Source organism: Carlito syrichta, unplaced genomic scaffold (genome assembly GCF_000164805.1).
Source record: "Carlito syrichta isolate Samal-C Ts95f unplaced genomic scaffold, Tarsius_syrichta-2.0.1 Scaffold103933, whole genome shotgun sequence".
Lineage (NCBI taxonomy): Eukaryota > Metazoa > Chordata > Mammalia > Primates > Tarsiidae > Carlito > Carlito syrichta.
Genome location: NW_007048029.1, coordinates 2,568 through 64,066, shown reverse-complemented (window position 1 = coordinate 64,066; position 61,499 = coordinate 2,568). Strand labels below are relative to the sequence as shown.

At 45.2% G+C, this 61,499-nt stretch overlaps 1 protein-coding gene across 2 annotated transcripts; it reads left to right on the top strand.

The window, feature by feature from the left end:
• The first annotated feature begins 1,151 nt into the window (after window positions 1-1,151).
• On the top strand, window positions 1,152-45,451 carry TTC12 (tetratricopeptide repeat domain 12). Of its 2 annotated transcripts, none has more exons than XM_008065700.2 (21): window positions 1,152-1,529; window positions 8,431-8,594; window positions 9,149-9,170; window positions 9,788-9,865; window positions 10,687-10,808; window positions 15,044-15,103; window positions 19,478-19,549; window positions 23,251-23,311; window positions 23,759-23,947; window positions 25,768-25,837; window positions 26,626-26,714; window positions 28,992-29,160; window positions 35,101-35,193; window positions 36,254-36,314; window positions 37,070-37,207; window positions 37,692-37,790; window positions 38,224-38,292; window positions 40,380-40,481; window positions 41,789-41,888; window positions 42,846-43,071; window positions 45,343-45,451. In XM_008065700.2, exons 1-21 carry the CDS (start codon window positions 1,472-1,474, stop codon window positions 45,416-45,418), a joined length of 2,118 nt encoding a protein of 705 aa, XP_008063891.1. In that variant the 5' UTR covers window positions 1,152-1,471; the 3' UTR covers window positions 45,419-45,451. The 2 variants fall into 2 exon arrangements, with proteins under 2 accessions (XP_008063891.1, XP_021571794.1); XM_021716119.1 differs by having other exon boundaries at window positions 19,460-19,549.
• The last annotated feature ends 16,048 nt before the right edge of the window (window positions 45,452-61,499 follow it).

Sequence of the window (61,499 nt, the reverse complement as noted above, 5' to 3'; positions counted from 1 at the left end):
AGCAGGGGCCGAGGACGCCGGGGAGCGGTTGCCAGGCAACGGTGCGGGCGCCCCGCCCCTCCCCGTCGGGCGGGCCGCGCGCGGGTCTGGGGTCTGCAGGGCCCGGGGCTCGGGGCAGGTCCCCGCGGCCATGGGCCCTGCGGAGTGAAAGTGCGAGCGCCGCACGTTTTTGTCACCTTGCCCGGTCCCACTCGTCTTGTCGTGGGTGGCACTGGCCAGGCACCCTGGGGACAGAGGGCTTGGCGCCTGTCATGGAGATGCTGAGCTGCCTTCTGGCCCTCCTACCGTCGGGCGAGTTCGTTCACTTCGCTGGGCCTCCGTGCGGTGGGATTTGAAAACGTCGGGCCTGGAAAGAGCCCCTGCGGCCTTTCAGTTAAGCCCACCCTCTGCTTATGGGAAAAGGTGCTTCACCCCGACCACTCGCTGAGTGCCATCGCCAGGAGGGTCCCTCGTGGTGCCGTTTCCATCGTGTGAGTGAGGACTCTGAGGCTCAGCGAGGTTGTAACTTGAGCCAGGGTCGCACAGCTTGTAACTAGTGGAGACTAAGGACACTGAGACTCAGAGATTAAATAACGCACAGCTTGTTCGTGGTGGGTTTCGAATTCCCAGTTATCCGTGTGTGGCACTACTACACAACTACTAAACCTAGCTATAAATCAGAATCGCAGAGTGTTTAAAGTGTTCATTCCTGGGCACCATCCTGGGTTTACTGACCAAGAATCTCTGGGTAATAAGCTTCTGGATGATGGTTATGGTCTATCGATAAACCTCTGGGTACCTTTGGGTAAACCATGCTGTCTTTTCACTAAGAAACAACTGTGGAGTTGGTAAGTCCTAAGTACCCGGAGAGGAGAAGAGAGAGGTGCTGGTGCACGGAAACATCACGTTCCAATCCCTTCAGCCAATGTGTAGCTTCTCTTCACTCTTCAGAAGCAAGCCAGAGGCTTCTACTTTAAAGTGTGAACCTCTAGATGCAAATTGCCTCTTGTCACTTGTCACAAGTGCTTGTCACAAGTGCCTCTTGTCACTTGTCACAAGCTGCCACGTCTGAGCTTCAGGACCGACCAGCCTGTGATGATCAAAGTCAGGTGTCATCATGTTCTTCTGTCCCTGGCGACCTGTCAGCTGCTCTCTCCCAGTCTCCTTCGTGCCAGGCCCCTAAATCACAGGGGTTGATGTTGGCTTTGGATAAACTATTTGCAGAGCTTTTTCCCAGGGGAGGGAGGGCTGGCCGCTTTCTGGAAGCATCGCCACACACACACACAAATGAGTGTCCGTTGGTCTTAAACAGCAGTTGGAGTGAAATGGATCACCCTGCTGTTATTCATGACATTTATAAACACAAATCTGTCTTTAAAATAGTCACTTGACTCTTAGTTCTGAAGGCTAATAAGCCTGACAGTTCTGTTTAGTGTTTTATTATTATTAACTTCATCATTTATGCTACCTCCCTCAGGGATTCTGATCCACAATGGCTGACAATCAAGAGAAAGATTTGCAGAAATTTCTTAAAAATGTGGATGAAATCAGTAAGTACCAGTAAATCATAAATTAAATTCTGCTTTTAGAGAGGCGGAGTGGCTAAAGAGAAATAATTACCCTAAGTTCCTGGGATGCCTGACAGGTTTATGACTCTTAAGGGAAAAAAAAGTAATTGAAATTAAACAGAAAGGATACTGAGAAGCAAGTTATAGCTCAGGGGCAGTATTTTCTGGCTGTTAATTGGTATCAGAGAAATTGTTAACGTTCTGATTGGAATTCAGGCTGACAGCTCTCCTCCATATTTTGTCCCCTTCTAAGTAAAATCAGGCCAGAAGGAGCTGATATTCCCCGTTGACAATGAAACTAGCTGTTCCCTTCAAGGAAGCCACCCAAGAGCCCCATTGATCAGTTTTAGGGTAGAGCCATTTCTGCTTTTGAGCTGCAGAGGCAAAATCAAATGGCTTTCCCTGAGGACCCATCAAATCATATGGATAGCTTATGATTGTCAGTCCCTTCTCTCTCTTCCTCTAGGGGAGAAGATCCCTTCCCCAGCTCAGACAGGTGAGATCTCAAATGACATGTACTCTGATCCTACAGATAACATCCAGGAAATTCCAAACCTGTCAGTCCCTGTTCAAACTTCAGGAAGCATGTTTGAGTAGAGAAACAAACCAACCAACAAGCAAACAAACCTATGTTGCAAATATAAATATGTTGAAATTACTGCTTCTAGTAGATTGTGTAGGTCTAAAGAATAAAATGGTTTTAAAAGTAGTGTGGGTAGCTTCAGAAATGATGCATTCATAATGCATACTTTGTGTTCCTCACGGGCCTCTCCCCTGCTTACCTCTGAATGTTGTTCTTGGAGTTCTGGCCTTGGACCGCTGCTCACTTTCTCTTCGGGCTATCTAAGCACATGGTTTTACCTGCTATCTGTTTGTTCCTGAACCCCACATCTAAACTGACACCCAGTCTTCTTTCTGAGCCTCAGCCTCTGTGGCCAACTGTCATACCCACTGTATTCCACAAATGCCTCAAACTCAGTGTGTCCAAAATCGAGTCATCATTCTTTTCCTCTCTTCCCTCTTCCTACCAAATAAAACCTGCTTCTTCTACCTTCCCCTTCATCCTGAAATTTACCACCAACCAGAAATGTACAAGTTATCTGGATTCCTCCATCTCATAACCCTCCATCCAGTCAGTCATCTAGCGTGGCTCCTTCCTCTAGCTCTGTCCTCCCCAACCCTGCCTTTGGAACCCTTCTGGTTCCTCTCACCCAGACTATTTCAACAGTCCCCTAATTGTTGTTCCTGTCTCCAGGCTTATGCTTCCCACAGAGTAATGTATCTAAAATGCAAATCTGACCCAGACACTTCTCTGCTTGGATTCCTTTTGCAGTCACAATAAATCCCAAGCTCTCATCAGGGTATAAATCCTCCCGTGGCCTTGTCTTCACCTCTTCCTACCTCACAAGGAGCCTCAGCACCTGGCTGAGAGTTGCCCACGCATACTCCAGAGTTTCATACTCATCACGTGGTCTGTCGCATGCCCCCACCTCTCCACCTTTTTCTATCTGGCCAACTTTTATCCCTACTCAGAGTTCATCCAATTATCACATATACCAGCACTATCCAATAGAACTTTCTGTGACAGTGAAAATGTTCTGTAATCTGCATTGTCCATATATAATGGCCACTAGACGTGGTTATTGAACATTTGAAACATGGCCTATAACTCTGCCCTGTGGTCTAGTGGTTAAGGTTCTGTGAGACATGACTGCAGCCCAGGCTCGAAATGTGGCTTGTGTGATTGAGGAACTGAATTACTAATGTTGTTTACATTAATTTAAATCTCTGTAGGCACATGTATATAGATTCTGTACATTCATTTCTTGGGCTCTTGTTATATGTTTAGTATTGCTAGGCTCTAGGTGATACAGTAAAAGAATTACCCTTTTGAATTTCATCTTTTCTACAGTCCAATGGGGAAAAGATATATTGAGTAGTGTCTTGCTTCCAAAGAGTACAGAATGGAAGGGGAGGTGGGAAAGGAACTTCACAGCTGAAAAGGCTGCCTGGCCCCACCTCAGACAGATGGTCAAGGTTAACATCATGCTGATTCCATGTCCCCTTGGGATGATGTGCTGTGGTCGTCTTCTCAAAGTCCTGTAACCCCCATCTAGCCATGAGAAAAATACCAGATAAATCCCAATTGAAGGACAGTCTACAGAATACCTGACAGTACTGCTCAATGTCTCAAACTTAGTGTGTCCAGATCTGTCTTAGTGTGTCTTAGAACTGTCAAGATCATCAAAACGAGGGAAGTCTAAGAAATTATCACAACCCAGAGAGACCTAAGGAGACATGACTAAATGGTGCCCTGGATGGGATCCTGGAACAGAAAAAGGACATTAGGAGAAGCTCATGAAATTAGAATAAAGTATGGAGTTTAGTTCATAAAACATTAAATTAAAAGACATAAAGGGCCAGGCTCAGTGGTTCAACCTATAATCCCAGCACTTAGGGAGGCCAGGGCGAGTGGATTGTCTGAGCCTGTGGGTTCGAGACCAGCCTGGGCAACTTGGTGAGACTTCGTCTCTACAATAAATGAAAAATTAGCTGGGTGTAGTAGCACGCACCTGTAGTTCTAGCTACTTGGAAGGCTGAGGTGGAAGGATCACCAGAGCCCAGCAGGGCGTGGCTGCGGTGGCCGGGAGCATGCTACTGCACTGCAGTCTGGGTGACAGAGTAAGACTCCAACTCAAAACAAACAAACAAAAAAAGACATAAAGGGCCAGACTCGGTGGTTCAGCCTGTAGTCCCAGCACTTTGGGAGGCCAAGGCAAGTGGATTGTCTGAGCCTGTGGGTTCAAGACCAGCCCGGGCAACTTGGCAAGACCTTGTCTCTACAACAGATAAAAATTAGCCGGGCATGGTAGTGGTGCCTATAGTTCCGGCTACTTGCAAGTCTGAGGCGGAAGGATCACCAGAGCCCGGCAGATTGACGCTAGGGTAGCTGTGAATGTGTTACTACACTCCAGCCTGGGTGACAGAGTGAGACTCCAACACACACACAAAAAGACATAAAGGAAGAGCTAAATAAATGGAAACATTGTATCATTAATGAGAAGATTCATTTGGTAAATATGTCAATTCTCAAATTATTCTATACCGTCAATACAGAGTAGACCAAAGTCCCCAAAGTAGTTTGCACTAGAATTCAACAAGCTGATTCCAGAGTTTATACAGAACAAAGGACCAAGAATAGCAAAATAATTCTGCAGAGAAAAAAAAAAGGCAGGACAACTTTCCCCTATCTGACGGTCAAGACTTAGTATGAAGATGGAGTCATTAATGCATGGAGGTTTTGGTGCTGGAGAAGACGAGCAATCCAGTGAACAGGAACAAAGGACCTAGTTTCACACATATCAGAGGGATGACAAGACACACCAATGGGGAAGCCAGGGGGCCTCGGCAGATGCTGTTACTGCCCTAGGCAGAAGCCAACTCCAGGTGGATGAAACACCTTAATGAGAATAGCAAAATTAAAAACTTCTAGAAGATATCATAAGAGGATATATTTATAACTTTACAAAAAAAGGTATGTATTATAAAAGGAAGAGCACTATATTTAACACATCAAAATTAAAAAGGAAGTCAGGTGCACCGGCTCATGCCTATAATCCCAGCACTTTGGGAGGCCAAGACAGGAGGATTGCTTGCACCCAGGAGTTCATGCACCAGTCTAGGCAACACAGAGAAACCTTGTCTCTGAAAACAATCAAAAAATTATCCAGGTGTGAGGGCGCATACCTGTGGTCTCATATACTCAGGATGCTGAGGTGGAAGGATCGCCTGAACCCAGGAGGTTGAGGCTGCAATGAGCTGTGATCGTGCCACTGCACTCCAGTCTGGATGACAGAGTGAGATCCTGACTCAAAAAAGAAAATAAACCAAAAAACTCTCAAACTAAAGTTTCCGTAAAAGCAGATGGGAAGACAAATCACAGGCAAAGAGAAAATGTTTTCAAATATGTGTAACCAGCCCAGAATAAAAGCTGGGTATGGTATCTTGTTCCTGTAGTCCTAGCTGCTTGGGAGGCTGAGGCAAGAGAGTTGCTTGAGCCCACAAGTTTGAATCCAGCCTGGGTAACATAGTAAAATCCTATCTCTTAAGAAGAAGAATTTTTTAAAAGAACGCATCATGTAAATTAACAAAGAGACAAATGACCCAGTAGAAAATTGTCCAAGTATAGGAACAGGCTCTTCACAGAAGAAGAAATACAGACGGTCTGCAAACCTGTAAGAAGATGCTCAATCTCGATCATATTCAGCAACATTTAGGTTAAAACATTAATGAGATATCAGTTCAACTCATGATATTGGCAGCCATTAAAAAGTTTGATAAAGCAAGTGTTGACAAGAATGTGGAAGAATGGGAACTCTTTCTTGTGTTCTCCTTGTAGGAGTAAAATTTGGCCCAGCCATATCCTGAAGATGCAGCATACATGCACAGGGATATGTGTACTTACAGGTATTCAATTCAGCATTTATTTACTAGAGCAAAAAGTAAAAATGAAAAACAAATTGGCTATCCACCAATGAGAAAGGGGATTAACTCTGGTATGTACAATAATTTAAATGGATCAACTGGAACCAGATGTGTCAAGAACAAATCTCTAAATAGACACATCTAACCTATAGCCTGCAGGCCACAGGTGGCCCAGAACAGCTAGTAACGCAGCCCCACAAAATCTTTTAACATCATGTTAAAATAAGCATTTCTGATGAGTACCTTGAGAAGTCGTATTATGCATATACACTAACTATATTATATAATTTAGGTGTGACCCAAGACCATGCCTTTTTTCTTGAAGCCAAAAGGTTGGACATGTCCCCTGCTCTAAAGCATATTCAGAGTAAATAGTAGGTTGCAAAAGAAAGCATATTTTATACAACCATTTATTTTAAATACACACACAGATACTCTAGTAGATTGCAAAAATGGTCACAAATTCCTTTCTTCCTGGCAAGAATAGAGTCTGCTTCTTCACCCTTTGAATCTGGATTGCCCATGTGCCTTCCTTTAGCCAAAGAGATGTTTGCAAACATGGCGCAATCAGAGACTGAAAATAGTGTGTGAACTAGGACTCGCTTTCCTGCCACTCTTGGGAACCCCTGCCAGGAGAGGGTACACATTTTCCCTGGTTGCTCCCATTGCCTAAGCCAACAGCCAGTCAACTTTTCAAAGCACTGAGATGACTGACAGCTGACCGTAGATACGTTTATGTGTGAGCCCAGCTGAAACCAGAAGAATGGCCAGCTAAGTCTAACTCATATTGCTGATCCAGAGAATTGTAAACTAAGCTAAATAAATGGTGGTGGTTTTAAGTCACTAAGTTTTAAGATTCTCACTCATAAGCAGACCCTGAACAATTACCATGCTGCTATAAGAAAGGAATTGGCAATAGCAGGATACTGCCGGGGGGAGGGGGTGGTGGGATACAACATCAATAAGGGTATCTGATCTCTAACCAGGCAAAGTAGAGACCAAAAGGAGGCCCAAACTTTACCTGTATGATGACCACTTGTATATCTAATCCTGAATTGTAACCCACATCTTCAAAATAAAATATTAAAAAAGTTTTAAGGTGGCATGTTAATGCAACAAAATCTAATTGATAAAAATACTAAACATTAAAATATACTGTGGAAATGATACATATTAACTTATAGATGATGTGGAAACAAAAATGCTCTTTATGTCATTTTTTGTATATTTGAAATATTGTACAACTAAAATTTTCGAGAACAAATTTCCTTGAATTGTCAGTGGGAAATCAAGATATTGGAACAGGAAAATGTCTTTAAGAAGTTCAGTTGTAAAGGGGAGAATACAGGGCATTAGATATAAAGTATATACATTTAGAAAAAACCTGGTCAAATGGAAGAAGTTGAAAATATTGTCGAAATGGGATAATTAATTGGTGATGTGGGGGACCCTTTGAATCTGGATTGCCCATGTGCCTTCCTTTAGCCAAGGATTATGCAAAATAGGATGGTGGGATCCTGAGCACAGCATAAGGGATTAACCTCATGCAGGAGGAAGGACACTTTTTCCTTGTGAAAGGAAGGATGGAAGGATGTATGTGTAGACAGTTTTGTAGTTTTGATGGCAGGAAGTTAATGGCATCTCTCTTCTCTGAATTGAAAAGTAAGGTCTGTTTGGGATGGTCAGGTTTCCATTGCAGAGAACTTTGAAAAGCCAGTGGGAACACAATAGGATGACTTGCCTGGGACAGGAAAGTTGCTGGGCATTACTGAAGGTACAGTTGAGTTGGGCCCAGCTTCCCCAGGCATCTGTCTGTCTCCCTCAGTACTTAGCATCCCTAATAAAGGCTGAGAGAAGTGAATAACTGGATCCATCTAGAGCTGGAGTTTTGTCTCTTTGATGGGCTGTGGGGGAAGAGAGTTGAGCTTGTGGGTAGGATGGATGCCAAGTGTTTGACCGTGGAATCTAAGCTAGGTGGGTAGGGATAGGGTTAAGCACTCTTGTCTTATGATCTTGAAGCTGCCTGTACATACTTGTCTGTCTCCCACACAAGTTCATAAGCTCTTTAAAAAAAGATCCTTTTTATTCATCATTATCGATAGCATTCTGCATAATATCTAACTCATAATAAGCTCTCCATAAACTGTTGTTGAATTGAACAATCACTTAAAGCTCTGTTTCTTGAAGTCTGTGGTTAGATTCTCATACAGCTTTTCCTAGGCAAAACAAATCCTATTCTTATTTTTTTTCACATTGGCTCTAATTGATCTATTTTCTTTCTATTGCTCAAATTCTTTTCTTTAAGCTCTTCCCCATGAATTTTCAACACCATCCTTTCTCGTGAGTGGAGTCTTTTGAAGACCTTTTTTGATCGATTCACATCTGATTTCTCCTCCAGCCAATTTAATTCAAGAGATGAATTCTGATGACCCAGTTGTGCAGCAGAAAGCTGTCCTGAAGACAGAAAAGAAACTGCTGCTTATGGAGGAAGATCAAGAGGACGATGAATGCAGGACCACCTTGAACAAGACGATGATCAGTCCTCCACAAGCTACTGTGAAGGTCTCCTCTTCTGTTAAGAAGTGCTATAAGCAGATGTAGCAAGAAGGCCTGCACTGAGGCAATAGTGTAATATCAAGCTATCTGGTGAGGCTGAAATAGTCTTTTGTGTCTTAGATTTATTTTCCACAAGGAAGTATAAACTCTGATTTTTTTCCCCTTGGCCTTCCTGGGTCTTCGTCAAACAACCTTTTGGGTCTGTTTCAATGAAAACATGGCCTCTTTACCCCCTAAGCTTGTATGTGATATTTAAGCTGTGCTGTTGAGGTAATATAGTCTACTAACTCATATTTCCAGCTCATACAGCCACAGCTGAGGTCCCTTGATTGGGACAGCCTTGTTTCTGCAAACTCACCCCCATAGCAGTCGTGCCCATAATCAGATCTCCTGATTTAAAGCAAGCCCTCTGAATTTGCAGCCCTTCGGTATTGGTAGTTAAAGGAAATGACGTGATTCACATTTGTAATTGATTTGCCTTCTGGGTTTATATACATATAAATCAGAGAGTGGTTTCTGAAATGTGTTTCTTTATTTTTATGATAACCTGTATCCTGCAGAGTGCAGAAGAAATAAACTCAGGTAAGCACAGTGTCTGTCGCCCCAATTTTTATTCTTTCTTTAAGGATCAGCTTTTATTGATTGTGGCTTTCAGGCCCTTAAATTATAGCCTCTGGGCTTACAAACAGCCCATGAACAAAAACCTACTGATCACCCAGTCCTTTTACGAGTGGTCAGAGGTGACAGCACTAGGAGATTTTTCTCTGCTTTTCCCTGGTCAATCTTTTGTAAACTGAATTCGGTTATTCTAAATCATCCAATTTACTCTCCACTGTTCAAGGGTCCCAGATAGTTTCTCTGTCGCTTAGCTCAGAAGCTCATTATGCTAAATGGAACAAAAAAGTCTCTCTTCAAAGAAAAACTCTTTTAAAAGACATAATTCAAATTTGAAGCACAGTCATAGCCATCATGGATAATAATACATCACACAGATTACCATTTAATGTCAAATTAAGAAAATGTCATTTCAGTTGCCTGCGAGTTGTGTGTACGTGTGTGTGTGTGTGTGTGTGTGTGTGTGTGTACTGTGTGAGTATGTGTGAGAGTGTGGTTCTAAAGCCACTCTGCTGAATTTGAGCAAAGAACTCATTATAGTATTTGAATTTTTCTTCTTAATGTTTGAAATTACTCTGTGTCAGAGGCCTTCTTGGCATCTGTGGAGAAGGATGCGAAGGAACGAGCCAAGAGAAGAAGGGAAAACAGAGTCTTAGCAGATGGTAATTGCCAGCCCTTACTGTTGGATGACTGGGGGCTGGGGTGATTTGTGCTAGAAAGAGCCCACCGAGCACCTGTATGGCGACGAAGACCTCAGGATTCCCAGTTGGTGGGTCTGTGATGGGCCTGAGGCAGTGGGACCCAGGGAGGAAATCAACGGGGGTCTGTTCTTTGTTCCTGCTGCAACAGGCAGGGGGGAGGGCAGAGGCCTGTCTGCTTCCTTAGCCAAGCCTCTTTCTAAAGCTCACAGATGGGATTTAGCAGATCAGATTCAATGACACTAAATGATGCTTAGAAAGTGCTAAGAGATGGGAGTGAGGCACCGCTGGTGAGCCTGGGCCATAGACAAAGAAGTAAAAGAGAAAAATGAAGCAAAGCTGTGAGAAAGGAGAGGGGAAATAAAGGAAGAAACGAGGCTGTGCATGTCGCAGGGAGATGCATAGGACAGAAGGTGACTCAGCATTTATTGTATATCATCCAGTGGTATGTGTGCTATAGATCCGAGTGATTCCATATTTGTCAGAAAATCAATCAGTTGACCCTCTTTATGAGACATTGAATGTGCAGACTTAGTCTCTTGGCCTGGTTCTGAGCCTTGATGCAGAAACTTTTCTGAGAAGCTACTTAAAAGACTTGAGGGTAGGTTTGGAGAAAAAACACTTGAAGAAGCTGTTCTTGAAATAGGTGCAGAGAGGAACAAGTGACAAGCCCCTTTGGGGTTAATGGAAGCTAAGACCTTCCAGAGTAGGACTGGAAAGTCAAGGAACTAAAGTGTTAATCTGCCGATGTGTGGAGAGGTCACGAGTGTGACTTTTTTCCATAGCCCTGAGAGAAAAGGGGAACCAAGCATTCATGGAAGGCGATTATGAAACAGCCGTCCTGCATTACAGCGAGGGCCTGGCGAAGCTGAAGGACATGAAAGTGCTGTATACCAACCGAGCCCAGGTCAGTGCCAAGGGTGTGTCCGGGGGCTTTCTCGAGGGACAGTTGCCACTAAACCTGTGCAGACAAAGACGAGACTAGATGGTCCCACTCTGGGGCTGGGAAATGTTTAACAACTGGCTCATGTTCTGGGTGTGGGGGAGCTGATCTGTATGTAGCCTTTACCAGTATCCAAGGTAGGAATACTCTCACTGTGATCTGATTTCAAGAGGACATGGGAAGGACTCGTGGACAGCTGTCTCCATAGTGTGAGTCAACTCTAGCACGTCACTGAGGGTCACAGGGTGCTTGCCCATGTGGATAAAGGAGGAAACCAGCAGATGAAATGAGCTATATGACCTTGGAATTCTGCCTCCAATGGATTTGTTCATCCTTTTTTGATGCTTGTCTAGACCCCTAGGGATTGCCCTCCTGTTTGTTTCTCACTCATTCTATCAATCTGTCTTTAAGATTCTGTGACTGGAGAAAACTGACTGATGGTCCTAGAGCCAGTATCTTGGAAATGTTGAGTTTCTGAAAGCCATTTGTGCCTCAGTTCCTTTCACAAGTGAGCTCGGTTTTCTAGAACACCGGGTAAAAACCATCACCCAGATGTTCATTATTTACTACTAAAAGAAGGGACAGGCTGATAGTCCTCAGCTGAAACAAACTGTCACCTGTGACCTTATCTTTGAAAAGTAGTTGAGTTTTTGTGTGGTAGAGTTCCCTGTTGGTCAGCCCTGAAAAACTGGCAGATTCATGGACATGATTGCCCTGCGGTGAGGACGTGTCAGCAGGACCTGTGTAAGGTGGACTTGATACCTTGTCATTTTCAGGAGGGAGAGGCTGCAACAGGGCCCTCATCAGCTCCAATTTCTCCAGCTCAAGATTAAGACTGCCTGTGAGTTGTTGAGGAAGAGTATTAAAAGCAGGAAGCAGGACATTTGGAGGCCAGAAAGTCAGGGAGTGACAGTGATTTAATGATAAATCAATCCAAGGACAGTATAACTTCCTTAGTTTAGCAATTTGTATAAGTCAGACTAGAGTTGAGGTGTCATTTAACTACCTCCATTGGTGGCGAAAACTTGTTATAAGGAAGTGAATTGGGGAAAAAAACAAAAGGCCAGAGGTTAATTTAGCATTTTATTACCCTAACAGGATTACAGACTCTTTGAGGGCAAAAACTGCCATATACTTTTCCCCCAATGCTTTATTTATAACAGATGTTCGATAAATTCTTGTTCAGTTGGATAACATTGGAGGCACAATAAGTCCAGTTAAGAGAATTAAGTTTCTGTGGACAATTCAGAACAATCATTGAAATGCAAGCAATTAATACAATAAATTATAGTCTCTTTGTATTTATCACCAAATTTTTTCTCTAAAAGCATCTACTTACTAATGCTTGTTCGGTCGTGTTATACTGAAGTTATCTGAAAGCAATAAAATTGAATTGCTTTGTAAAAGTTATATAATTCAGATATATCTAATTCAGGCTGTCTATACTCTGATTCATCTAAATTAGTTACGTTTTCTCTGCACTCAATTTTAAGCAGCACTTTGATTAGTTCTGAAGAATCACATTAAGAATGAACATAGATAAATATAAGTAAATGCAATGTAAGCTTGGGGGAGTGATTTCTCCCAGCTTTCCCAAGGAATAAGTTTATGCATAGAACAGAAAATGCAAAATGTGCTGCCTGCTGTTACGAATCCTTTGAACCACTGAATATTTTTAAGATGGCTCTCCTATATACATGCAATGTTAGAAAACAATAAGAACCCTACAAACTGAGTGTTGCTTGCTAGAGAGAAAAGTACCCTTTCATTTTTGTTTTTCTTCTGGAGCTAATGTTATGATCAATAGATTACCAGCATAATTTAGATAAATCTGGAATTTAATTGCTCATTGGAAAAGCAAAAGAGATTGAGGAAGTTATAGGGTGTTGAATCCAAGCCTTAAAAAATAAAGCAAAGAAAAAGCAAAAGGCTTTATAAATTGTTGCAACCCATATGGACTTTTTCAAAGTCTTGATGTATCCTGAATTACAGTGTCATGAAATTGTGGCTACAGTTGTCTGGAATGATACCAACTTCTTTCTCACATGCTCTGACTTTCAAATGAAACCCAAGACCCTGGAGGAAAGGATGATGCTTTATAGAACAGGACAGCTCAAAGAGTCGTCTTCTCCAATTAGTACAGAACCTGAGTTAATGAAAACACCGCATCGCAGCTTCCTTTCTTTCACAGCCAAGAGCTGCACTGCAGAAATTCATTAGCTGGCTATTACCGTTCTCTCACCACTGTGGTTGGATACTTAGATTCCCCATGAGTTACAGTGCTGACCCTATAATTGGCTTGTCCATGTAAATATCTCACAGGTTCATTGCTAAGAGTATTCCAGTGCCTTGGTGCAGTTTTGATCATGGGCAAACCTACATGTAGTACTGGCTTTATTACTGGTGACTGATGGACCCTGGAAAAGTCACTTCCCTGGTGCTTGGCTTTCCTTTCTTACAATGGGATGACCGTTACTGCCTCTTAGGGAGCTTTCTAAAAGAAGAGTGCTTCAGATCTGCTTAGTGCAACTTGATAAGAATTTATTGACCACTTACTGTGACCAGTAATTAATACAGAGGTCACAGTAGCCATTGTGCATGTTTTTAAACAACCTTTTATTTGTTTATATGCTTGTAGGTTTGGGCAACTTTAAATGAACTAATTTTCAAGTCAGTTTAGTTTGAGTGGATCACAGAATTTGGAGTCAATTCTTGATTTTCAGGGTTTCTGCCAATTCTAGGAAATTCTATGGTGCCCCAGACTTTTGATACCGAGAGTTCATGGTGACGGTCTGGCTCTTCAGTGTCAGTCTGTTTCCTGTATTTCTTCCTTCTTGCTGTGCTCATGAGGACTGACACAGAACTTTTTCTTTATTTTTTGATAACAGCATTATCGAGCTATAATTCACATACCATACAACTCACCCACATAAAGTGTACAATTCAATGGTTTTTAGTATGATCCCAGAGCTGTGCAGCCTTCACAATCAATTTTTGAACATTTCATCATCCCAAAAAGAAACTCTGTATTCTTAACTGTCACCCCCCAGTCCTCCCACTCCCATTCCCAGCCCAGGTAACAACCAGTCTACTTTTTGTCTCCATGTATGTGCCTGTTCCGGACATTTCTTATAAATATAATCATATGATATGTGTCCTTTTGTGACTGGCTTCTTTCATTTATCATAATACTTTCAAGGTTCATCCATGTTGCAGTATATATCAATTCTTCATTCCTTTTTATTGCCGGATAATTTTTCACTGTATGGATATGCCACATTTTATGTATCCATTTATCAGTTGACAGATATTTGGATTGCTTCTGCTTTTTGGCTATTGTGAATAATTCTGCTATGCATTTTCACGCCCAGGTTTTTGTATGACTGCATGTTTGCAGTCTTTTGGGGAGTATGCACCTAGTAGGATTGCTGGGGTCGTAGGCTGACTCTGTTGAAGAAGCTTTTGAGGAACAGCCAGACTATCTTCCAATGGGAATGCACCATTTTACATTCCCACCAACAGGGTATGAGGGTTCCATTTTTCCACATTTTTTCTGACACTTCTTATTATCTATCTTTTGATTCCCTTTATCTTTTGGTGTCCTTCTGGGACATTCACAGCAAGGTAGACTCCAAGGCTAACACCTTCTTTGCAGATGTGGTTAGTGTGCTGGTCTTTTCTGTGCACCCCTCCAGATCCTTCTCTGCCCTTCCCTGCACCTTGTAGGCCTGGCCTGTGTGCACAGGCTCCTTGGCTTCCCAGCCCTCTAGCTTCCCTTTGGGTTCAGCCAATGGATAGAAGAAAGGAGGAAAGTGAGACTGAGGTACTCTTATTTCCCTGGCTTGTGGCTCTAGGGAAGGCCTCAGATCACGTCAGGCAGCCTCTTCACGGAGCTATCATTAGTCCCTCCCTCCACCCCTTCAGTGTAATGGCTGTCCACTGTTGCTAGCCCTGGGGTTCTATAACATCCCTTGTTAGTTTCCCCAGGTCCCGTCCTCACCCTGGAAGTAGTCCCTGTACTAAACTCTCCTCAGCTTCCCAATGTGAGTGTGCCACCTGTCTCCTGCAGGGACCACAACTGACCCAGTAGGGGTCAGTTACTCCTCGTCCCCATTCGACTGCTCAACTACTCTTTCTAGGTGGCCTGAAGATGGCACGGTACAGTTTTGCATGACTGTCAACTATTTGTATCATTCCAGGCGTATATAAAACTTGGAGACTATGAGAAGGCACTAGTGGATTGTGACTGGGCTCTGAAGGTAAGAGAATATTTCCTTCCCCATGTGACAGTACTGGTAAGTAAAAGGGAGGGAGCTGCCAGTGTACTGTTAGGAAAGGGTACAGGCAGAGCCTCAGTTTCTTCATCTATGCAATGGGATAGAAGAGAAATATCATGAGGGTCATGATAGTGCCCATGAAGTACCTCGTTCCTAGTGAGCACTCCAGAGAAGCTGCTGTTGGTACTGGTTTTTCAAGGTCTTATTGCAACACCGCATTGTTTACTATTGTCTTATTAGCTGCTTTGTTCCATGTGATGGTGGAAGTGCCTCCTTCTCTCTTGAGTCAGCCATGGCAGCTTGCTTCAGCAGTGTTGTTCTTCCTCATCAGTTTGTGCCTGTTTGGTTTTTTTTTTCCCCTCCAGTTCTAATAATTTGGAAATATAGCACCTTCTATTTGTAGAAGCATCATCAGAAGAAGGAATTTCTATTACTAACTTTAGTCGGATCTCAGGCAGGTGGAATAATACCGTGCGTGGTATTTCTTGTGAAATCTGCCCCAAGTAGACAATCAAAGATGCACAGAAGTGAGGACTGTTGATGGGAATGTGAAGAGTTTTTAAAAGAGGAATGGCATGATCGCTTCTAAGGGACGTTGTTTATTTCCAGTAACTAAATATTTTAAAGCCCTGAGTCCACATTTCCCTCAGTCAGTGTCATAGGGAGCTTTAGCTAAATAACTCCGACCTCTGCACTGAAGTGCTGCCAATAGCAGAGGAAAATGAACACGAGCCCCTTGAGAAGCCCTCAGCAGAAAGCATGTAATTTCTTTTAAGACGTGTTTGATCTCAAAAGTCCTGGTGAATTTGGCATGGCACTTCATAAAGTGTATCTGTTTGTTTCAAAATACCAATTTTATTTTAAATACTATACAATTCAGTAAAACCAAGGTGCCAGGGGAATGTCTGTGACTTCGATTCCCTGCTACAGCATACCGGTCATGCCCTAATGAGCAGGCCCTAGACAAGAGCACACTTTCATGGCAACATGCTGGCCATGTCCACTTGTTTACTGTTTATTGAGAGAGTAAGAAAGGGAAACAGGTATGAATTAGAAAGACACCTTTGCTTATCGTGGTTCATAAAATAGGGACCCTCCAAAATCGACATCTGGAATGTCTGTCTGTATCCCTTAGAAGTCACAGTGAGCCGGGCTCGGTGGCTCAGCCTGTAATCCCGCGCCTTTGGGAGGCTGAGGTGAGTGGATTGCCTGAGCCCGCGGGTTCGAGACCCGCCTGGGCAGCGAGACCTCATCTCTACAATAAATCAAAAAATCAGCCGGGCGTGGTGGCGCATGCCTGTAATTCCGGCTACTTGGAAGGCTGAGGCGGAAGGATCGCCAGAGCCCAGCAGGTCGAGGCTGCGGTGGCCGGAAGCGGCCACTGCACTCCAGTCTGGGTGACAGAGTGAGACTTCCACTCAAAAAAAAAAGAAGTCACAGTGTGTGGCAAATCTTGTTCTCAGAGTTGCCCAATGCTAATGACAGCTCCTCACAGCTCCAGCTTATATCCATGAACCTGCTGGGTCACCTTGATCATGATATCTTTTTCTGCCATCATTCTGCAAGAGAAGAGAGAGGCAAGAACATTTTCCTTAGTTGTTCCAATAATAGCAGCAAAAACCATCATTTGCTGTATGATCAGAATGTTCTATTTTGTCCTTCCAATATCACTATTTTTCTCTATTTTTCTGATAAGGAAACCGAGCCTCATGTAACTGATGAATTATGTAACTTGTGCAGGATCATGAAGCTAGTGTCGCTCTATCTGTAAGCCCGTGCTCTTAACCATCTACTATAAAAGGCCTCTTCACTGAAACTTGCAACTCTATAATTTCTTGATGCAGATCTCATTCCCTTTTCTGGCAGAAACAAGATCTCACAGGTCCTCCAAGAATATTTTTTCTGACCTGAAAAAAGCTAAAGAGGTAGACACAGCATTGTGCTGATTCAGGATAAACAACTGACCCATTCCCAAATATTAATTGAAGCACAATGTAATTAATGGTGAAACCCAGGCAAAACAGACCCAATGGAGCTAGCATTAAAAAACACTGACACTCAGCAGCCAATCTTGTTAAATGCCCAGCGAGGCTCCCAGTTGAAGAGGTTTGGGTAAACACTTGGAGAGATGAGAAAAAAATGTACAGAGCGTTCTAAAAGCTCCTCAATTCTATGTAGCAGCTGCAAGTTAAAAGAAAAAATTTTATTATCTTTAAAAGTAATATATCAGCCGGGCTCGGTGGCTCAGCCTGTAATCCCGTGCCTTTGGGAGGCTGAGGTGAGTGGATTGCCTGAGCCCGCGGGTTCGAGACCTGCCTGGGCAATGAGACCTCATCTCTACAATAAATCAAAAAATCAGCCAGGTGTGGTAGCGCATGCCTGTAATTCCGGCTACTTGGAAGGTTGAGCGGAAGGATCGCCGGAGCCCAGCAGGTCGAGGCTGCGGTGGCCGGGAGCGGCCACTGCACTCCAGTCTGGGCGACAGAGTGAGACTCCAACTCAAAAAATAAAAATAAAAAATAACAAAATAAAAGTAATATATCAATTGTGAATGTCATTGGCACTTTATTATTAATATTACTGGCATTTTTTGCCATTTTAATATTTTTGATACATTGAAATTGATAGAGACAAGTTCATGTGATGATATTTCAAGACTGATGTTTCCTGTCAAGGAAGATGAGGCAGCAAAACTGGTTTCAATTAGGATCAGAATCATTTCTTTCCCGGCAGAACACTTCCTGTGCAGTGAAATATATCTTCCTCTGAAGGCAGGATTTCTTTAAAGGAAACCTGGAGTTCACTCAAGAAAATTCTACTGAGGGTTGTCATATGATCAAAGGAGAGCAGGCCTGTTAGCGCGAAAATCCATTAGCGGCCCTTTGCGTCATTGTCGGAGGAAGGTGAAGTCACCTATGCCCGCTTCACGGTGGCACACAGCAGGCCATGGACAAGGCTTTAAGGCTTGGGCTTGGTCACCCCGCCTGTTGTAACCCTGGTGCTCTGCCAGTGAATACACTATGAAGATTTGACTTGCTTGGGCTAGAGTGCTAGAGTGTCCTCTTTTTCCGTTTATCGTTCCTTTCCTGCTTCCTCAGTTTCATCCTCTGATTTCACCAAGGTTCATGTCTCTGTTCCCTGCCTTTCTTCTCCCTGCAGTTGCTTCCTCAGAGCTCTCCTCTCTTGTGTTCAACTGTCATCTCGGCACACGGCTCTTAGACCTACTTACCCAGCCTCCCCTTCCCCTGAATCCAGACCTGCATTCCACCTGCCTCCCGCGGGTTCCTTTTGGTCATCTTGGCTTCACCTGAAACTCAGTATGTCTAGAAGCCAACTCTTCATTTCCCCACTCTGCCTTCCACACTCCCTGCCCTGACTGAACCCTTTCTGTTAGAAACACAGCGTGTCTTCCGGGCATCTAGACCCCCAGTTTCTACTTCACACCTGCCTTCACCCTCATCACTAACAGATGCCGGTCAGTGCTTTCTTGGCGTAGCTCTGGTGTCTACACTTCCTTCACTCCCGCATCGCCAGTACTTCGGACATCGGCCTTTGTCCGCAGGAACTGATCTGGTCTCTTCACTCATCATCTCCCAGCCCTTCCCTTTTGTGGTCACACCTGCAGGCCACCTCCAGACCTGCTCGCTTGCACACCGCCCTTGGTGACTCTCCTCCTTGGCCTGTATTCACGGGCTCCATGTGGAGTCCTGTCTAGCTCACCCTGTCCAGCCAATCTTCCCTCCACCCAGCACTTGCCCCTCCGTCCCAGTTGGAGTACCCACAGAGGCCCCTGTTCTCTCACCGTGGCCCTGGCCCGGCCTGTTCTTCCACCATTCTCCTCTCTTCACCTCTCCATGTCACTCAGGTCCAGCTCTGATCCCTCCTCCTTTGCCTGCCCTTTTTAACTGGACTGCATGTGTACATCACCCGAGGAACTTAAAAATTGATTGATGCCTTGGCCCTACTTCAGAGTATAATTTAATTGGTGTGGGACACAGCCTGGTTGGCAGGATTTTTATAAACATCCTAGGTGATTCTAATGTTCACCCAATGTTAAGAGCTCTTCTAAACTAAGAGTTTCTGCTTTGCTTCCTGATTGAGTCTCATTAAATAGAAATGAAAACTGGCAGGTATCATTAATTAATTTGATAGAGAGCCTACTGGTACATTCAGGCTCCTTGCAGGCATCAATTAGTCTGGTCACAGATGCACAGAAAAGTTGTAATTGTCAACTCTTGTAGCTGTCCTGAGAACCAAAGCTCTGCCTTAACTGTGTTAGTGGGTAGGGCAGTGAGGAGAGTGGCTACTGACTTCAAACCCTCTGAAACTTCTGATCAGTCATTCTTTTTTATGCAGTGTGATGAAAAATGCACAAAAGCATATTTCCACATGGGAAAAGCCCACCTGGCCCTGAAGAACTACAGTGTGGTAAGTTCTTAGAGGAATGTAAGTGACATGTTTGATCACAGGGTGATAGTTCCTATTTTCACAGAAGAAGACCATGATTCTCCAAGCTGATTAGGTATTAACCCACCCTTTAGTATTTTCCAAAATAAATCTCAAGATCTTACCATTGGGAAGGTTGTTGGTGGGTGTCAGTTACAACTTCACCACCTCTTCAACATCTTTGGCCAGTGTTTGTTTACTCTCTGGAGATAAAGGCCATAAACAAAATGAGAAAATGAAGTTCACTTGTCATCTCGTCACCCAAAAATAACCATACTGGTATGTAGGTGTATACACACACACACACACACACACACACACACACACACTAAGATATGAATATTGTTAGTAGCCACTTTATGGAGATATAATTAACATACCATTCAATTCACTTACAGAAATTGTACAACTCAGTGATTTTTGTTATAGTCACAGAGTTGGGCAGCCATCACTACAATCAATTGTAGAACATTTTTGTCCCCTCCTAAAACAATCATGTACCCATTAGCAGTCAGTCCTCTCCACCTCACCCCTACCTCCTACTTAAGCAATAGCTAATCTTTCTGTGTCTATACATTTGCCTACTCTGCAGATTTTTATAAATAGAATCATACAATATGTGTTATTTTTATGACTGATATCTTTCACTTAATATAATGTTTTCATAGCATATATCAGTTCTTCATTTTTATTGCCAAACAATATTCCTTTGCATGAATATACCTTATTTTTTATTTACCCATTCGTCAGCTGATGGACATTTAGATTGTTTTCACCTTTTGAATGCTATGAATAATGCTGCTATGAGCATTTATGTGCAGGTTTTTTTAATATTTACAATCCTCTTGGGTATATATCTGGGAGTAGATTGCCAAGCTATGTGGTAACTATGGTTAACCTTTTGAGGAACTCCCAAATTGTTTTGAAATGGCTACAGCAGTTTACATTCCTACCAATAGCGTACAGGGGCTCTGGTTTCTCCACATCCTCTCCAATACTTGTTATATTTATATTTTTGGTTTTAGCAGTTCTAGTAGATGTGAAATAATATCTCATTGTGGTATTCATTTGCGTTTTTGGTGGCTAATGATGTTGAAAATCTTTTTATGTGTTTATTGGCCACTTGTATATTTTCTTTAATGAAGTATCTTTTCAGAACTTTTGCCCATTTTTAAATTAAATTATTTATCTTTTTGTAATGAGTTATAAGAGTTCTTTATGTATTCTGGATACAAGTGTCATATCAGATACATGATTTACTAATTTTTTTCACTTTGTATGTTGCCTTTCACTTTCTTGATGGTGTTCTTTGCAACACAAAAATGTTTAATTTTGATGAAGTCTCAATTACCTATATTTTCTTTGGTTGCTTGTGCTTTTATTGTCATATCTAAGAAACAATGACCAAATCCAAGGTCATGAAGATTTACACTTATGTTTTCTTCTAAGAATTTTATGGCATTAGCTCTTACATTTAGATTGCTGATTAATTTAGTTAATTTTTGTATATAGTGTGAGGTAGGGGTTCAATGTCATTCTTTTGCCTGTGGTTCACAGTTGTCTCAGTTGTCTATTCTTTCTCCCATTGAATGATTTCGGCACTCTTATAAAAAATCAATTGACTATAAATATATGGGTTTATTTCTGGACTTTCAATGTTATTGCTCTACATTTCTGCCCTTGTACTAGTACCATGCTATCTTGATTGTTGTAACTTTGTAATAAGTTTTGAAATTAAGAAGTGCAGGTCCCTCAAATTTGTTCCTCTTCTTTTACAAGATTGCTTTAGCTATTGTAGTTATCTTGAGTTTCCATATGAACTTTAGGATCATCTTGTGAGTTTCTTTAAAGAAACCAGATGGAATTTTGATGGGTATTATATAAATCTGTAGATAAATTTGGAAACTATTGCTATCTGAACAATATTAAGTCTTCCAAGCTATCAACATGGAGTGTCTTTTCATTTATATGTTTTTAAAATAAATTGTTTCATTGACATTTTAAAAAAGTTTTTCCTTTGTTGGATTTTAATTGTAAAAGCAATACAGGCTTATGGTTATAAGCTCAGATAGAAAATGTGAATAAAGAAAATGTTAATTCTCCCTTCTCCACCAAATTTCATTTACTCATTCAATTAACTAATTCATTCAGCAAATATTTATTGCATGCTTTCTATGTGTCAGGCATTGTCAATATAGGCAATAAGAATGCAGCAGTGAATTAAGCAAAGTTCTTGACTTCAAGGAACTTCACATTCTTGGTGGCTAGGAGACAAAAATCAATAAAGTAGATGTGTAGTATGTTAGGTGGTGATAAGTGTTCTTGAAAAAAATAAATCAGGAAGCAGCGAAGGTGAGATTGTTTTTATACGGGGTGGTGAAGAAAGACTTCCCCAAAGGAAGGGAGGGAGTGAAATGAGCAACCCATGTGGATGTATGAGAGAGGCACATTCCTGGTAGATGGCTAGGATGCAGCCAGCAAGGGAGAGTGACAGGTGATGAGGTCAGAGAGGGATTAGAGGGGGCTGGGCCCACAGGGCCCTACAAGCTTTTCAGAGGACCTTGAGGGATCTCTAAGCCATTGTAGGATTTTGTGTGAAGGAATGACATGATCTGTCTTATATTTTAAAGAATTGCTCTGACTCCTTTATTGAGAATATGTTTTGTCATGGCTAGATAAGAACAGAAAACAGAGGAGGCTATTTGCATAAATATCCAGGCAAGAGGTAATGATAGCTTCGACCAGGTTGGTGATGATGGAGGTGATAAAAAGTGGTGGGAATCTAGATATATACTACGATGAAGCCAACAGAAATTGTTGATAGATTAGATCGGGAGTTGAAGAGAAGTTGGATATAGGCCCACTCTGTTTGATACACATATTTCTATGACTGCAACTCTGTTCTCTGCTTTAATGTGTTATGCTTTTCTTCCATTTATTTCTAAATCCTGAGCTTCTAGATGAGCCTTGACCTTCAAAATATTTCATAATTGTTTTTTTCTAAGTTTTTCCCCTCAGTAACTGGTTGGATTATACTTTGGACCATTCTCATATCCTTGGGGAAAATATTGTCCTAAATCTGAAATCTCCATGAACCAGATGTTTCTTTTTCCAGAAACTTTCTATCATCAATTTCCTCAGCAAGTACCCTTCACTTTTGAGTTTTCTTGCTGACTCTTATGTGGCCAATAAATGGACCCCTTGCCGGTTCTCTGTGCAGCCTGGACATGTAACTAGACAGCTCTCTTCCTAGTCCTGTGTCTTGGTCAATACTGTCTCTAGCTCATTTATTTCCTACCTCCCCGTGGGCGTATCTGTCAGGTAGCCTCCTATTCGCTGTGCAAATATCATACCTAAGTTTTCACATTTACCTTATGAGTATTCCTATCCCAGACAGATACAAGTCACAAGAATGTAGGACTAGCTATTTTTTATCGCAGTCTGTATCTGACAACTCTGTTTTTTAAAGATGAATTCTGAAATAATACCTATTGCCCCCTAGAACTGCAGAAGCCCGAACAAAATGTCAAATACACACTGTGTTCTCATGCCATCCTCCTGCGCTGGGAGCAGGCGAAGGCGAGGAGAAAATAATGAAGCCGCCAAGCCCCATGATGCCCAGTGTCTTCCTCATAATCACCTTTCCTCTAACCACTCTTCAAGGTCTTGTTTCTTTTTTCCAGTCTAGAGAGTGTTATTGGAAGATCTTAGAACTAAACCCCAAGCTACAAACTCAGGTGAAAGGTGAGAATGTCCCTGCTGATGTCCTTCATCTGAATCTCATCTTCCTTCGTGCTCCCGCCCTGGCGTATGCCTGCCTCGCCTCGCCTCTGCTGCCCTTGGCCACAGGCAACAGCCTTCCCTTCGCTCCCACTCGTATCAGGCCTTCCCTGCTCCTCTGCCCTGTGCCCCCCCACAAGTTTGCCTTCTTCCTCCTCTATCCCACCCACCCTTAGAGCCTTCTACACTGCCTTGAATCCCCAAGATGGTTTAAGACCCTGGTTACAGATGTCACACTGTTTCTGAATTTTTCTTTCTGAAGAAGAGTTTGGATTATTTTAATGCTTTATGCTTTTCAACCTCCCATCCTCAAAAGAAAGGAAAAAAAGGTTGCTGCTTGTGTGGTTTTGTTGATTGTTAGAGTTTTGTTTGGGTTTGTTTGTTTGTTTGTTTTCCTTCTTGCTTTGCTAGATTACCTGAATCAAGTAGATCTTCGAGAGAAAGCAGATCTTCAAGAGAAGGAAGCCCATGAGCTGCTGAATTCAGGAAAGAATATGGCTGTGACAACCAGAAATCTCCTGGAGACTCTTGCCAAGCTTGACCAGATCCCCTTGTTCTATGCAGGGGGGATTGAGATCCTGACTGAGATGATGAAGGATTGTAAGCCAGAGATGTCTGTGTGATTTCATGAGTATTGTAGTGTGAAAGGAAAGGGTTTAGAGGCCTGCCTTTGTGAAGCCAAGGGTCCCACCCATCCCTCCTCAAATGTGGATGGAAGCCCCACTCCAATGGAGATGCTAAGACCCACACCCCTGCTCTGTCTCTCCAGAGCGTGCATATGCTCAACACACATGCAATAACCACCCACAGCAACACACACACACACACACATACACACACACACACACACACACACACACACACACACACGGACATGTTCACTCCATATGCAGACGGGACACAAAATAACCTCAAATTGTTTTTGGAGGATGGGCCCTGTGAAGTACAGGCTTTCCCCACTAAGTCAGTGTTCTTGGAACCCATCGGCATCAGTGTATCAGCTAGCATTGTTGTGAGTGGCTACATTCAGCGTCAGTGAATTTTTTTTTTGGAGATTCTTTCAACATGCTTGCTCATTTCATGATGGTGACTTCTATGAACAACCTGCCCACAGCATGCTGAGTGTTCAGCGGTGTTGACCAAAAATGGCATGAGCCCCATGTCTCACCCTCCCTGTTCGCCCAGTCTTGCCCCAAGTGACTTTTTTTTTGTTGGATGAATGGATGAAAAAGAGTCCTCAAAAGGGAATATTTTGCCAATGCAGAAAAGGAGAAAAAACAAAACAAGCAAACAAAAAAGCAGCAGAAGCACTAAAAGCCATCAAGGTTGACAACTTAAAATTGTTTTGAGCAGTGAAAAAAGTGTCTCAATAAATGTATTGCATCAAACAGAGAGTTCTCTGAAGATGACTGAAGTTTCAACTTGTAAGAATAAATACACATTTAAAAAAAGATAAATTCTAGTTTTTTGTGGTCCTCCCATATACTTATATACACCATACATACACATGCACACAGCATTCACTCTCTTGTTATATACTTATATTACACACACCACATACCACACACACAGCACACACTCACACCATAAATACATCAATGTCTACCCAACTCCACCTTCAGGCTTTCTCCACATACCCCCCCACATCTTGCAAATAACCCACACATATTCCATGTATACCCCAAATACACTATATCACCCCACACACCTTCCCCCCACCTAGAGAAATGGAAAGCAGAATTCTGTGGGATAAACTATAAGGTTCATCCCAGTTATGCCTAATGGCTGCTTAGGACATGAAAGTAGCTTCAGAGCAAACATTCGCTTTCTTCTTACTAATGAGAGACACACTGTTCTCTTTTACCAGTTCTTGTAAACACTGAGACCAGGGCTTAAACAATTGTGTACCCAGTGACAGAATGTTGTTTGTACAAATAAGTGGAGTCTCTAGCTTCCCTTTTCTCTGGCTTCCCTTTAGTTTACTATGGAGGGTGCACAGATATCCCCTTCAGCAGTTTCTTGGAAGACTATAGGTTCCTCCCCAGAGCCTGGAAACAGCCTTGAAATAAATATTTAAGAGCAGATGGACATGCCAGTTGTTCCCAGAGGTTGAGCAGCTCCTGGAGGCTTGGTAAAGGTTACAAAATGAAGGGTTGTACAGATAACCCACGGGGTCAGGCCACCTGGCTCCTCTCCCCTTCTCTGGACAGTCCCTCAGTCTGTGGCACAGAGTGGCTGCTGACAGCTGCATTTTTAGCATGTAAAGGTATTTGCCTCTGCCAGACTGTTAGTGTGGTGACCCTGGCATGCCATGGTAGGTTTCTCATTAGCAGCTAGCCTGTGCTGCAGCTAGACATCAGCCAGTTCAGGGGTCTGACATGATTTGGAATCTGACATGGGTTTCCACGCATCTGTTTCAGGCACGGAACAAACTTTATTCAGAACACACAATGGATTCAGTGTCATCAGTGACAACGAAGTCATAAGAAGGTAGGGATGTAAGGGCAGCCTAGCATCAAAGCAGAAAAAGATAACCATGTCTTGCAAACTCAGACACTAGTCACATAGGCCCCTCAGTCAGGAGTGGGCCCCCCCCAGGAGCACAGAGCCATGACAAGAACACTTTTGAGCCCCGAACTCAGGTCACTTGACTTATGCCACAACTCACTATGGGTGCAAGAAGGAATAGCAGCACTTTCCAGGGTTCCTCCAAGCACTTCAGAGTCAGAGAAATGACCATTCTTGCTGGCTTCCCGCCAGTTTTTGCAAGATTGTCATTTGTTCTCTTCATCTTTTAGAATTTACTGATCTAATCAAGAAGTGAGATCCACTGGGTGCTGGCTGGTCCCATTTATAATTTCATCAGAAAGCAGATTCATATGGTTGGAGGTAGTCTGCTAAATTTGTTTTTATTGTGTTTTATATTGTGTTTCAATTGTTCTGGCATCATTCCTGAGGCTGAGCACGCTGGTGTGGGTTGGAGTCACCAGTCCATGCTTGTATGCCCAGTGGCAGTTTGTTGGTCCCATTGCTGCCATTCACCCCTGTCCCTGGCTCACTGCCCATACCCTGTACCTCCCCGGCTCCTCAGCCCGTGTCCTTGACCTGGAACTTGTTCATGGATCAACAGTTCATTGATCCTGGTGGCTTGTAGCTCTAGATATAAAATTAATTTCTCATCCCTGCATTTGGCGAGTCTGAGTGTAAAATAAAACCTAATAAAAACAAAGTCAAGACTGATTTCTAGATTTAAGATTGCTCTTCCTTGTTCACTCTAGGTGCTTTTCCACGTCAGAAAAGGACATCGTGGAAGAGACAGTGTGTGTGTCTGTCCTCAAGCTCTGGCAAGCAGTTTGCAGTGGGAATGGTAAGCTGGGTAGTCATCGTGGATCACCATTCATGTGCTATGGGTGCAGGAGCCACACCAGAGAGCGGGGCCTTCCTCCCTGAAGGCCAGTCCTGAGAGTTGATATCTATACCTCCACACACCCCTCCCTCCAAAAAAAGCAAGTGATCAAAAGCAAGGTGGATTGAGGTGGGGTAGGGAGGTCCCTGTCAGCCTGGAGAGCACCCTCCTCTCTCCCTGCTTCCCTCCCCCTGCTCTCTGCAGACTCATGACTTCTGCTCATGCCCTGGCAAAGGGCTGGATGGAGTTTTTCTTTTTAGTCTGCCTAAAAATATTGTTCCTTTTTGTTGACCACAGTACCTATTTCAGCATCCTGAGATTTATGCTCACTCTGCCAGCATCCTCAGATGCTGATTCGTGTCTCATATTGTGACAGTAGAATGCTGCAGGGACTTTATTTACTGTGTTAACTCTTAGGAAGTTTTCATATTTGCATCTTCTCAAAGAACAAATCTTTCTTACTCACTTACGTCACTTCCACGGAAACAAAAATTTAAGTATTTCCATCATTTTAAAAAGTGTTTCAAAGGAAAAGATTTGACCTTGGAGACAAAACTGAAAATGGGAAAAATAATTGCTGTGTCTCCTTTGCACAGGGTCACGGTGGGAAGCCAGTGATGGCACTTGTGATTGCAGTGTGTGCGCTATCAAATGCTGAGTATGAGATAATACCATTGTTGTCTTGATTGAGTAGAGTGGAGGAATTTTACAAACTTAAGAAATTAAGTTCTAGAACAGTCAATGCCAGAGGGCCTGCTTCCTGAAGGGAATTATGCCCAGACTAATGTCCTCACTGAGGTGCCCTGCTGCTCTACATAGAACCTGCATGGGGTGAGGGCAGTGGTTTTGCAAATCTCCCTGCAGGAGAGTGAGGAAGGCAGAACTTGGTGATGCTGTGTTTAACTGGCATGAAGCTGACATAGCCACCCATTGACTGGTTTCCGTGAACTTCGAAGTTTGACATTTCTTTCTAACATCTGAAAAATAGTCAGACATACCCTGTGATGTGAATGCCGCATCTCAGATCAATGAAATCTTGATATAGCTAACTCAATAAATACAAAGCAGTTTTTTTTAAAGGGCAAGGGAATGCTTAAAAATAAGGACATGAAAATGTGTCAGTGAAATATTGTTGAGTGAGGAAGAGAAGCCAGTTACAGGGAGGATGTGTAATATTTTGAACATTATTCATGCGAGGTGTGAATAATAACTCCTCTGGGGAATAGGCTTACCTGAAGGAGCACCAGACAAGGGGACTTTCATTTTCAGCTTTATACTACTTTTGAGTTATTTGAATTATTTACAAGCTACTTTTCCAGTATAAGGAAACATATATAAACTAAACAAATCAACAGAAACCTTTCCATTTTGAAAACCAGTGAATCCTATTTCGCACCGTCAGGAGTCATCGTGGGTGAAGCGTAGGATGGAGATACAATGTTTCAGTGAAAGCTGTTTGATGTGTGAGCTTCACACCAGATCTTGCACTCCCGTTGCCCTGTTCTTTCAGGACTAGAAGAGCCCTGGGGTGTGTCTTCTGCTTGACTGGTGCACTTGGCACAGTATGGGAGAGAGGCCTGGGTGATGAGGCCCAGGTGATGGGTTCCCTCCCTCCAGATCCAGTTTGCTGTCCTCTGTTTCATAGCTTATCCTCACCCTGCAGGCTGCATCCTTGCCTGCTCACACAAATCCACGCACCTGGTCAGAAGACCTCACAGGTGAAGGTGAAGGAGAGTAACTCAATGCTGCCACCCTGTAAATAGCAAGAGTCCAGGAAAGAGAGCATGCTTTATTAGTCCCGGGTAACATTTCCTCACATGGCTACTCTGGCCATTATGTGAAGACTGATGGTCTAAAGACAGTCCAGAGTTAAGCTGATTTCTTTCCCTGTGCTCACATTTCCAGGTACCACACCCCAAGGAGGCTTTTGACAACAATAATGATATAGCTGATTGATGCGTGTCAGTCTCTGTCTGGCACAATCACACACTAACTCATTTAATCCTCATAGCACCTCTGTAGGTAGATCATCATTCTCATTTTACTGGTGAGGGAACTGAGAAGCACAAGTCATTCAGACCCAGAAGTCTGGTTCTAGAGTCTACGCTCTTACTCGTCATTATCCTGCCTCTCAAATAAGTAGACAAGAGCTGGGTTTCCCATTTTGATGGGGAGAGACAGACCTGGTTTTGCTGTCATCATAGTGTGTACGAAGCAGACAACCCCCTTGTTTTGCAGAGGAAAACCAGCGTGTGCTGGTGATGCACCCCGACAGAGGCAGACTGCTGCCCTCCCTCATGGCCTCCAGGGTCCTGGCCATCCGGCAGCAGAGCCTGGCCCTGCTGCTGCAGCTTGCCCAGACCGAGAACGGACGCAGCCTGATAATCAGCCACCTAGACCTGACCCGGTAAGGCTCTGCTGACAGCATCTTCTTGGTGCATCTCAGGTGATCACTTGACGAGTTCAGGCTTGCCCATCTCCCCCTCACATCTCTGACATGCGATGGGTCAATAACAGAGCCCTTGACAAGAGCACTCCGCCATGGGGACCTCCAGGGGACAGAATCTTGTCTGAACTTAGTGCCATGGGCAGTTTCACGTCTCCTGAGCAACTGGCTTGTCTCTATCCCACAGGGATTGTAGATGGTACAAATGGCCTTCCATAGGCAGGTCTGGAACCCCACCTTAAAACAGGTCACTTGCCTTGGGCCTCAGTCCTGGCTCTACCGGCCCCTGCCCTTCCTTTTCTTCTTTTAATCCCAAGCGCTAGCTGGAGCAAAGTAGAGTTTGAACAACTAAAGCACCTCAAATACGTGCACGAAGGACCTTCCAAAGCTTAAGACTGTAAGAATAGAGTGCACCCCTCTCCCAGGCAGACTGTACAGCCCAGTGCCATACAGTTTATATTTACATTTTTGTTGTAGTTATTTAGTATTTTGTTTGTTTTATTTATTATTTATTTATTTTTGTTTTATTATGTTTTCAGTTTATTCATCTTCAGATTACTAGTTTAAACAGGTGAAATTCCCATATGAGCCATTTCATGTGGTTCTACCTAATGTAGCAGTTATTATAGCTTGCTTTATCAACGCTTCACACAGAATCATCACAAACAGAAGTTGGTCTTTTGATTTTTTTTCCATGGTTGCCTCATTTTGTCTCACCTCATCTTGCAAGGCAGGCCAGGTAACTTTCACAGGTGTGATCAGAGAAACCGCCGCAAGGATTCGGAGGGACTCTCACCCACTGGGCCCCCAGTACCTGCTCCTAGAACCCAGTTCCTACTCTGTGTTCCCAGTAAGAAAAGGAGCCAGATCTGCACCCTGACAGATCTTTCTTGAACCAAACTGAGCCCTCTTGTGCCTGTCCCATTTGGTGAGGAGGCCTACTGTGTGCGAAGGACAGGGTGGTTATTAAGCCTTGGCTGTGGCTCCCCCACCCTGGGCCCAGTCACAGGGGAAAGGCCTTGATCACCTCCCCTTAGAGCAGCGCACATAGGCAGATGGGTTGTTGGTGGAGCTAAGTTCTCCAAAGCACACTTTGCATTTCAAATGACTCACAATCATTTCCTCAGTACCTCCATCATGTGTTTATGTTCATTTGGTTTTTGTCTCTTTGCATAAATGTAGCTATAGCAGTCATAAGCTTTCTCCCCCCAAGCTGTCTTTGAATTGCTTGAGCTTCACTTTGAATGTTTCCAGTGTCTGGGAGAATGACATTGATGATCACCTTGTGCAGCCCTGCCCCCTCCCTTCAGGCAGTCAAGGAAACCCCAGCTCAGTACCTTAATGCCCCCTAGTCTCCTTAATGTCCCTCTCCGGCTGAACTGGCAGGAATGGGCTCTCTGTAATGAAATGAGGTGGTCTGAGGCAGGGCAGGGCGGCACACCGTCCCCTATCACAGAGGCACACACATCCTATTCCCCACAATGTTTTTCCTCGTAGGAGACGTCGAAGGGATGAGTGCTGGCCAAGGGCCAGCATCACTTTGTAAGAGGTGCTGGGTTTCCGGCCCAGGCGGTCCTGAGCTTGCATTCTCTGCATATCTCTTCCTGCTTATGTGGCCCATGAATAGTTACTTAGTGTTGATGGGCCCCAGCATCTGCATCACAGACTCATGGTGACACTTATGGGGGGTGACGCATCTATGTCAGTTGAATTTTTTCTGCTGCATTGTACGGAATACTTGAGCAAAAGGAGCTTAAGCAAAACAGAGCCTGGCTTGTTTTTCTCACATAATAAAATAAGATTAAAGATAGCAACTGTTGGTGCAGTGACTTCAAGATGTCAAGGTCGAAGCCACAGTCCTTCTCTTGACCTTTCCCTCATGGCCACACCTTCCCCCTGCTTCAGCTCCATGCCTCACAGCCCTCTTTAAGACAGCACCTGCTAGATTGGTCCCTTTGATCAAGAAAAGCTACAACTGCCGGGCTCGGTGGCTCAGCCTGTAATCCCGCGCCTTTGGGAGGCTGAGGTGAGTGGATTGCCTGAGCCCGTGGGTTTGAGACCCGCCTGGGCAGCGAGACCTTATCTCTACAATAAATCAAAAAATCAGCCGGGCGTGGTAGCGCATGCCTGTAATTCCGGCTACTTGGAAGGCTGAGGTGGAAGGATCGCCGGAGCCCAGCAGGTTGAGGCTGCGGTGGCCGGGAGCGGCCACTGCACTCCAGTCTGGGTGACAGAGTGAGACTCCAACTCAAGAAAAAAAAAAGAAAAGCTACAACTTATTTCTCTTTGGGCAGAATTGTGTCACGTGCCTCCCCGGTGGAAAAAATGCTCCCTTCTTCTGTGGTAGAACAGAAAGGAGTGGGGATGTCTGTGGGGCTAGCCAGCAGATAGCAAGTAGCATCACATATCAAGTATCAAGTGTTGGGCCTGACACATGGTATAGACTCAGTATTTTTATAATCATTTTTTTCTCTCCCTCAGGATATATTGTTCAGGGTCCTAAACTGAGGTGACAGTGGATTTATTGGTTACACAAGACATCTTCTCACCTGTGGTCTGCCCACAGGGACAGTTGCATGTCAACAGGGCAGAACATCTGTCACTAAAAAAGAGGAGACATCAAGAAGTAGAAAGGGACATACTGTCCTCTTGGTAACGAGTCCAGTTAGGATGTGTCTGTCACATGGTGAGGGAGCCTAGTTGCTTATGGCTCCCAGAGCAAACCCAAGATGACGTTAGACTGTTGTCTCATCTTTTGTGCTGTTTGGGTTCATTAGCATTCATCTTCAGGACTGAAGGAAACAGATTTAAATTGGTGAAGGAAGAGTATGAACTAACTGCAAAATGAATAGCAGGAATGCTGGAATACATTCCTGAGGAAGTCAGGGATCTGCAGTAGCTTGGAGTGACCAGCACCTTAGAAACAACCCTGTCCAGCCCACTCAGCCTCAGCCCCTCTCTGGTATCCCAGTGCAGCCTGTGTGTGATACTCTCAGCATTTGCATTATTTTTGTCTATGTTTGATTTAGGACAGGTACAGAAGCAGCTCATAGACTGGGAGATCTTTCCCCAGCTTGTGAGAGGATGTGGCGTTCACTTCCCAAGACACCCATCCCATCTCAGGACAGTTCTAATGGATGTAAATATATCCTTATGCTGAACACAAACAGCCTGCCCCATGCAATTCTGGGGCAATTCTGCCTCCCTGAATTGAGGCCCGAGGCCAGACTGTGAAAGGCCGCCCACATGTATCTAGTCTGCTTTCCAGTGCTTTTTCAGTATCTGGAAAACCTGATCTCTTCCAGGTGAAGCATCCTGGTTCTTTCAGCCACTCCTCAGGCAATTTGGCTTCCAGATCCCTCTTAGAACAAGCTGCTAAGTAGGCCTCATATTACAGATGTGGATGACTGGGGTCCCTACTCCCAAATACCCAGTCTGATGGGCTCTCTTCTGTCTTTCTACCACTTGAATGGCCTTGACATTTGGCCCTGTTGGTCACTACTCTTCTTGAAACTCCATCACCTTGGCTGTCAGGACATCATCCTCCCTGACCAGCCCACTCTTTCCTCCTGGCTTTTCCTCCTTAGTTTCATTCCTAAGCCCTCCATGCTGTCACCCTTCCAAGTCAGAGATCGCAGGATCTTCCCCTTTGCCCTCTTCTCATCCATGGCTTTAGTCAAGAGGCAGAGAGTCTCACCCCCTCTGTCTTGAGTGCTAGATGAAAACGCCCTCCACCCCTGGACATCTCTGTCTCAACATTCACAAGGATCATCAACTTAACAAAACATGGCTCTTCAAGTCAGTCCCTCTACTGAATTTCTTGTCTTCATAGAGGGCACTTTCATCCACACTTGCCTAAGCCAGAGGCCTGGAAGTGATCTGATCACTCTCGTACCATATCTGCAAGCTAGTGCACTGTCAGCTTTCCTCCTTGGCCCCTACCGGAATCACTTACTTCCAGTTCTCTGCTGTCTCTGTTCATTCCTCCTCGGCCTTCATGAGCACCCCTTTCTCACTGACTGTAGCGTTTGTTTTGCTGCCGCCTTGGCTGGTCACCGTCTGACCTTTGTTGTCTGCACAGCCCCTCTTCTCCCCTGTTTGTTCTTCCTGCTCCAGTCCAGCTTCCGCCATCCTACCAATGGGGTTTTTTGACAGTGCGCGTCTGTCCTGTTGCTCTCCTCCTTAAAACACCAAAATGACTCTCTACTGCTTATAAGACTAGTTCTCCAACTACTGAGGAATACATCGTCTCAGAATCACGTGGAGACTTGGTAATATGAGCTCTGGAGTCTCCTCCCACTCAGAGATTGAGAGAGGACCAGGAATTCATGTCCCCCTCCAAAGATCCCCACCACTACCACCACCACTGTCAGCTATCTGCCAGCCATACTTTGGGAAGCATAGGCCTGCAGCACCAAGTACAAGCTTTCCAGCAGGTTCCAGAAGGCCCCCACCATCCAGCCTCTGTCCAGCTCCCTGCTGGTCCCTGTGCTCTTCATTTCCTAAGCACTCCCTGCATGGAGCTGCCAGCAGTCCCCAGTGTGCCCTGCTGTTTTATGCTGCTGAATGCTCTGCCTGATTTACGTAGTCCCCATGTTCCTGACTCTGGCCTGTGAGTTCCCTGGAGCCAAGGCATTGTCTTGTTTCATCACTGGGGTCCTGAATCGACCACATTGCCTGATACACAGTGTTGTTGATTGAATAAATGAAAAACTAACACTACGTTTTTAAGAGACAGTGAAATGTCATCTGCTGTTGAAGGCTTTTGCCCTTCCATTCCCCACACCTCCCACCAGGTAGACTCTGTGGCCCATTTAACAAATATCTGAGGTTGGAAATGGTAACTGATGCTTATAACCTCAGTGCTCTGAAAAGTTGAGACAGGAGGATCACTTGAGGTCAGGAATTTGAGAGCAGCCTGGGCAACAAAGCGGGACCCCATCTCTATAAAAAAAATTTAAAAATTAGCCGGCTGTGGTGGCACGTACCTATAGTCCCTGCTACTCAAGGGGCTGAGGTGAGAGGTTCACTTGAGCCCAGGAGTTTGAGTCTGCAGTGAGCTATGATCACACCACTGCATTCCAGCCTGGTTGACAGGGGAAGACCTCATTTCTATAAAGTAAAAGAAAAGTATCTGTCTTTAACATACCACCTAACACAGTTTGTCTTCCTTATTTATTCATACTTGTGTCACTGTAGAAGACTAGGAGCTCAGTACTGAGCATAGTACTTAGCACATTGTAGCTGCTTGGTATAAGTTTGTCTGATGAGCAAATTCCTCTTACTTCCAGTTGTTCTGGTGCCAGTAAGTCCATTGGGGCAGCCTGAGATTGCATTAATTTTTCTTTTTGGCAGCTGCACCAACTATTTGCTTATATTGTGTTTGTAATTGGCCAGAAACCCTTAAATCTTTTTATATGAATCAGTTATAAGCCAGGTCTTCCAATTCTGTTACTTATACAGAATTCCAGCTCTAAGTGGAGGACTTTGAGTTTAACCCCATTAAATTTCATCTGATCTATTCAGCAGCCTGTCAAAATCTTGTTAAATCTTTATTCCATCACCCACCTTATTAGGGGGCCCTCCCACATTAGTCATCAGCAGATTAGTAAGCATGCCACCTAGGTGTCATCTAAGTTAACGAACTTGACTGAGCCAGAGTCACATGGCAGAGGCACAGAGATTCCTTCTGAGCTGGCATCCAATAATCAATAAACTTTGGTTACAAGTTTTCAGCCTTGTGGGGATTCAAATTAAGTGTGGAGCTAGCCCTGTGGGAGAATGTCTGTCTCTGGGATGGGCAAGGATCCAGACACCTTCCTGGTTTCCTGGAAAGGTCACTTTGTAGGGGTTGTTGTTAGTCAGAGGCCAGACCACTCAGGTTGCGATGGGTTTTTGCAGGCTGTTGGAAGCCCTGGTATCATTTCTTGATTTCTCGGATAAGAAAGCCAACACTGCCATGGGACTGCTTACAGACTTGGCTCTGGAAGAAAGGTAATTTTTCTTTTTCAAAAATCAACATTTCTCCTTCAATCTTTGTTGAACTGTCTGATCTTTACAAGTGTGCAGTATAGAGAGAGACCAGGCCAAGTCTCCCACTGAGCATCACAAGAGTACCTGAGTGGCAGGGCTGGTGGCTACCCACTCCCATTCCATCGCTCTGGGGAGAGGCTGGCCCAGGCCTCTAGGAGGCGGTAACATACTTCAGTAGTGTCTCCCATGTTAAGCAAGCCTACTGTATGTCAGGGAAACTTCTTCCCCTCCTGATCAGTGCCTGGCACACAGACTGCCCAGCACAGTTGCATGTAATGAATGTGAGTGAGTGAGAGAGTAAGAATGAACGGTAAAATACAGCCTCCTCTTAGGTTGCTAGTGACATGCTTAACGACCTTCTGTCCCATGGTTTTTTGTTGTCCTGTTTTTTTGCTTATTTGCTGGGGATGATAATAAAAGTCTTTGTTTTCATAATTCTTTAGTTTTTTAAGTACATCTTGTTTTGTTTTGTTTAAAAAAAAAAAAAAAACTCCCTTATGAAACTTAGACCATCCTGCTTATAAATGGTTGGAGCTGCTTGTGTTCACAGACAGGCCAGGTAGCCATACAGGCCTGTGGAATAGTTGCTTCAGTGTGTGCATGCATCGGGCCCTACTGATGTTTAACCACAATGGGTAAACAGGTGTGTGCTGCTTTTGCCTTCTGCATGGCACACACATGGCATATAATAAACTCAGGGCAAGGTGGGGGTTGCAGGATATGGAATGAGTCAACTTGACAGAAGCCTAGAGAGTCCAGCAACCTGTGCTTAAGAGCTGCCGTCTGAGATCTGTTGTTTAACATCAAAGGCAATTCTCCAGACTTAGAAAAATGAAAGTTACATTGCATATCCTGTGCCACTTTTTTTTCCTTTTGGTTCAGAATGAGTTGTCCATGCACACTCTAAATCTTATGGACCCAGAGTTTGTAACTGTCTGCTACATCAATTACCTGAGACACTGCATTTATGCTATAGTTTGAGCAAAGTAGAAATAAATCCTGGCTGATGTCATCCCAACAGATTCCGAGTTTGGTTCCAGGCCAGCCTTCCAGGTGTTCTCCCTGCCCTCATAGGCGTTCTGGTGAGCAAACTCTCGTTTTCATCCTCTGTGACAGACACTCTCAGGAGCGGGAGCAGAGCTGTTTAAACACGACTTACACTCCAGAACAGCTATTGTCTCCCAGGCTGATTAATCATTTATGCACAGCTGGAATTTACACAATTCTCAGTTATTGAAACAATCACAGTCAGGACAGGTGGAGGTGGTATCTGGATGGGGCTGGCGGCAGAGGCGGAAAAGCTGGATGCAGGCTGCACAGGGTGAAGGCGGAGAGAGGATGACAGTCTCCAGCAGTCCCCCGCTAACACTAAGTCTTGCCGTTGGTACCATGTGCAGCCCTGTCCCCTGAATGGAAGTTCATCTCACCAGGAGGACAAGGGTAGCAATTAGAGCTGGTGAGACGGAGAGTAGTTGGCAGAGGGCCTCTCCTTGGAGAGCAACTGGACACAGTCCCCAGTGAGCCATAGACGTTTCAGGGGCCCTCAGCACGCATAACCACACCCCAATGTTTCACAGCTGTGGAAATGGAGGCTCTGAGAAGGGAAGGGACTTGGCCGGTCCTCCAAGCTAGTTGGTCAGGAGCAGGGATTAAGCCCTAGGCCAAGGCCCTTTTGAGTCTACCCCTCTTTGTGCCACCATCCTGTGTGATGTCCCTGTGTGACATTAAGCTACTTGGACCTCAGGCCTTCTGGTGAGTGAGGAGGACACACCTAGAGATTACTGTGGCACAACTGGCCTGCACTCTGAGAAATTGCTTTCTCTTAATTCACTTTTAGAAGAAAGACCCCAAGGTTACCAACTCCTCAGCTCTCTGCCAGTGTATTGCCATCATGGGAGACCTCAGTGCTGAGCCTGCCATCCGACGACACATGTCGGCCTGTGAAGAATTTGGGGATGCCTGCTTGGGCCTCATGGTATGCTCGCTTTTCTATTTAATTAAGTTGGTCTTGTATGCCCTTGGGGGCATTGGCTTCTGATTTTTCTGGCTTTTCCAAAAATTCTGTTTCTGAGGGTGCTGGAGCCAGTGGCTTATCCCTTCTGTAATGATAGATTTTATGGGCTGCAGGCCTTCAAGAGCCCTCCTGATCAAGTCTCACCCACCCTGGGGACAGCTGAAGGATTTTCTGGTGGAGTTGGCTTGATCACCCATTTCAGAAGCTCACTCTTCAGATAAGCCCAGGACCAGGACAAGCCATGGTCCCATGGTAGAAGCACCAAATCTTTTAGACTAACACTAACTCATGCATCTGATCTCTGATCTTCCAACACCACTTAGGTTTGTGACATTGGCAATTTAAGGAGTATGGGTAACTCCAAGAGCTTTGTCCAAGGGAAGAGATGACCATGAAGAAGCTGCCAGGCAGGAAGGTCTTTGATCACCTTGTTTTGTTTCCCAAGGCCAGGTGTGAGGAGGATGTGGACCTGTCACGAGACATCATCTACACACTCCTGGGACTCATGATGAACCTGTGTCTTCAGGCACCCGTTGTCTCTGAGGTACAGCATCTTGTCTCCCTGCCTAGAACCCTGGCACAGCCCAAATATATCCTGTTGCGTGGAGTCATTCTCAGGTTCACAGAGAGAATAGCAGCACACACGTCCTTGAGCACTGGGCATGGGACGGGACTAGCTGCGGGGATGCGCTCTCACTTTTCCGTGCCAAGGGCGGATCAGTCACTCAGTCATGTGTTCAATCAGAAAGCGGGCCGAGTGTCCAGGGTGTGCTGAGCAGAGTACTAGGTGCTGCATTTCCAAAGTCAAATAAAAGCTGGTTCCTGCTGTCAAGGGAAGAAACGGAGTGCTGAGAGATGTGAGGGAAGTCTGAACACTGGGGTACTAAAAAGGAGGGCATGGTCAGCGAAGCAGCTGGTCCCTGGAGGATGCAGAACATCAGGAAGCAAAAATCTCCCCTCTCTCCCTGCCATTGCAGGTTTGGGCTATGGAGGTGAGCAGAAGGTGCATGACTCTGCTAAACAGCCAGGATGGCGGAATCCTGACAGTAAGTTGCTCCTGGAGGAAGTCTGGAAACAGCGTCCATTGTTCTTGCTTTGTTCTGATGTCACCACCTTTGAGAATCTGCTGACTTTCTGAGGTGTGGTGTGGACATACTTCTCAGGATAAGGCCCACATGCACATAAATACCAAATTTTGCCTACAGTTTTGGGGATGGTGACCTCCCCCCAGGACCCATCTGCGGATCCCCTGGAATCCAGGAACCAGACTTCAGAATCCCTTTTCTGTATGGTCTGGAATTTCACCAGCTTACACAATCTAATCTATCTGATATGTCCTTTTTCAAGATGCCCTGTGCAAATTGGACAGGCCAGGTGTCCAGTTGATTTAGAATCCCTTCTTTCTTTCCATGGTCAAAAAATCCAGCCTCACTGATCACCCATCCTGCCGCTGTTCTCCCTCTTTCAGAACCTTGTTAAAATTATTTACCCCTTGCCTGTTCACTGTGTCATCGTGGGTCTTGATTCTTTTATTTTCAGTGGCCTTGATCTCATTTTAATGAGGTCTCCAGAGGGAAAAGGGATAAACTTTTATATTAACATATCATCAATCTTGCTTCCCTAACCTGCTTCCTGAAGATTCTAGAGTTTTGCTGTAGCTGATATTACAGATCCCTTTACAAGCACAGTACAATGGAGACTATGCCCTACCCAAGGACCAGATCCTCACGTAGAAGTGCTGTCTTGCTCAGCAAGCTGGGAGGCACCCGCTGTGGCACAAATGGGATCCAGAGAAACTCTGGCCCAAGAGATCCCCAAAGGTTCAGCAGGGACTCATGGAGGCTCAGCCTCAGTTCAGAAAAAGTCTGCAGCAACCAAGAACATTGGCACTGACCACTGTGGGGGTCACAGACCTCTTTTGAGGATCTTTTAACAACTATGATGCTCCTTCCATGAAAATGTACATACCCTTAGAATTGTCTACCCAATTTCAGGGATTCTAGGAACACATTCATGGAGCCCAGGTTAAAAACCTTTGCCCTGCAGTGTTAACTTGACTTTGGGAAGTTGTGACAATACTAGCTCCCAACAGGGTATGTTGGATCTACTCAAAACCTTTTTTAAACCCTAGAACCAGTTCCCAGTCTGTGATCCTTGAAGGCTGGTTTCCCAGACTTGCCATAGATGTGACCCCAGTTGTTTCTCTAGGCTTTAGGACCCTACCCTGACAGGGAGAAAGATGAGGGTGATCACTAATGCAAATGAAGAACATATCTTAGGACAATGGCCAACAGCCTCTTGAATCACACTAACAGTCTACAGATGCACTGTGCTAACCATCGGCCTTTCTCAGTTTTCTCATCCAAGTGTCAGAAACAGAATTAAGAAATGCCACCTCTCTACCTGCCTGTCAACAAATGTCCCATACTCATAGTGTGCCTAAACATATTTTTATTGCTTTTTCTTAAATGCAATTGGAAAACCAGAGGTCACCAGACATTTCAGGAAAGTTATACACATAAATAGACAAACCAAGATAAGCAGAAAAAGTGACCCAAAAGAAACAGAAATGTCATAGGAAACAGAAGAAGAAAAAAATAGTAACTGTCATTTGTAATCTAAGAGAGATTCAAGATAGTCATATACATAAAATAGTAACAGCTTGCTATTTAAAAAAAAGAAGAAATTAGACCTAGGAAATAAAGTAAATGAAATCTCCCAGAAAGCAGAAAGATTCAGAGAGAGAAACAAAAGCCAAAAACCACAAAAGATCATTCCAGAAAGTCGAGCATCTCCTGGTAGTGCCCAGCTGATATCAGACCTCTGGGAGGAATTCCAGGGAAGACTTTCATTCTCAGAGTCGGACTGGTCGGTCTTGTGTGAAGCTGAAATAATCTGGGCCTCTAGGTGCCAGGGGACAATGTTTATAGCCCTTTGACAGTTTTAGAAAAAAAGAACAGTGCTTTCTATTATTCTATTATTACCTGGCCATTGCATTTTCTAAAAATCAAAATGCATGTCTTGCTTCCAATACCAATGATTGTTTTTGCCCACCAAACTCATTGCTAACTTTGAAAAGTTGTTAGCATTTCCAAAAAGGAACATTTAACCATCCTCATTTTGTGTCACTCAGAGAGCTGCTGGCGTTCTGAGCCGGATCCTTCCTTCCTCTCTGAGAATCGTTGAGGAGGCCCTGAGAGCAGGAATGGTGAAGAAAATGATGAAATTCCTGAAGGTAAAGTTACTCCACTGGTTACAACCTCTTAATTTCCAGAGCCTTCTACTTTACATGGGAACAGAAGTAAGGTGGGCTTTGTCAGTTAATGTGCTACTATTTCACCCCTCCTAGATTTTAAACTTTTTGGATAGAGATTCTCTTCTGCCTGTCTTCCCAGACCGTGCCTCTGAACATCCACAAAAGACTGTTGAATAAATAAGTAAACTGCTTGTTGCATGCATCCATAAAAACTGCTTATTCTTCAGACCTAACTTTGCAGTATGTGGCCTCTGTCTTTGAAAAGGATGATCTGAGTGGCTTTCTGCAAGGCTTCTCAGGCCCCTTATTTTGCTCACACTTTCCTGCACAGTCATCTGGAGAGTGTTGGCTAGAACTCTATTTATGAGCTATGTAGGCTGCAGAGTTACCATGGGACCAACAGATGTTGGGCTTTTTTCATGAAATAAGAGTAGTGAATCTAAGCGACTCAGCACAGCAGTGGGCTAGATTCATCTGGAAGGGCAAGGGGAATTGTTAGGCTGACGGCTTTGGCTCCCGGCGGTGATGCACGTGCCCAGTGAGGTCCACTCGCTCATGTTAGTGACACCATGGATTTTATTTGTAAAGGCCCAGACTGAGTGGAGCAGGGGAGCATGCTCTGGAGGGCTGCTAGCTAGGGCAGGGGTGATGCTGAGGGGGCAGCACAGAGGGTCTGAGCTTAAACTGCCACTTTGACGAGGACTGTGGTTCACTCTGTTCAACTTTTGCAGAACCACCAAGGACTGCTAATTGTGTGCACACGTGTGCATCACACATGCATACATGCACATGTTCCTCTTAAAGTCCCTGCACTGGGTGATTTTCAGGGTTATGATTTGACAGTTGTCACCTCTTAAGATGATCTGGGTTCCAGATGTTCTCCATGCAGGACTGTCAGCCTGACAGCCCTAGCAAGTCAGCCCTCATCCTCCGACGGTGATGTGACATCAGAGGGCCTTTCTCTCCCCTTTTTGATAGATCTGCCAGCTGTCAGCATCATTCCCTTCTCAGCCACTCACTCATAAAGCCTTCAGACGTAATTACTCAGGGGTACATGACAGGCCTGCATTCCTGTTGAGGTGTGGGCTGTGTGAGAGAAGGTGTGAGTGACACTCCACCCCGCAGGGGTGCTTCCTGTCGGCACACCAGGAAGCATATGCCATTCTCAGTGGAATTCTCTAGAAGTTTAGGAAGCCCCCAGCACTGTCATAACTGCTCGGTGTGGTTTCTGGTCAAGAACAGTCATCTCACTGATTTGGTTTTTCTAATTTCAATCTGAAATCTAGACAGGAGGCCAGACTGCGTCACGTTATGCTATAAAGACACTCGCCATCTGCACTAATAGTTATCACGAAGCTCGAGAAGAAGTCATCAGGCTGGATACAAGTAAGTGACAGTTTCCTTGGGCGTCCACATCCCAGAGGCTTGCTCTCCTGAAGCTGCAAAGGGAACTGTGGCCGAGGAGTGAGGAGGGGCTTAGTGGGAATGCTGTTACCTTTCCCCAGACTTCAGCAGTGTTTACAGAACAAGATCTCATTTTGCCTCTACATTGGAAGGCATTTCACTAGCCTTTCAGCTGCACACAGGTAGAACAATGCCAGGACTGGAGGCCCTGCTGACAGACAGCTCAAAGACAACAGGATCAAAGCTCGAAAGCTCCCTCCTCTTACCAAGTTCAATTGAGCTTGTCTCTAAAGCACTCTGCTTAAACTGACCTAGCACTGACTCTCTACTATCACAGCAGGAGAAAAAGAACACCTTCAACCTTTAGTGAACAAGGGAATGTCAGTCTGAGCCTAGCTTTAGTCCAGGAACTACAGTTGGCTATAGGATTCGTAGCAGGGTTCCCAGCCGGGCAGCCTGCTGATGCTCCTCTTACCACCTCCCCTGGAAGACATGGAAGGTGAACTGAGGGCCCCCACCACGGAAACAGGAACCTTTCTTCTGGATCCTGTTTCTTGCCCTGCAGGTATAGAACACTTGCAAGTTGCCTCCTGCTTGGGCACTGTCAGGTGGGACCTGTCACTGGGGTGAAGTGGAGAGGCTAACAGCAGGGACTTTCGAGAAGACAGACTACCTGACACAGTGTTCATTCGTGCGGCAACTGTGTTGTACCAGACACCATTCTGGGCACCTGAGACACTTCAGAGACATAACAAGGAGCTGAGGAGATCATACGCATTCAGGGAATGTGTACTGAGTGTGTGAGTGGCCAGGTCCTTCTGCAGAGTGTCCGGAGAAACATAGCATCCTCTGACATCTCTCTGGGCCCTTCATGTCTTGTTGCCAGCTTCCCGTTTGGGGATTCGGTGGAACTATTGTTTTTCTTTTTCTTTCCTGCAGAGCTGAGCATTTTAATGAAGCTGCTCAGATCGGAGGATGAAGTTCTGGTGGGCAACGCTGCCCTCTGCCTTGGCAATTGCATGGAGGTGCCTAATGTCGCGTCGTCCCTACTGAAGACAGACCTTGTGCAGGTCTTGTTAAAGCTTGCAGGCAGTGACACGAAGAAGACAGCCGTGCAGGTGAACGCAGGCATTGCTCTGGGGAAGCTGTGCACGGCCGAGCCCAGGTATGCTGCGGACGCCAAGCCCGGCTGCCGCGTGTGAGTCTCATCTAAGATGAGCTGAGGCGCTGTGTCTGGCTAGGACTATGTGCTGCACAGAACTTTGGGAAGCCCTCGTGCCTTCTGTGCAGGTCCAGATTGGGCCCAGTGGCTGCCTCTCTGCAGGAAGCCTTCCCAGGGAGCTGAGAGCTCTTGGCTCCAACCAGAGAGGGGCTCGGCTGGTCTGGCAGGGATCTGTCCCACGCACTCACTGCCATTGTCTTCTCTCCATTCCCTTCTCCTCCATTCCCTGCATCCTCCTTCCCTTCACTTTCTCCTCCTTCCCTTCCCTTTCACTCCATCATCCCTTCTTTCTCCCTCCTTTCTCTCTTGTCTACTTTCCCAGAAACAGTTAGACCTCCACTCCACTTTCTTTACCTGGGCTAAACAAACAGAGGAGGACGAATCCCACTACTGCCAAAGGTGGGGGGTGCACACCTCATCAACAAGGGTACCTGCATAATGAACATTTGTATCCTTAACCCTGAATTGTACCCCACATCTTTAAAATGAAAAATTAAAGAATTTTTTAAAACCCAAAAAACAAACTAGTGTCTAATGATAAATAAATAAACTACTTTCAGGCAGTGTGAACAACAACAAAAAATAAAGTAGACTGGATAAAGGAAATGTGGTACATATACACAATGGAATACTATACTAATACTAAATAAAGTAAAATAAAATAAAACATTCCAAGCCATAGAGAAGAACAAAATCATGTTCTCTGCGGCAACATGGATGCAGCTGGACACCATAATTCTTTTTTTAAAAAATGTTTTATTTTAAATATGTAGGGTACAATTCAGAGGGGCACCATAATTCTAAGTGAACTATCATAGAAACAAAAAGTTGACTACTTATGTCCTCAATCACAAGTGGGCCCTAAGTGTTGGTCTTAAAGATGGGAACAACTGATAATGCACACGGCTAACTAACGGGGCAAGGAAGGAGGGGTAAAAAAGGCACACAGCCACTCACTGGGTACCATGTCCTGACTCGCATGCAATTTATTTATGTAGCAAATCCTCTAAAATTAAATTAAATTTTCAAAATAAAGTAAAATAAAAGAAAACATTCCAAGGTATTTTGGCTGGGGAAAAAAAGATAATGGTAAAATCAAATTCTTTAAAAAGAAATTCTATAATACCTTAAAAAATAATTCCAAGTATTACTGGATGGAGAAAATTAAAAACAGTAATCCTCAGAGGAAGGAACAATAATAACTTTATACATAAGTAATTTTAAGATAAGATATGACTTGTCCTAGCTCTTTAGATTCAAGCATTATATGAACTTGAATGTTGTCATCTATAATTCGCTGAATATTGCTATCATTATTGAGATTGAATCTTGGCTTTCTGGTTCTTAAAAATAATTGCTTCTTTAAATATTTTTCCATAAATCTTCATGGAAATAGACCCCACAGTAGAAAAGTTTTTGTTTTATTATTTATTTATTACTTTTTATTTGTTTTTTTTAAATTTTATACAAGGTTATAATAATAGTAAATAATTTTTTTAAAAAACAGAGGAATGTCCAGCAAGGGTAGCATGTTCATGCTGGAAAAAGCAGAATGGAGAAGCAGGTGCCTAAGTCCCCGAGAGCCAGGGCAAGAATTGCTGGCTGTAACTGCACTCAGCACTTCTCTGCTAGCTCAGATTCCACTCTGCTCCTGTTCTGCTGTGCTTACCTGCCTCAGCATTCACACTTCTGGAAGTTTCTGCCTGTGCTGAACGATGGAGTCCTGGCATAGAAGGGGGGAGTCTCTGGGGTGGGGTGAGAGAGGCCCCTTCCTCTTCAACCACCCTCCCTTAATTCTTCCTCTGTAGAATGAGGAGGTTTGGCTGAGAGGATATCTACAGTCCTTTCAAGTTCTGATTGCCCAGATAGAAGGAACGAATAAAATCTTTCTTCCCCAGAAAGCAAGGAACACAGATTAGGGTGAACTCAAAGTGGCAGTTTACTGGAGAGTTCCCAGGGACAAGGTCCCATCTGATTAGCCGGCCACACCTGCCACTGCAGCACAAGCGTGTTCACTGTTTTGTGGGCCTTCCTGAGAGTCTGACCTACCCCATGACCTTTAGGGCTCCCCACGGTGACACCCCTTCCCCTTTCCGCCCACAGTGACAGGACTGATGTTCCCAGGCAGCTTCTGTCGGGGAGGGGGATGGCTCTGGGCTCCAGAAGTCTGGACAATGGCATTGATGTCATGGATTGTGTTTCTGGTTGTGACAGATTTACTGCTCAACTGAGAGATCTCCATGGAATAGAAATTCTTAACTCCACGATGAAGCACATCAATGATTCCTGAGAGACATACATCTATGTATGTTTTGGGGAACACGTAACTATATGCTATGGGTTGTTCCTACACTAATAAAGACCTTTTAAATACTCCAGAATCAAATATTCATTCGCCAAGTGTTTGCCTGCAGGTTTTCATGCGTAACAAGAGTGTGGCGGTGAGGCTGGCTACAGGGTGGCAACTATTCAGCTGGCTTTCACGAGATCCCCTGCCCCCTCCACCAAATGTGCCTGCCTGCTCTGTAGAGGCTGAAAATCAGCAAACAAAAGGTCACATTTCCCAGACTCCTTGTAGCAACAGTTCTAGATGGGAACTAGTGGCCCATCTAACACCACTTCCTGCCCCTTTGGTGCTTTTCTGCTGACGACGTGCTGGAAACATCCGGATTTTTGGCAACAGCATTTCAGCATCCATTTTCCAGCAATGGAGTGCCAAGAGAGTGGCAGCAGCATGGGGTGGGGGCAGCTTCCTGACTCCTGGCCTGCAGCTCTGGCCTGTGCTCTTGAATTCAGTGGGGTGAGTGGTGGGCGATGGCCCTGCCCATCAAGGGAGCTCTGTGTGGTCCTGGGAGTCATTTCTGGAGGCCCTCTTGGCACCTGCACCCCCCCCACACCAGCCCAGCTGATGGGACTGTGAGTACCCCGTTCTGGGTTGGTTCATTCTCTGCTTGAAGTCCCAAAACAGGGGATTCTACTTCTGTAGTGAACCCTGACTGATGCACACATATTTATTTCCCTAATTCACCCTGCACCCTTGTCCTAGCCCCAAGAAGCACTACTCCCTTCCAGTTGCCCCAGGACCATTCTAAACCAGTGACCACCTGTGGACTCCAGGTCCCCACTTGATCATTTGCGGGTAGGAAGCAGGATCTGCATGGCACAGTGACTGCCAAGAGTCCCAGACCAGAGTTCCAGAGACTTCTGGTCCGTCCTGCTACCTGCCAACTGTATGAGTTTGAGCAAGTTGCTTAACCTCTCTGAGCTTCGACTACTACTTCTAGAAAAATAAGAGTAATACCTGTCCAACCGACCTCTTACAGTGCTGAGAAGGTTAAATTAGGTTTCTGAGGCAAAGGCACTTTGGGAATTATAACATGCTACACAAGTGTAAGAGAGTTCCAGACTCCATCTTGAAATCGAGGGAGTTGACTATGATATCAGTTATGTTCAAGGGGTCTGGGGAAGGGTAAACCTCATGCCCTTTAAGGGATCAAAGCTAGACATTTAGGGAGGCCAAGGTGAGAGGATTGCCTGAGCCCATGGGTTCAAGAACAGCCTGGGCAGTATGGTGAGACCTCGTCTCTACAATAAAAAATCAAAAAATTTACCAGGCGTGGTAGCACGTGCCTATAGTTCTGGCTACTTTGAAGACTGAGGCAGAGGGATTGCCTGAGCCCAGCAGGTCGACACTGGGGTGGTCGTGAGCATGTCACTGCACTGCAGCCAGGTCTATGGGGTAAGACTCCAACTCCAACTCCAAAAAAAAAAGCTAGACATTTTCTGAAGCATGTAGGAAAGAAAATCTTTCTAGGGAATATATTCAATTCAATACACCCAAAGAAATGGTTCTTCATGAGCGAGGCAGCCATTGACTTCAATTAAGAACTTTCTTCCTCCTGAAGAACTCAGGAGAAATAATTGGCACTTTGGGGGCTGCAACAAGATCAATAACCCGAGCCCCTCACTCTGGGGTCAGGGCACCGCGGATGGCTGGAGCGAGCTCACTGGTGTATTCTATGATGACACCCAGGGTGGCCAGCAAGTGACAGGCCACTGCAGCAGAGCCAGGACCCACTCACTCAGACCCATCATGCAAACAAACACCCTTCAAGAGTGAAAATGGCTTGGTGCTAAACAGCCCCAAGAAGAAAATTAGAGGCTGCACATGTTGCTGCCTGCAGAGAGCATTCAGCAGAGCCTTAAACACGGAAAGGCTGCGTGTGCCCATCACCAGCAGGCTCATCTCTTTCAACTGATGTTCGGGTTCCGCCTTCTCCCGCTCCGACTGCACTCCTCTTTCCTGGCTCTTGAAAATGGCTATTACAGTTGTAATCTCTTCCCCAAAGAGCAGGGGGATGTCAAATTACATGATTATTTCTGCTCCAGAGCACCGCTGAGAGCAGTAATCTTCTCCACTTTGGGGGAGGGGCTTGAGGCGCTCCATCTTCTTGCAGCAGGAGGAGATGCTACCCATGCCAGTGCTCTCCATACCCCTCTCCAGAGTCACACCCCACCCCAAGACTTACCTCTACCACGTGCTACCGTGCAAGGCTTTCAGGCAGTGCAGAAGAACCAATGCTGTATTTAAGAAGGGCCTCAGCCAGGCATGGTGGCTCATGCCTGTAATCCTAACACTTTGGTAGGCTGAAGCGGGAGGATTGCCTGAGCCCAGGAGTTCAAGACCACCCTGGGCAACATAGTGAAACCCGGTCTCTGCAAAAAAAATATTAAAAAGTTAGCCAGTTGTGGTGGCTCACCCCTGTAGTCCCAGCTACTCGGGAGACTGAGACAGGAGGATCACTTGTGTCTAGGAGGTCGAGGATTGTGCCACTGCACTCTAGCCTGGGCAACAGAGTGAAACCCTGTCTCAACATAATGATGATGATAATAATAATAATAGCCTCGTCTCTACATGCCAGGAACCACAGCCACCACCCCCACCACCCTTAGCAATACAGCTTGTTCTGGGAAAGCAGATCTGCGTGTCCTATAGCCAAAGGAGCTAAAATAGTCCATTCTGAAAAGGATGTGGCCAAGATGCAACTCAATCACCACCCTGAAGCCACAGCAGAGAAGGTAGGCAGCAGGTAGCCCACAACTGTCCTCTGACTTCATAGATGATGTGATAGCAACGGTTCTAGTGGGCAGCAGGGTGTGCCTGAAGCCACCATTGGGAGGAAACCCTAGGAAGGGACTACTGAGATGCTGCACAGGCAAGGGGCTGCTGTCATGAGCGCTGTTTTGAGGTCCAATAGAGCTGGAGCTTTTTTGGCCTGGAGAGCTAAGTGAAGGACAGTACTACCAGAAGTCTTCTGGGGCTGAGAAACATTTAATCCCCTAGTACTTTTTTTTGGCAAAACTTCTCATTTTCTAAATACCTTGAGAATACCAGCCCTCCACAGTACCCAAAAGAAAAGAGAATAATCAGAGCTAAAGAAAATTCACTTGGAATGGACTGCCTTTTCCGCAGTGAGAGGCTCTTGGGCTGGCGTCCTTGCAGGCCTGCTGGGAGAAAGTAAATCTCCCCTGTGTGCTGTGTGTTTGCTGTGTACTAAGAACTGGGTAAGGGGTTAAAGATTCTGACCCACATAAAGCCTCACAAAGACTCCAGGAGACGGGCAGTATCTCCACCTTATGTGTAAGGAAACTAAGATATACAGAGAACAGGACTTTCTCTTCCAGGAAGCAGGGGAGTCGAAATTTGACACGAGGATGTGCTCTTCAATCCTTCTGTGTGCAAAACATTTATCCCCTTACTAAACGTGGCCTGCAGAGAAGTCATCCAGTTTCTCTGAGCCTCAGTTTCCTCTCTGTAAAGTGGGAGCAACAACCTCACCTTACATTCTGTGGCTTGGATATAATACATGTGAAGTACCCAGTACAGGTGTCTGGCAAACAAAAGACACTTCATGGTGACTGTTATTTTGAGACCAGAAATCACCGTGAATTCATTATCCCACCCTTAGGAACCTATTCATCCTCCTAGGTCCTTCAGCTCACTGAAGGCAAGCAGGTATTTGGCTGTGTTTACCTCTCCCTTTTTCCTGTGCCTGGTGGCAGGCATGAGAATTCCCCAAGACCCGGCGGTGGCCAGCAGCCTGTCTTCGTATATCACCTCCATGGCAGCAGGGCCTGAGAGCACTGGTCCTGGCTGGGATGGAATTCTAAGCATGCTCAGGGCTCAGGGGTGGTGTGCAGTGCTCCTTGCCTGGGCCGAGGGCAGGGCTGCCTATATGTCAGCAGAACCCAGGTGAGTGGAAGGCGTTGCCTCCCCAGACAAATACTCCTCTGTTACTTGCCGTTTATCCTCAGTTTAGAATCAGGAAAACCTGTTGATGGTCATGACAGTAGCTCCAGCAACACATTCATCAGGGTATCATTAGTTCTTTTCTCCACAAGCCCCAGAGCTGCATGCCTTGCCCTCCCTGATACCCTCGGACATCCAACTGACTGTCACCTCCCCCAGCAGGTCCCAGCCCTAGGCGGCTGCATACCAGCCAAGCCTGGTCTTATGTGACCTGAAGCCACTAGATAATGTTCTCCTTTTTAACAAGACCTCTAATATCTCAATCTCAAAAAGGCAAAATGAAGAATGAGCTCTCCCTGGAGACATTCTTCCCCTTGGTCTGATTTTGCCTCGGGGCTGGATCAGGCTTCTCTGGCTGCTCCAGGGTTCAGCCCTGCCAAGGGTGGGAAGGAGCCTGGCGGCTGCAGGTCTCACCACCAGCCACCCTCGGCCTCAGAGCTCCCAGTTCCACTGGGTTCCTGCCCCCCGGCGAGTTGGAAGGAGCTGCTCCCAAGGCGGGTGGCTGTCTGCCAGATGTGCCAATTCCGCTCAGCCTGAGCATCACTCTGTTGTCACATGTCTGTCTCCAACTTTACGTTTCCGCTTCTAATCTTCAGCAGCTCCGTCTGCTCATTGAGATCCCTCAACTCCCCTGGAGCCATAAGGCACTCACATGCACACACGCCCATGCAGAGTTCATCGCTCTGCTGCTGAGAGCTGAATTTTCACATAAAAATGGGTAAGCGGAAGAGCCGTGGAGATTTAGCCTAAGACCAAAGGCATGGCAAGATAGAATTATTGGGACAGGTGGCTGGAGAAAAGGTCCCTAGATTGTCCAAGCTGGAAATTATTCAGGGATCATCTAATCCAGGACACTCATCTCTATCCACTGGGGATGGGTTCCAAGACCTCCGTGGATACCAAAACCCAGGGATGCTCAAATCCCTGATGTAAAACGGTGTCGTATGTGCATGTAACCTACACACCTACTCAATAGAATGTAAATGCTATGTAAGTCGTTGTTATACTGTATTGGTTTACATTTGTATTACTTTTATTGAGTTTTTTTTTCCCAAATATTTTTTGATCCATAGTCAGCTGAATCCGCAAACTCAAAACCTGCAGATACAGAGGGCTGACTTCATCTGTTTTACTGGTATTCATCTGATCTCATTTGCTAAATACAATTCATGGCTCCAAAATGTCTAGCTCACGCCCCCTCATTGTATAAATAAGAAAACCAAGACTCAAAAAGGCCAGGTGCGCCATCTTCAGTGTCTTTATCCTTGTTTAAGAACCCCCTGAACTAAAGTCCTGAGTAGGGCAGGGACTCCAGGGAGGCTCTGGGAGGCAGTAAGCTCAGCATTAGGGGTGCGGGCACAAAGCTCAGCTCCACCTCTGGGAATTTCACAACCTCCATGAACGACTGAGCCCCTCCCTTGTCTGTAAAGTGTGGGCATGGGGGAGAGATGATACTGCTTCATAGGCTTGTCATGAGGATTAAAGGAGATTGTTGCTGTAAAACTCTCAGCTCTGTGCTTGGCACACAGGAAGTCCTGAAGAAATGGGTGCTTCCGTTGTTGTCATTATCCTTCCACAGGCATCCGGCCTGGCCATCTCGATGTCTCTTCTCTGGAGTTCTTAACTAGGAGGACTTTTATCAGGGTCACAAGGGTTCCCATGTGACCCTGCTTCAAAGGCGAGGGATACAGAAGTGGGCTTCCAGGGCGAAGGCTGAGCGGGGCTCTGGGCAGACACAGGGCGAGCAAGAAGGACTGAGATGCCCATTCGATGGTCCTAGACGTGGCTGAACGCAGCGCTCTGTTATCAACACTGGGGAAAATAAGAAAAGGACAGGCGCTGGATTTGGCTAACTTAAATGATTGCAATAGCCTCCTTGCTGTGCTCCCGTCTCACTCCGTCTTCTAAGCCATCGTGTAGGATAATCCTCTTACACATCACTTTCATCACGCTGCACCCCTGTGCAGGCACCTCCTCACAACTGCCCACAAGATAAAGGGCAAACACCTGTTTGGTGTGTGTGAGCATGTGTGTGCATGTCTGCAGGGGCAGTGAGGCCACAGAGCTTTCTAAATTTTCTGAAGTTTTACTGATAAAGCACTCAGACTATTTTACTTAAACGACTGTAAGCTACATATGCATTCCTTACGCTGCATATGAGTAAGAGCTATGATTCATAAGTTTTAGGTATAATTTAAAATAAGCATATCTATTCTTATCTCTCAGATTATTTCCCCTCAAAAATAATAGTGATAAAATTATACATGACTTTTGCACATAACTCGTCCAACGTAACCTCGCCAAGTCTTCAAGTAGGCTTGGTTTTAAGGTCATGTTCTGGTGTTCACTTCGGTCGGCCAAACTTGGGCATCAACCCGGAGTGCCATGTCCTTGCAGTCCACTGTGGTGTTCCAGCACCTCAGGGAAGCCTGAGTAACATGTGTCAAATGACAGCTCCCGCTGTGTCCTCTCTCCTCTCAGGCCAGCTTTCCACCGGGTATCTGCATACACTCCGCCCGTTCCCACCCTAAAGTCCTTCCCACTTCAGAGACTTTCTCCTTCTCTCTGTAAGTCTTCCACAGCCACAAAGCCCCAACATGATAAAAAAACGGCAGGTGTCTTCTGTGAAATTCTTGACAGATTTCAGATTCTGTCGAATGAAGTGGGTACTATTATTCCTCTCCCTTTACAGATGAGGAAACTGAGGCACAGAGATTGAGCAATGGCTCCAAGATCCACATTCAGTCCCTCTGGGCCCCCTGGGTACTCAACCTCTCCACTCTGCATGGAGCCCTCTCCAGCCCACGCTACCTGTCCTTTCTCTGAATTCCTATGTTGTGCTGCACTTTTAAATCTTCATTGTTATGAAATTCTTTTGTGTCTGTATTTTTTCCTCTCCAACTAGAATTTAAATTCATTAGGGATGAGGAAAATTTCTTCTCCTGTGAGAAATCCTATGGACAAGAAAAAGAATTAGGCATAGACAGAAGGGGGTTGATAACCCTGCTTCAAGGATGTGTCATCCTAGAGGTCATGACCTTAAGTTTGTGTTTGACCTTGTCCTCAAGAGCGTGTGGATGCATCACCAAGTAGTGCGGGTGGCGTCCCTTCCCTTTCTGTCATAGCATTATCTCCTTTGGCACCCAAATCCACACCTAGACACCCCCAGTTCCCCCATTCTGAGGCAGTATGTGGCTGCCCCCTGTGTTCCCCCTCAACATCCACCCAATGTAAAACAGGGCAATGGTCCACCTTAATGCCACCTCTGAGCAAAAATGTAAGCCAAAGGTCATCCTTCAAAGGTCCCAGAGAATCCTGGTGTTTTAGGCCAAACCTCAGCCCTGCAGTGCAGCTCTTGTCCATGATAATAATAGCCTCTCATGGGGAAGTGCTTTTAACTTCTTCAAAGACCTTTCATGTCAGTGAACTCATTTCATGTACACGGCGTCCCTATGAGGTAGGTATTATTATTTCCCATTTGAAGCTACAGAAAGAGAGGCCCGGATATTCACTATCTTGTCCAGAATTTCCCAAGGAAATCATGGCTGAGCCAGTACCAAAATCCAGCCTTTACCTCGAGTCTCCCTGCCGGCTGCCAGCCCAGTCTCTCTTTTCATTATTTCTCTGGTCCAAACTGCAGCACAGTCAACTAGCTGGTTCTTTTCACTTGTTCCCTGAGCGTGAAGGGGAAAATGAAACTCTAACCCCTTTAAGGTTTTACCAGAAAGCCTTGCTAATCCATCCGCAGTCTGTTAGATAACAGCTTAAATCTCTCCACTGCAAAGGATTACCTTCCCATCTGATCAGGCACAACACATTAGAAGCGGTGTGGGGTGAGTACAAGCGTGTGGCGGCCACAGCGCTTTCTCTGCAAAAATGGAGATGCTAAGATTTCCAGACCCTGCCGTCCTCCCCCGGATGGGCTGGGAGCCCAGTGACTGCGTGTACATCAAGCGGCTGCTCAGCCAAGGTTACTTGAATGACAGCCTGTTCCTGAAAAGCTCCTCATTCATTCATTTATTCAGTAAATATTTATCAAGCACCTATTATGTGCCAAGCGACTCTGCAAAACGACTTTCAGTAAAGGCAGTGCTATTTTCTCACTCCTATTATAACTATAGTAGGGCATTATCAAGGTGAAAACAAGTCAGGCACAGGCAAAAACTCCCTCTGGTGCTGTCATGGCCATGGCCCCTGTTCAATGCACCCTAAATCGGGTGTCACAGAAACATCACTGAGGGTGCAAGGAAGGGACCTGGCTGTTCTCCAGGCCCAGCCCTTGGATTACAGGGCTTATGACTCCAAAGCCCAAGCATGGCAGGGCGCCTGGCGTCCTTCAAGGAAAGAGAAGCTTGAGGTCTTCAGACTTCCATCAGTTTGCTAACAGTATCGCAGCCATTTATAAATGGAAAGATCTTGGTCGATGGAACAAATTCTCTCCTGTTTGTCTTTATTTCTCCTAGACTCGGTTGTGATTTTTTTTTTCTCCTAAGGGCAGGTTGGAAGCACGTCAGGAGAAATGGGGTCTGTCCTATGCACCCAATTGGAAGGAGGAGTGACTTCCTTCCCTTACGTGTTCACTGGGGACATCCTCTCCCACTGAAATACGATTGGTCTCAGGTCCCTCCTTCTGGTTAGAGCACATCTCTGAGGTTCTGGATCATTAAAAGAGCAACAGAGAAATACGTGCTATTTGTTTTTCAGAACTAGTGGAATCTTACAAAATTCAGGTCGGAAATTGAAGTAGGAAAGCTGTTTTTGAAATAAAAATATTCCAAATAGCTGGGCTGCTTGCTGCTGTAACTGAAGTAATTGAGCAAAGAAAATTAGCAGCGGGAGACTAAAAATGGCGGTCCCCAGAGGGTTCTTCCAGAAGGCACTCTGGAACTAGCTTAGACCAAGAGTTGGGGAGGCAGGGGGGAACGTGGTTTTCAGCATTGTCCTAGCCAGGTTTATGACCTCAGACAGCCAACCCACTTCTTTGGGTCTAGGACTTTGACTTGCTCTTTCCTTATAGACTGAATGAGTATTTGCTTGCCCAGCACCCCTGTTCTGTTCATGACATCTTGATTTTTCTTGAGGAAACACTTCTCTCCCCATGCTTAGACCACATGATTCAAGAAGAGCTGATTCTTGCTCAAGTTCCAGGGGTGAGCATGTAATTCAGGCCCAGCCAATCATGGCAGCTCACATTCTTTTCATTGCAGTGATTGGGTCAGAGATAGTCACATGACCCCAAGAGTGCCAATCAGAGCTCAGCTCAGATTTTTTTTTTTTTAGCTTGGAAAATATAGTTTATTTAGAAAGTAAATTAGAGAGAGGGAGAGAGAAAGAGAGAAGTTTCACCTCCCCAGGGTAGACAAGGGGGGAGGGCTAAAGCTAGGAAACATGGCCTGTCCATAGCTCAAAGAGCTACATGCCAAACCAGAGCTTACCAAAGGAATGGCGGCAGCTCAGATTTTTGCCAGAGCAGAGAGGAACTCTTTTTTCACTGAGGTTGTCAGAAGATAGGATTTGAGTCTGGAGCTGTAGTGGTGATTTTGCCATCCTTGGGTAGGGCTTCACTGGGAATGGAGTCAATTAGAGGAAAGCAGAACCAAGAGATGAAGTTAAGAGCCCTGACATCATTTGTTTGAGGCTTTGGACCCAGCTATGCCCATGGCTATCATTGGGCTTTTTTCTTGTGTGTCCCTTTTTTGCTTATGCTGGTTTGAGCTGTCACTATTACCCAAAAAAACCCCCCTCAACACCGCCTCAATCTGACTCCCCTTGTCCCTTTTATCTTGCATAAGTTCTATTCATCTTTTGTGAAAGTTGCAGACACCAGGATAAGATCACTTTTGTCAGACTCCAATTGGAGTCGGGAGAGCAGGCGGGAGGAGAGCCCGTGCTTGTGTGTCTGAGAAGATTGCTTCAAGAACTTTCTACAATAACCCCAAGAAATTCCTCCACGTCTTTCACACATGTCATACTTTTCATGACCTAGGTCCCTCACGTAGGCACATATTTCTATAACCCAGCTTATCACTACATATTCTTTAGGACAGTCACAATTCAGGCTCTCAAGAGAACACTCGCCTAGTAGCAGCATCTCGACCAATGAACTGATGCGACTTTGGCTTTGAGCCTCTGGAACCAATGAACTCTGTTTCTAAGCAGCTTATGTGAACTCCTTTCTCCCCTCACCCTCCCTTCCTTGGATGCATCTGTGACTTGCTGTACTGTGCATCTTGGATTATAATCCTCTTTGCTTACTCCCAAATAACTCATTAAATTAGGAGATATATTTTTCTGATGGCTTTTCTTAGGCTGACACCTTAAAGTATCGGTTTAAACGTTGTGTGCCTGCCCTATTTCCCCAGCTCCTTCCTTCCCCAATGTAATATCCTAATAGGTACATATTCTAACATACTATATTACTTATCATGATATATTGTTTATTGTTTGCATCCTGCCCCCTTTTTGCTCTAGAATGTGAATTCCATAATTTTTGCTGGTTCTGATCACTGTTGTGATGAAAAACCTAGAAAAGGGTTGATACATAACAGGCGCTCGATAAGTATTTGTTGCTTGAATGGTGATTTTTTTTCCGTTTGAGTCAAAGAGTATTATTCTGTCACCCAGGCTGGAGTGCAGTAGCACCATCAAGGCTCATCACAGCCTCGATGATGAGCTTAGGCTCGGTGATCATTTCACCTCAGTCTCCTGACCGGGATGACAGGTGCATGCCACCACACCTGGCTAATTTTTTTAGTTTCTGATAGAGAAGCGACCTCTCTATGTTGCCCAGGCTGGTCTAAACTCCTGGACTCAAGCAATCCTCTCGCCTCCACCTCCCAAAATGTTATGACTACAGGCATGCACCACTGTGCCCGGCCTGAATGGGGAAATTTAGTAGGGTACAGCATTAAGGTACTCTCACCAGGGTCAACCTGTGGTGAAGTCTGATTACTCTACCCCACTTCAAACTCTCCACGCCTCCCTACCCCCAAGGGTGACAATACTACAGCGAATAATAGATTCTGTTTATTCATTTTCACTGTGAGTCAGGCACTGGGATAGATGCTGGATTAGACAGTGTCTTCTCTCAAGGAGCTCCTGGTCAAGAGAGAGGAAACGGAAACACCAGCGAATCATGTACCGCTGGGCTTGGTGCAGCGTTTGCAACACAGAGATGGGGCACCTGGCTCAAAGAGGAATACTGGGGTATGAGCAGTCTTCCTGAAAGAGGTGACATCAGAGCTGTCCCTTTCCCACATTGTAAGAAGGACATGGCAAAGATGAGTGTGAGCTGTGGGTAGGGAGAGATGATGGGAAGGAATGAATGAAACTCAGACAACACAGAGGCTGGGGCAGAAGGAGGTACTCTGATCCCCCCCCCACCCCTTTTCTTGTCTGGGCTGACCTGAACACACCTTTGTGAGTTCCTTCCCCTAGAACATGTTCTCCCCATCCTAGTCAAGCAGATGGTGCCCTCCACTCTTCTGAGTTCCAAGTCAAAAAAACTCATAGACTCTTTTCTCACATCACTCAATGCCATCATCTGGAAATACCTATAGGCTCGTGTCTAAACTGGTCTTTGCTTCTACAAAAAACTGACCCTTGCAACCTGTGCCTCGCCTAGGTGCCTCCCATCACCGTATCCACGGGAAGGAAATGATGCTTCAGCTCTCATCCTCAGTCACTCACCTCTTCCACTTCCATTGCTCCTGATTCAGTGCTCCCAGGGCCAACCGTCGGCTCCTTTCTCTTCTAGATAATCCTGTGCAACTCCCCCAGAAGAGAGGATAGCTCAGAGTTGGATGGAATCCTAAGGACACTCTTTTTCCAGCCTGAAGCTCCATCTGCTTGGCACTCTACGTGCCAAGTCCCCACACACAGATGTGAATTTACCAGCACATTTCTCATCCCCCTCTTACTGGTGCAAAAGGGTTTTGACAGTCCCAGAGACACATTGCTTTCTTTCCAACCCAAAATGGAGAGACAAAGAGACATTTCCACCGCAGCTCAGCAATCCTGAAGTTTCTCCACAAGCCACGTTTTATTGAGTTAATACTGACCTTTCCACGGGCACAGCTTCCAAAGATATCTTTTAGTTGCAGACACAGTCCTGATGAGCAGAACATTAGTCAAAGCTCTGCCTCTTCAGTCCTAGCTCACCCACCCTCTCTTCCTTCCAGGCTGAAGAATAACGGGGTGTCTCTGAGCCTCCACAGCTGACTTATGCCCTAGGAGGTCCTGTTGCTCAAGCCTGGCCTGGAGTCACATGACCCTCACTTCCCACCCCCTTCCCCGTCCCCCCACCCTATTCTCCAATACCCCCCAAACCCAATGGATGAGCCTCACAGTCTGAGGGTCCCATATTTGGTTTTACCAAGGCTGTTCTGGCCATATGTTAAGAACAGTATACCTTGGCAAGGGGCAAGCCAGGTTCAAATCCTGGGTCATCTCATTGCCAACTGTATAACCCTAGGTCCCTCTAAGCCTGTAAAAATGGAAATGATAATAGTACCTACCTCAGGGGGTTGTCAAGAAAACTAATTGAGATAATGCAGGTTGAGCACTTGGGATGGAGTGTCTGGCACAAAGTCTCGCTAAATGGTGGGGCTTTTTATTGCTTTGACCCCTCAAGCCTCCCTGTCAATTTGCTCTCATTCATCAGAAAAGTCCTTTGCTAGGAAAACTGTGTTTATAAAAACATGCACAAAGCAACCTAAACGATCACAAGAAATCAGACTGGCGAAGGGCCGTAGTGATGGGAATCTCTAGGAAGTCCCTCCCAGAAGAATCCGCCTAGGGGTTTTAGCAGCCTGGTCCTGGGGTGCAGGCAGGAAAAAACCTGAAAAGGAAAAGGCTGCTCAGAAATGCCTGCTACTATATGACTCAGAACCCACCCAGAATAGTCTCCGAAAAAAGGCCGGAAGTCAGTCTCCACCCCCTGAAGTTCACTTTCCTGTTCATTCATTCATTCATCAAATATTAAAGGAGCTCCCTCCTACATGGCCAAGGGTACAGCAGTGAACAAGATTCCTGTCCAGGAGCTTATATTCTATTTGCGTTTCTTTGATTCCTAAGAATTGTATGCTTCACAGCAACCTGTAACAAACGTTTTTAAAAAAATCTATTCTTGGCTTCTTTTATTGAGCCCAAAGCAGTCTAACTCTCCACTCCTAAAAGAAAAGGAAGGACTTTACCAAACAGTATGGAGAACAGAAAAAAAGAAACAAAATACACAAAGCATGACCCAGTCACTGTTACGAAGTCCATTTTTTTTTCCTACCGAGCCAGCAAAATTTCAAAGCTCCAAGAAAGACACCTTTTAGTGCAAAGGCCCTTCCCTGGTCCCATAGTCATCGAGAAAGGACCCAGAAGTGAGAGGATGATGATTTTATCCCCAGATCAACTAGGTTGTCATAAGGAGAACATTTTCCCTCTAGGGTCCTGCTAACAAAAGGGTCAAGGATTTTTCCTTACATCTCACTGCCTAACTCTTAGTTAAATTAAAAAAAAGGTTATATTTAAAATTCCCAGTCTCTTGGGAGTTCCTACAGAAGGTATTGACCATGACCTCTTGGAAGTGCTCTGAGACTGTTAAGGCCCAGTGTCAGACTGATGCTTCTCCAAAGCCCCAACCAGGGCCAAGCATTTCTTCTAAGATGCCTGGCATGACAGGATTCTTGGGACATTTGCTTTTTTATATTTCTATGAACCCAACCCAAAAAAACCAGCACTCAAGGTCACAGAGAATCTTTGGCCATCATTTTGACAATGAGATCTGTGGTTTCTGAAACTCAGTGCTTCAATTTTTGACTTCTTGACACTTGAGATTATTTAAATCAAAAATCCTTCAAGGGAAAGACTGGATCCCATATTAGCAGGGAAAATCTATATTCTGTTGACTCTAGAAACATTCTTACAACATTCTCATAGCTAGGTGTGGCAACTCGTGCCTGTAATCCCAGCATTCTGGGAGGCCGAAGCAGGAGGATTGCTTGAACCCAGGAGTTGGAGACCAGCCTAGACAACATAGCAAGATCTCATCTCTACAGTAAAATAATAAAACTTAGCCAGGTATAGTGGCACATGCCTGTAGTCCCAGCTACTCAGGAGGCTGAGGAGGGAGGATCACCTGACCCCAGGAGTTTGAGGCTGTGGTGAATCACAATCGTGCCACTGCACTCCAGCTTGGGTGACAGAGTGAGACCCTGGGGGAAAAAAAATCTTAGTTTACTCCTTTCTCACTCCTGCTTTCATACTCTACCATGATCCCGAAAGAGACGATTTTTCTGGAGTATTCAGTAACAAGTCCATCTGCTTGGGTAGAAACTAAGCCAGCAGACCTCCACACCAGGTACTCCCCATCTGGATGCTTCAGCCTAGCAGCAGGCTCTGTGGGGACATCTAGCCTCCTGCATCCCTGCAGAGCCATACTTGGCACCCCTGACTTTGGCTCTCCACCTGTGTCTGCATCCCTGCATGTCTAAACCTCTAGCACACAATGAATGCCAGGGACCTCAGTGAGCAAAGCGTGAACAGAGCCCCTGAAATGATTCCAAGAACGGATCGTTTTCCTGACTTTCTCTGAATGACTCTTTCAAATCTGATTCATCAGATACAACGCTGGCTTATCAGGGTGCCCTAGCTTATCTGACCAAATCACCTGGGTATTGCATCTTTTTTTTTTTTTTTGAGTTGGAGTCTCACTCTGTCACCCAGACTGGAGTGCAGTGGCCGCTCCCGGCCACCGCAGCCTTGACCTGCTGTGCTCCTGAGATCCTTCCACCTCAGCCTTCCAAGTAGCCGGAATTACAGGCATGCGCTACCACGCCCGGCTGATTTTTTGATTTATTGTAGAGATGAGGTCTCGCTGTCCAGGCGAGTCTCGAACCCGTGGGCTCAGGTAATCCACTCACCTCAGCCTCCCAAAGCTGTGGGATTACAGGCTGAGCCACCGAGCCCGGCTTTGGGTTTTGCATCTTAGAGGGAACCAGTTGGCTGCCTCCGACCATCTTCTCCTGCCTCAGACACTTAACACAGTGGTCCGTTCTCTCTTTCCTTGGAGTTTACACATGTCCACAGGTGCCAGGTGTGCTCCTTAAAGCTTTCTGGGGTCAATGTTAGATCACCCCCTTTCTCCTATTATGGGAATATTTTGCTTCTGAGAATGTAACATTACCTGGTAATAAGGACAAGAACAAAAAATTGAAAGGGGAGGAGAAGGAGGAGGAGGAGAAGGAGAGGAGGAAGAGGAGAGAAGAAGAGAAGAAGAAGAGGAGGAGGAGGAGGAGGAAGAGGAGGAGGAGGAAGGCACCAGTGGTTTTATATGCATTATGCAAAACATTCTGCTTCAAGATCATTATAGCCAAGCACACAATTTTAACAAATAATGCAAAGATCCCTTTTACCCTCCCTCAGTTTCCCCCAAAGGTAACATTTTATATGACTGTAGCACAATATCACAACCAGAAAATTGTCACTGATACTATCCATGGACCTTACTTGGCTGCCATCAGTTTTATGTGCACTCACATTTGTGCGTGTATTTAGTGTGACGCAGTTTTATCACGTGGTAATTCATGTGACCACTACCATAGTCAAGATCCAAAACAGGCCCGGCGGTCTCAGTCTATAATCCCAGCACTTTGGGAGGTCAAGGCAAGAGGAATGCCAGAGCTCGGGAATTTGAGACCAGCCTGGACAACTTGGTGAGACCTCGTCTCTACAATAAATCAAAAACATCCGCTGGGTGTGATGGTGCACACCTGTAGTTCCAGTTACTTGGAAGACTGAGGTGGAAGGATTGCCTGAGCCCAGCAGGTGGAGGCTGCGGTGGCCATGAGTATGCCACTGCACTCCAGCCTGGGTGACAAGAGTGGGACTCCAACTCAAAGTAAAAAACCCAAAACAGCTGCATCACAAAGGTCACTTACCCTATCCTTTTATAGCTACATCCTCCTCTCTTCCCCCATCTCACCTCTGATCACCACTAATCTGTTTTCTATCTCTATAATTTTGTCATTTCAAGAATATAATATAAACAAAGACATGTGGTATGGAATCT

Bases quoted from the DNA above. Each gene is read 5' to 3' on its own strand.
- TTC12 (XM_021716119.1), top strand. From the start codon at position 1,472: ATGGCTGACAATCAAGAGAAAGATTTGCAGAAATTTCTTAAAAATGTG. The intron at 23,312-23,758 runs GTGAGAATGTCC...TTGCTTTGCTAG, and splicing joins GCTACAAACTCAGGTGAAAG to ATTACCTGAATCAAGTAGAT. The intron at 36,315-37,069 runs GTGAGCAAACTC...ATTCACTTTTAG, and splicing joins CTGCCCTCATAGGCGTTCTG to AAGAAAGACCCCAAGGTTAC.